General features: G+C 46.7%; 1 protein-coding gene, 1 long non-coding RNA gene and 1 pseudogene across 2 annotated transcripts; all 3 read right to left on the bottom strand.

Annotated features, from left to right (window-relative positions):
* Positions 1–18,122: 18,122 nt before the first annotated feature.
* On the bottom strand, positions 18,123–29,908 carry LOC125342104. The gene is made up of 3 exons (XR_007209142.1): positions 29,705–29,908; positions 18,956–18,958; positions 18,123–18,133 (listed from the first exon to the last, which is right to left on the bottom strand). It is a non-coding gene; the product is annotated as an uncharacterized LOC125342104 (long non-coding RNA).
* Positions 29,909–30,452: 544 nt separating this feature from the next.
* On the bottom strand, positions 30,453–31,983 carry LOC125341787 (aspartyl/asparaginyl beta-hydroxylase-like). Its single transcript, XM_048333877.1, is given in 3 exon segments — positions 30,453–31,308; positions 31,310–31,595; positions 31,890–31,983. Coding segments are annotated over 3 exon segments (1,020 nt in total). The 3' UTR covers positions 30,453–30,668.
* A 31,517-nt stretch (positions 31,984–63,500) lies between these two features.
* The window catches only part of LOC125341788, an 18,037-nt pseudogene continuing 9,990 nt past the window's right edge, over positions 63,501–71,547 (bottom strand).

The raw sequence follows: 71,547 nt of genomic DNA on the forward strand, positions 1-71,547 counted from the left end.
TTCAAATCCTAGAAGTGACACACACACACACACACACACACACACACACACACAGACAAACACACACAAGAAGAAAAAACAGAAGTTGAGCTGTGGCTCAAGGTGTAAAACCTGCTCTACAAAGACAGAGAACAAAGAACTTCAGGGAGAGTGGCCAGGCCTTTAGTAATAAGCCATAAAACCTGCAGGAACAACAACAAACAACAAAAAGAAGAAGAAGAAATTAACAGGAAGGCACATAAGCCAATTACTGATTTGAAAATTGAGACTCACACTTGTAATCTAAGCTTCTTATGGTGGGGGAAATCTGAGGGTCATTGTTCGAAGCCAGTCATGGGAGGATAGTCCATGAGACTCATGTTTGTCTGTGCCAGGGGTGGGCTTGAACTTGAGGTGTTTTCCTGAAGGCTACAACTCTATTACTTGATGTCTATTGGTGGTTAATTTAGGTGAGTCTCATGGACTTTCCAGTCCAGTCTTGCCTCGAATAACAATCCTCAGATTTCAAGCCTCTCTGTAGTATCCATGACTACACCTGGGACTCATCTACCAAAAGCAAACACACACAAAAATAAACCAGGCAGAAGTTGAGCCTGAGTAATTGAGCCTGCTAGCCCTGAGAGAAACACACACACACACACACAAACACACACACACACGCACACATACATTAAGACAGACAAAGTGGCTATGGCCTGAGTTCAAGCCCTAGAACATCCAACAATACAATTAAAAAGAAAACAAAAGTTGATGTCCTGGGCATAGGGCCTAGTAGTAGAGTGCTCACCTCTTATACATGAAGCCCTGGATTCAATTCCCCAGTATCACATATATAGAAAAAAGTGGTGTTGTGGCACAAGTGAAGGAGTACTCACCTTCAGCAAAAAGCAGAAAGGGACACTATTCAGGCCCTGAGTTCAAGCTACAGGACTGGCTAAAAAAAATGTTCAGCTATGGCTCAAGGTGTGAAGTCTGCTCTAAAGAGAGAGTAACAGGGAAAGACAGAGACACACAGAGAAAGACAGGCACACAGAGAAAGAGAAACTTCAAGGAAAGTGCCTAGGCACTTAGTAAAAATCTTAAAACTGCACTAACAATAAAAACCTCAAGATCACAAACTGTAAAGGAAGGCAAAGGAGAGCCAATTGAAGTTTTAAAGATAGAGACTTACATCTGTAACGTAAGCTGCTCCTTGCTGGTGAAATCTGAGGATCACGGTTTGAAGCCAGCCTGGGCAGGAAAGTCCATGAGACTCATTGTTGTGTGCCAGGGGTGGGATTGAACTTTTGGTGATCTAGTCAAGACTAGACTCTACTTCTCTCTGTGTCTTGGTGGTTAATAGATGAGTCTCATGGTCTCTCCTTCCCAGGCTGGCTTCAAACTGCAATTCTCAGATTTGTGGACTCTGTGTAAGTGACCTAGGCTTCTCATGGACTCCTTTCTTCTATTAACCGCCAGATAGAAAGAGAGAGGAGAAAGAAAGAAAGAACGAAAGGAAGAAAGAAAGAAAAAAGGAAGGAAGGAAGGAAAGAAGGAAGGAAGGAAGGAAGGAAGGGAAAGAGAGGCAGACAGAATAAGAGTAAAGAAGGAAAGAGAGAAATAGAAAGTGATAAAGCAAACAGTGAGAAATAGAGACAGAAAGGAAGAGAAAAGAAGAAAGAGGAAATAGAAAGAGAAAAAAAAGAAAGTAAGAGAGTGAAACGGAACGAATGAAAAAGGGAAAGAAGAAAGAAATCAAGAAAGAGAGAAAGGAGAGTAAGAAAGTAAGGCAAACAGTCAGAAGTTGAGCTGTGACTCAAGTAGTAGAGCCTGATAGACTTGTGGGGGTAAAAATGAAACTGAGACAAAGTAGCCATGCTCTGAGTTCAAGCCCCACAGCTTTCACAAAAAAGAGAGAGAGAGAAAGAAAGAAAGTAAGAAAGAGAGAGAGAATATGCAAAAAAAAAAAAACAAAAAGAAAAAACAGTCTCGTGGGTGTGGCTCATGTCTGTACTCCAAGCAAAATGCAATCCTCAGATATTAGGACCTGTGTGTAGTGCCCTTGGCTACCCGTGGAGTCTTTTCTCCTAGTAGCCACCAAGAAAAATGAAAAAGGACTGAAGTTGATCTTTGGCTCAAGTAGGAGAGCTTGCTAGCCTTCAATTAAAAAAAGAAAGGAAAAGAAACGAAAAAGCATACACATTCCAACAATCTAGTTTTGGATCTAACTATACACTGTCTTTGATTTAAGCCTAGACACAAAAACAAAAAGCAACCACTCATGGACAGTGATGAGGCCCTAAGTTCAAGCCCGACAAGAAGAACCGAAAAACAAAAATAATAATAAAACATGAAACCGGTCCCACCCTCGCCACCCCATACACACAATGGCAGAAATGCCCTTGTGGGTAAACTTGGAGAGCCTGCTAGCTTTGAGGGAAATAATGAGTAAATGTAGCCAGTGCCTGGGTTCACCCACCAGACCCAACCAGCACACACAGAATCACCACCAACAACAACAAAAGGCCAGAAGTTCCACTTTGGGACAAGGTGTGAACCCTGCTAACCCTGAGCAAATACAGAAAAGTATACAAAAATCGGGATAAATTGGCAGGCAGTCCCTGAGTTCCATCCTTAGGAAAAAAAAGTCACAAGCCGAGCTTTGGCTGAAATTGTGGAGCCTGCTAGAAGAAAAACATACAACTACACCAAGAAAGAAGGAAGGAAGGAAGGAAGGAAGGAAGGAAGGAAGGAAGGAAGGAAGGAAGGAAGGAAGGAAGGAAGGAAGGAAGGAAGGAAGGGAAGAAGGAAGGAAGGAAGGAAGGAATTAAGGAAGGAAGGAGCGAAGGAAGGAAGGAAGGAAGGAAAGAAAGAAAGAAAGAGAGAGAGAAGGAGGGAGGAAGGGAGGCAGGGAGGGAGGAAGGAAGGATAAAGAAAAACAAGGGGGCTGGGGATATAGCCTAGTGGCAAGAGTGCCTGCCTCGGATACACCAGGCCCTAGGTTCGATTCCCCAGCACCACATATACAGAAAATGGCCAGAAGCGGCGCTGTGGCTCAAGTGGCAGAGTGCTAACCTTGAGCGGGAACAAGCCAGGGACAGTGCTCAGGCCCTGAGTCCAAGGCCCAGGACTGGCCAAAAAAAAAAAAAAAAAAAAAAAAAAAAAGAAAAACAAGAAGCATGTTCAGGCCTGAGCATAAATAAGGAAGAAAGAACGAGTAAGAGAAAGAAGAAAGAGAGAAAGAGACACAAAGAAAGACAGAAAGAGGAAAGAGAGAAAGAGAAAGAGAGAAAGTGAGAGACAGGGAAAAAGAGACAGGAAGAGAGAGTAACAAGAGAGAAATAGAAAGAGAGAAAGAAAAAGAGAAAGAAAGAAAGGCAAACAGGCAGAAGTGGAGCTGTGACTCAAGTAGTAGAGCCTGCTAGGCTTGTGGGGGGAAAAGAGAAACTAAGACAAAGTAGCCATGCTCTGAATTCAAGCCACAGAGCTTCCATAAAAGAAAGAGAAAGAGAGGGCTGGGGATATAGCCTAGTGGCAAGAGTGACTGCCTCGGATACACGAGGCCCTAGGTTCGATTCCCCAGCACCACATATACAGAAAACGGCCAGAGGCGGCGCTGTGGCTCAGGTGGCAGAGTGCTAGCCTTGAGCGGGAAGAAGCCAGGGACAGTGCTCAGGCCGAGTCCAAGGCCCAGGACTGGCAAAAAAAAAAAAGAAAGGAAAAGGGAGGGAGGGAAAGAAAGAAAGGAAACAGAAAGAGACACAAAGAGGAAAGAGAAAGAGAAAATGTGAGAGAGAAAGAGACCGGAAGAAAGCAGAAAGAGAATGAGAAAAATAGAAAAGACACAACGAAAGAAAGGAAAGAAAGAAAGAAACCAAGACATGCAGACAGGCAGAAGTGAAGCTGTGGCTCAAGGAGTGGAGCCTGCTAGCCCTGTATTAAAAAAAATTAAAAAAAGTAACAAAGCATCCCAGCAATCCAATTGAAGCTGGACTTGTACATTTCTTTGAATTAAGCATAAGAACAAAAGGGAAACAAAGTCACCAGCTCTTGAAAAGTGGTGAGGTAATGATTTCAAGTCCTAGCAAAAGAACAAAAACAAAACAGTGGTTAATCTGAGGCTCAAGTTGTAGAGTCTGCTAGTTTCAAATTCGAAAACCATGCCAAAAAAAGAAAAAAGAAACTGAGGGTAAATGACTATGTTCTAACATCAGGCCAGAGGAACTGAGAAGAGGAAGGAGGAGGAGGAGGAGGAGGAGGAGGAAGAGGAGGAGGAGGAGGAGGAGGAGGAGGAGGAGGAGGAGAAAATAGATAAATAGATGAAAAGGAAGATGATACAAGACCGCCATTTAAACATTTTAAAATTATGGCTTAAACCTGTAATCTTACCTGCTCAAGTCGCCGAAATCTGAGGATCATGGTTCGAAGCCAGCCGGAGCAGGAAAGTATAGGAGACATTTTTTAGTGAGTACCTGGGGTGGGCTTGAAATTAGGGTGCTTTGCACAAGAGTAAAGCTCTACTACTTTCTGTCTTATTGGTGCTTAGAGATAAGAATCTCATGGACTTTTCTGCCCAGGCTGGCTTTGAACCACATTACTCAGATTTCAAGCCTGTGTGTGGCACCCTAGCTTTCCATGGAACTCTTATCTCCTATTAACCACCAAGAAAAACAAAAAGCACAGATAGAAGTTAAGCTGTGACTGAAGTAGTAGAGCCTGTTAACCTTGTGGGGGCGGGAAGAAACTGAAACAAAGTAACCGTACCCTGAGTTCAAGCCCCAGAACTTCCACAAATAAAATAAAAAGAGAGAGAGAAACCAAAAGAGAAAGACAGAGACAGAGAGAGAAAGAGACAGAGACAGAGGAAAAGGAAAGAAAGAAAAAAAAAAGAAAAACCAGCCATGCAGAAGTGGCTCAAGTCTGTAATCCAAGCTAACTCTGGAGGCTGAGATCTGAGGATCATGGTTCAAAGCCAGCCTGAGCAGGAAAGTCCATGAGACTCTTATCTCCAAGGAACCACCCGAAAATCCCAAGTGGCTCTGTGGCTCAAAGTGGTAGAGCTCTAGACTGGTGCTGAAGATCTCAGGGACAGTGCTCAGGCCCAGAGTTCAAGCCTCACTACTGAACAACAACAACAAGAAAGCCAAAAACAAGAAGAAAACCCAGGGGCTGGGGATATGGCCTAGTGGCAAGAGTGCTTGCCTCCTATACATGAAGCCTTGGGTTCAATTCCCCAGCACCACATATAAAGAAAACGGCCAGAAGTGGCGCCGTGGCTCAAGTGGCAGAGTGCTAGCCTTGAACAAAAAGAAGCCAGGGACAGTGCTCAGGCCCTGAGTTCAAGGTCCATGATTGGCAAAAAAAAATGTTTAGCTATGGCTCAAGGTGTGAGGTCTGCTCTAAAGAGAGAGAAACAGAGAGACATAGACACAGAGAGAGAGAGAGAGAGAGGAGAGAGAGAGAGAGAGAGAGAGAGAGAAAGAAACAGACAGAGAAGGAGAGAGAAACTTCAAGGAGAGTGGCCAGGCCATTAGTACCAAGCCATAAAACTGCACTAACAACAAAAAACCTCAAGAACAAAAACTGAAAAGGAAGGCAAAGAAGAGCCAATTAAAGTTTTAAAGATAGAAACTTACATCTGTAATGTAAGCTGCTCCTTGTAGGTGAAATCTGAGGATTGCGGTTTGAAGCCAGCCTGGGCAGGAAAGTCCATGAGGCTTGTTTTTGTGTGTTCCAGGGATGGGATTGAATTTGTGGTGTTCTACTCAAGACTAGGCTCTATTGCTCTCTGTGTATTGGTGGTTGATTGAGATGAGTCTCATGGACTTTCCTTCCCAGGCTGTCTTCAAACCGCAATCCTCAGATTTTTGGACACTGTAAGTGCGTTAGGATTCTCGTGGACACTTATCTCTTTTTAACCACCAGAAAGATAGAGAGGAAAGAAAGAAAGAAAGAAAGAAAGAAAGAAAGAAAGAAAGAAAGAAAGAAAGAAAGAAAGAAAGAAAGAAAGAAAGAAAGAAAGAAAGAAAGAAAGGAAGGAAGGAAGGAAGGAAGGAAGGAAGGAGAGAGAGAAAGAGAGACAGAGAGACAGAAAGGAAAAATGGAAAGAGAGAAAAAGAAAAGAGAGAGAAAATGAGAGACAGAGAGAAAGACACAGGAAGAAAGAGGAAAGAGAAAGAGAGAAATAGAAAGCAAGAAAGAGAATGAGAATGAAAGAAAAAGAGAAAGAGAGGAAAGAACGAAAGAAAAGGAGAAAGAGAGCAAGAAAGAAAGGGAAACAGGCAGACGTTAAGCTGTGATTCAAGTAGTAGAGACGGCAAAACTTGTGTGTGGAGAGGGGGGAAAGAAACTGGGACAAAGTAGCCATGCCCTGAGTTCAAGTCCCAGAGCATCCACAAAAAAAGAGAGAAAGAAAAAAAGAAAGAATAAAGAAAGAGAGAGAGAGAGAGAAAGGAAAGAAAGAAAAAGAATAAACAGTCTCGTGGGCGTGGCTCACGTCTTTACTCCTAGCAAACTGCAAACCTCAGATTTTAGGACCCTGTGTGTAGTGCCCTTGGCTACCCATGGACTCTTTTCTCCTAGTAGCCACCAAGAAAAAAGAAAAAGGACTGAAGTTGATCTCTGGCTCAAGTAGGAGAGCCTGCTAGCCTTCAATTAAAAAAAAGAAAAGAAAAAGCAAACACATTCCAACAATCAAGTTTTGGCTCTAACTGAACACCTTCTTTGATTTAAGCGTAGACACAAAAACAAAAAAGCAACCACTCATGGATAGTGATGAGGCCCTGAGTTCAAGCCCTACAAGAAGAACCGAAAAACAAAAATAATAATAAAACATAAAACCCGCCCCACCCCCACCACCCCATACACACAATGCAGAAATGCCCTTGTGGGTAAACTTGGAGAGCCTGCTAGCTTTGAGGGAAAAAATGAGGAAATGTAGCAAGTGTCTGGGTTCACCCACTAGACCCAACCAGCACACACAGAACCACCACCAACAACAACAAAAAGCCAGAAGTTCCACTGTTGCTCAAGGTGTGAATCCTGCTAACACTGAGCAAAAACAAAATAACATACAGAAATTGGGGAAAATTGGCAGGCAGTCCCTGAGTTCCATCCTTAGGATCAGCAGGATTACCACTCAAATAAATAAAATGTCACAAGCTGAGCTTTGTCGGAAATTGAAGAGCCTGCTAGAAGGAAAACACACAACTACACCAAGGAAGGAAGGAAGGAAGGAAGGAAGGAAGGAAGGAAGGAAGGAAGGAAGGAAGGAAGGAAGGAAGGCAGGAAAGAAGGAAGGAAGGAAAGAAGGAAAGAAGGAAGGAAGGATGGAAGGAAAGAAGGAATTAAGAAAAGAACGAAAGAAGGAAAGAAAGAAAGAGAGAGATAAAGAAAGAAAGGAAGGAAGAAGGAAAGACGGAAGGGATGGAGAGAGGGAGGGAGGGAGGGAGGGAGGAAGGAAGGATGGAAGGAAGGAAGGAAGGAAAGAAGGAAGGAAGGAAGGAAGGAAAGAAGGAAGGAATGAAGGAAAAAGACAAACAAGGAGTATTTTCAGGCCTGAGCATAAATAAGCTCTAGGGTTAGCAGACCCCAACTCTGTAGCAACAATAAAAAAATAATAATAATATGAATGAATAGGAAGGTAATAGAAGAGAAAAGCCCCTGAAAGATCTTAGATATCAGAGTGATGTTTGTTCTTGCCTGAAATTCTAGATTCTCAGTAGGCTGATGGTTGTGAATCTTAATTCTCACCCTGGCCAGGTGGGAAAAACCATGAGAATTGTAAGCAATAAATCACACACATACAGGAAAGAAAAAAAGAGAGAAACAGAGAAAGCAAAAGAAAGAAAGAAAGAAAGAAAGAGGGAGAGAGGGAGAAAAGAAAGAATCAAAGAACAAAAGAAGGGAGAAAGAAGCAGAAGGAATAAAAAAGAAAAGAGAAAGGAAGAACAAAAGAAAGGAAGGAAGGAAGGGTTGTTTAGTTCTCAGCCTATGTGGAGATGGAGCTCTGTGCTCTGCCCCCTGGGGCTGTGCAGCCTTGGGAGAATTGATAGGCTGGGCTCCACCTGACTTCCTTATTCCCTGAGCTCTGGGCAGAGACCCGGCCCGGGAGGGGGCTGTGGGCACCAGCAGAGGTCATCACTCAGGCGCTTGCTCACCCGAGGGGCTGCGCCCAAGTCAACCCCATCACCAGCAGCCATCTAGGCTGCTTTGCTTCTCTTTGTGGTTTTTTTAATTTTTATTATTATTTTTTAGGATTTTAAAGAAGGGAGGGTTATATTATACTTATAAAATCACTTATAGAATTAATTTATACCATGTTCATTTCTAAAGGAAGGCTATAGGGAATTGTATACACACTACAAGTAAAATTAGAACTAATTAAAAAACAACTTGAAGCTTAAGCGATGAATGATTTAGCTAGGTTTAAAGTGGGACCCAACACCTCTGCACTATGCGCGTTCATCCTAAGTGTGCTAAGGATGGAGAATACGGAGCCGACAGCGTTTTCAGGCAACCACAGACAGTGGGATCGCAGTTGTTTCCTTCAGATGAATGTTCCTATTGACTTCGCAGGACTTTCACTTCTTTTATTTTTTGGGAAGAAAATCAGTCGAGTGTTTTCAGGCAGGACAATTGGTGACCATCAGAGCAGCCTTCTATGAGGTTAGCAGTGTTCAGAGCCTCCAGCTCAGGTTCCCTTGCATGCCCCTGTTGTTCCAAATCCCCTGACTGGGGTTGTGTGAGTCAATGACAGGGCATCTTGCTCTCAGGGACTTTGGTCTTTCAGTCTCTGCCATCCCTGGAAATGTTCTCTTCCTGGGGAAGCACACAGCAGCACAGTCTGCAAAGGGCAGCGACTATCCTGCCAAACACCCCCGTTCTTCCCTGCTCTCTCCTGGGTCTAGAGTCTCTGTAATCATCCTGAGGCTGCCCAGAGGGAAGGGCATTTTCCTCGGATGTGTTGTTTCTGCCCCCAAAACAACAGCAGCCAGGGGAGTTTCCTGAGCACGCTGGGGACACAACAGTGGGCAGTTGCTGTGCAGCCTCCTGTGGCTGCATTTGACATTCATTCCAGGAGAATCTGCTAGGCCCCATTCCAGGCTCCTTGCAGCCATGACTCTTGCTAACCCTGCAGAGGCTGTTCTCATATCCAAGCCATGCAGGGAGCAGGGATTGGGATTTGGCTTTGCAGCGCTGAATCTCCCCCTGGCTCTTGGGGGTGGAGGAGCAGTGGAGGGCAGTCTCCAGGTCTTCCTGGGAGAGGACCATGGGACTGGAGCGCCTCTGCAGTAAATAGAGGGGAATGGCAGGTAGGGAGGCACTTCTGCCACTCTGCTTCTCATCCCAGGCCAAGAGAAACTGATATGGCAATGGCATAGATTGAATCTGGGAAGGTAAACCCATCTCCCCGTGGTTCTTGGGGGTGGAAGAGCAGTGGAGGGCAGGCTTGGGCTCTTCATTGGAGAGGACACTGGGACTGGAGCTCCTCTGAAAGAAGCAGAGGGGAATGGCAGGCAGGGAGGCACTTCTGCCACTCTGCTTCTCATCCCAGGCCCACAGAAACTGATATGGCAATGGCACAGATTGAATTTGGGAAGGTAAACCCATCTCCCCGAGGTTCTTGGGGGTGGAGGAGCACTGGAGGGCAGGCTCCATGTCTTCCTTGGAGAGGAGACTGGGACTAGAGCTCCTCTGCAAGAAGCAGAGGGGAATGGCAGGCAGGGAGGCACTTCTACCACTCTGCTTCTCATCCCAGGCCCACAGAAACTGATATGGCAATGGCACAGATTGAATTTGGGAAGGTAAACCCATCTCCCCGAGGTTCTTGTGGGTGGAGGAGCAGTGGAGGGCAGGTTCCAGGTCTTCTTTGGAGAGGACACTGGGACTGGAGCTCCTCTGCAAGAAGCAGAGGGGAATGGCAGGCAGGGAGGCACATCTGCCACTCTGCTTCTCATCCCAGGCCCACAGAAACTGATATGGCAATGGCACAGATTGAATTTGGGAAGGTAAACCCATCTCCCCGAGGTTCTTCAGGGTGGAGGAGCAGTGGAGGACAAGCTCCATGTCTTCCTTGGAGAGGAGACTGGGACTGGAACTCCTCTGCAAGAAGCAGAGGGGAATGGCAGGTGGGGAGGCAGGTCTGCCACTCTGCTTCTCATCCCAGGCCCACAGAAACTGAGATGGCAATGGTGAAGATTGAATCTGGCAAGGTAATCCCATCTCCCCGTAGTTTTTGGGGGTGGAGAAGCAATGGAATGCAGGCTCCAGGTCTACCTGGGAGAGGATACTGCGACTGGAGCTCCTCTGCAAGAAGCAGAGGGGATTGGCAGGTGGGGAGACAATTCTTCCACACGGATTCTCATCCCAGGCCCACAGTAACTGAGATGGCAATGGAGAAGTTTGAATCTGGCAAGATAAACCCATCTCCCCATAGTTTTTGGGGGTGGAAAAGCAATGGAGGGCAGGCTCTGGGTCTCCCTGGGAGAGGATACTGCGACTGGAGCTCCTCTGCAAGAAGCAGAGGGGCATGGCAGGTGGGGAGGCAGGTCTGCCACTCTGCTTCTCATCCCAGGCCCACAGAAACTGAGATGGCAATGGTGAAGATTGAATCTGGCAAGGTAAACCCATCTCCCCGTAGTTTTGGGGGGTGTAGAAGCAATGGAGGGCAGGCTCCAGGTCTACCTGGGAGAGGATACTGGTATTGGAGCTCCTCTGCAAGAAGCAGAGGGGAATGGCAGGTGGGGAGGCAGGTCTGCCACTCTGCTTCTCATCCCAGGCCCACAGAAACTGAGATGGCAATGGTGAAGATTGAATGTGGCAAGGTAAACCCATCTCCCCGTAATTTTTGGGGGTGGAGAAACAATGGAATGCAGGCTCCAGGTCTACCTGGGAGAGGATACTGGGACCGGAGCTCCTCTGCAAGAAGCGGTGGGGAATGGCAGGTGGGGAGACAACACTTCCACACGGATTCTCATCCCAGGCCCACAGTAACTGAGATGGCAATGGAGAAGTTTGAATCTGGCAAGATAAACCCATCTCCCCATAGTTTTTGGGCTTGGAAAAGCCATGGAGGGCAGGCTCTGCGTCTCCCTGGGAGAGGATACTGCGACTGGAGCTCCTCTGCAAGAAGCAGAGGGGCATGGCAGGTGGGGAGGCAGGTCTGCCACTCTGCTTCTCATCCCAGGCCCACAGAAACTGAGATGGCAATGGTGAAGATTGAATCTGGCAAGGTAAACCCATCTCCCCGTAGTTTTTGGGGGTGTAGAAGCAATGGAGGGCAGGCTCCAGGTCTACCTGGGAGAGGATACTGGTATTGGAGCTCCTCTGCAAGAAGCAGAGGGGAATGGCAGGTGGGGAGGCAGGTCTGCCACTCTGCTTCTCATCCCAGGCCCACAGAAACTGAGATGGCAATGGTGAAGATTGAATGTGGCAAGGTAAACCCATCTCCCCGTAATTTTTGGGGGTGGAGAAACAATGGAATGCAGGCTCCAGGTCTACCTGGGAGAGGATACTGGGACCGGAGCTCCTCTGCAAGAAGCGGTGGGGAATGGCAGGTGGGGAGACAGCACTTCCACACGGATTCTCATCCCAGGCCCACAGTAACTGAGATGCCAATGGAGAAGTTTGAATCTGGCAAGATAAACCCATCTCCCCATAGTTTTTGGGCTTGGAAAAGCCATGGAGGGCAGGCTCTGCGTCTCCCTGGGAGAGGATACTGGGACTGGAGCTCCTCTGCAAGAAGCAGAGGGGAATGGCAGGTGGGGAGGCACTTCTGCCATTCTGCTTCTCATCCCAGGCCCACAGAAACTGAGATGGCAATGGTGAAGATTGAATCTGGCAAGGTAAACCCATCTCCCCATAGTTTTTGGGGGTGGAGAAGCTATGGAGTGCAGGCTCCAGATCTACCTGGGAGAGGATACTGGGAATGGAGCTCCTCTGCAAGAAGCAGAGGGGAATGGCAGGTGGGGAGACAATTCTTCCACACGGATTCTCATCCCAGGCCCACAGAAACTGAGATGGTAATGGAGAAGTTTGAATCTGGCAAGGTAAACCCAACTCCCCGTAGTGTTTGGGGGTTGAAAAGCAATGGATGGCAGGCTCTGGGTCTCCCTGGGAGAGGATACTGCGACTGGAGCTCCTCTGCAAGAAGCAGAGGGGATTGGCAGGTGGGGAAGCATTTCTGCCACTCTGCTTCTCATCCCAGGCCCACAGAAACTGAAATGGCAATGGTGAAGATTGAATCTGGCAAGGTAAGCCCATCTCCCCGTAGTTTTTGGGGGTGGAAAAGCAATGGAGTGCAGGCTCGAGGTCTACCTGGGAGAGGATACTGGGACTGGAGCTCCTCTGCAAGAAGCAGAGGGGAATGGCAGGTGGGGAGGCAGTTCTGCCACTCTGCTTCTCATCCCAGGCCCACAGAAACTGAGATGGCAATGGTGAAGATTGAATCTGGCAAGGTAAACCCATCTCCCCGTAGTTTTTGGGGGTGGAAAAGTAATGGAGGGCAGCGTCCAGACCTACCTGGGAGAGGATACTGGGACCGGAGCTCCTCTGCAAGAAGCAGAGGGGAATGGCAGGTGGGGAGGCAATTCTTCCACACGGATTCTCATCCCAGGCCCACAGAAACTGAGATGGCAATGGAGAAGTTTGAATCTGGCAAGGTAAACCCATCTCCCCGTAGTTTTGAGGGGTGGAAAAGCAACGGAGGGCAGGCTCTGGTTCTCCCTGGGAGAGGATACTGCGACTGGAGCTCCTCTGCAAGAAGCAGAGGGGCATGGCAGGTGGGGAGGCAGGTCTGCCACTCTGCTTCTCATCCCAGGCCCACAGAAACTGAGATGGCAATGGTGATGATTGAATCTGGGAAGGTAAACCCATTTCCCCGTAGTTCTTGGGGATGGAGAAGCAGTGGAGGGCAGGCTCCAGGTCTACCTGGGAGAGGATACTGGTATTGGAGCTCCTCTGCAAGAAGCAGAGGGGAATGGCAGGTGGGGAGGCAGTTCTACCACTCTGCTTCTCATCCCAGGCCCACAGAAACTGAGATCGCAATGGTGAAGATTGAATCTGGCAAGGTAATCCCATCTCCCTGTAGTTTTTGGGGGTGGAAAAGCAATGGAGGGCAGGCTCCAGGTCTACCCGGGAGAGGATACTGGGCCTGGAGCTCTTCTGCAAGAAGCAGAGGGGAATGGCAGGTGGGGAGACAATTCTTCCACACGGATTCTCATCCCAGGCCCACAGAAACTGAGATGGTAATGGAGAAGTTTGAATCTGGGAAGGTAAACCCATTTCCCCATAGTTCTTGGGGGTGGAGAAGCAGTGGAGGGCAGGCTCCAGGTCTACCTGGGAGAGGATACTGGGAATGGAGCTCCTCTGCAAGAAGCAGAGGGGAATGGCAGGTGGGGAGGCAGTTCTACCACTCTGCTTCTCATCCCAGGCCCACAGAAACTGAGATGGCAATGGTGAAGATTGAATGTGGCAAGGTAAACCCATCTCCCTGTAGTTTTTGGGGGTGGAAAAGCAATGGAGGGCAGGCTCCAGGTCTACCTGGGAGAGGATACTGGGCCTGGAGCTTCTCTGCAAGAAGCAGAGGGGAACGGCAGGTGGGGACGCACTTCTGCCACTCTGCTTCTCATCCCTCGCCCAGAGAAACTGAGATGGAAATGGTGAAGATTGAATCTGGGAAGGTAAACCCATCTCCACGTGGTTCTTGGGGTTGGAGGAGCAGTGGTGGGCAGGCTCCAGGTCTTCCTTGGAGAGGACCATGGGACTGGATCTCCTCTGCAGGAAGCAGAGGGGAATGGCAGGTGGGGAGGCACTTCTGCCACCCTGCTTCTCATCCCAGGCCCACAGAAACTGCGATGGCAATGGTGAAGATTGAATCTGGCAAGGTAAACCCATCTCCCCGTAGTTCTTGGGGGTGGAGGTGCAGTGGAGGGCAGGCTCCAGGTCTACCTGGGAGAGGATACTGGGAATGGAGCTCCTCTGCAGGAAGCAGAGGGGAATGGCAGGTGGAGAGGCACTTCTGCCACTCTGCTTCTCATCCCAGGCCCACAGAAACTGAGATGGCAATGGTGAAGATTGAATCTGGGAAGGCAAACCCATTTCCCCGTAGTTCTTGGGGGTGGAGGAGCAGTGGAGGGCCGGCTCCAGGTCTACCTGGGAGAGAATAGTGGGACTGGAACTCCTCTGCAAGAAGCAGTTGGGAATGGCAGGTGGGAAGGCATTTCTGCCACTCTGCTTCTCATCCCAGGCCCTCTGAAACTGAGATGGCATTGGTGAAGATTGAATCTGGGAAGGTAAACTCTCTCTTTCCTCTAGAGGGAAGGTGGAAAGGTTTGTGAAAGTTGTGTATTTTCCAGTACCCAAGTGTTCAAATTGTGCAGAGCTGACAGTGTCTGACTTGAAGTCCCTTTGTAGAAGCAGGTAGGTGGCCATCACGGCATCAAATGTCCTCTGTGTTACTGACTCGTGGATCTGACGCTCGGTGTAGCCCATGTCACACATTATGTTGACAACCAGGGGGTCTAGGTGATTGGTCAGTTGCTCATCCCGATACAGGGAGCCTTCCTCAATCGGAGCCAACCATGGGTGCACCATGACTTGTTGTATATTCGGCCTGTATTCTGGATTTACAGTTAAGAACTGGGAAATGATGCTTTGTCCTTTTGCACTCAAGTGAAATGGTATCTCATACCTGCCATTCACAATTGCTTCACGTAGCTGGTTGCTATTGCTTCCTTGAAAAGGGAATTGTCCCGTCACCATAAACAAAAGTATTGTGCCCAGACACCACACATCGACCTTGAAGCCATCATACGCTTGCTTCAAGTAGATCTCGGGGGCACGGAAGACATAGGCTCCTCGGACTTCTGTGAGCAACTGCCCTGGGGCAACTCTTACACTTAACCCAAAGTCGCTGACTTTGGCATTGCCGTATTCATCCAGTAGGATGTTGTCAGGCTTTAGGTCGAGGTGCGCAATCCAGTTGAGATGGCAGTACTGCACAGCACTTAATATCTGCTGCAGAAGCTTTCTGGCTTCGTTCTCAAAAAGGCAGCGTGAATTTTGGATCCAGGTCTGTAGGTTTCCCTTGGTGGCCATTTCCATGACCAAATATGTGTGTTCCTCTCCCTGGATCACTTGGTACACCCTGATCAGGTGGGGGTGACTCAGGGACTTAACAATGTCCACCTCATTTTCTACCAGTATGGGGTAGTCTCTTGTCTGCAGTACTTTCACTGCTACCTCTTTGTCTGTGAGGTGGTGACAGGCCTTCTTTACATGCCCATAGGTGCCAGAGCCAATGGTGTGATATACATAGTATTGGCTGGTAAGGGCCTCCTCGTCTTGGGAGGAGAATGTGGTACATTCGCTGTGACTTAACTCCATATTCTTGATGGGACAGCTAGGGAAATGTGTTGGGTCGTGAATCTTAAGTAGACTTATCTGGATATATACGCCAGGTAACAAATCTTAAACTTAGCTAAATAGTAGGGTAGGTATGTAATCTTAAACTTAGATAAAGCAATGTGGTGGGTATTAAATCTTAATCTTAATTAATCTTAATCTTAATTAATCTTAATCTTAATTAAACTTAGCTAAATCACTTCAACAATAGCTCAGCTTAGCACAGTATAACCCCCAGAATAATGGAAATCCCCCCAACCCACACCACCCCAAGCCTCCCTCCCTCCCCCCACCCCCACCCCCAAATGAAAGCTTTAACCTCGCTCAGGTTTCAGTGCAGCCTTTTGTCTGATCGCAGGAGTTCAGTCGGGATCGCTCAGCACCACAAGGGAGGAAGGAACCGCCTTCTGCAACTGCAGCCTGGCCTCGGAATGACAGGTGAGGAAATGGGCCAATCACAGGCAGGCCCGTGACAACACCGAGGGATGGACCAATCACAGGCGGTACCGGTGACATCGGCCCCCGTGGCAGTCTTGCGCCTAGGCCTCGAGCACCAGCCGCTGTCAAGGACGCGAGGGCCCGAGGACCGCCGCCAAGGACGCGAGGTGGACGCCGCGGTCACCCGCGAGGCCCGAGGTGGACGCCGCGGTCACCCGCGAGGCCCGAGGTGGACGCCGCGGTCACCCGCGAGGCCCGAAGAGGACTTCGCACAGTCATCCGCGTGGCCCGAGGTGGACGCCGCGGTCACCCGCGTGGCACGAGATGGCTGCCACGGTCACCCGCGTGGCGGCATCTCAGGAACCCTGAGGACTGCGGCCCAGCGCCTCCAGGTCTCCCGCGCTGCAGGCCCAGGCCCTCGGATTCCCTGTGGCAGGCGCCGCATCCGGGCCTCTCTGCGGTGGAGAGACTAACCACAGCTAAGCCACATTCCCAGCCCCCACTTCCAACCTGTCGCTGGTGAGTTGACCTAAGAGTCTCATGTACTTTCCTTCCTTTGCTTGTCTTTCCATGTGGATCCTTAGCTCTCAGCCTCCTGAGATCTCCTCAGCTAGGATTAGAAGTATTACCAAGGCCCGGGGCTCTCTTGTTTTATTTTATTTTTCAGGGGGTGGGGTAGGGGGGGTTGGGGCAGTCGTGGGGCTTGAACTCAGGGCTTGGGCTCTGTCCCTGAGCTTCTTTTTGTTCAAGGCTAGCACTCTGCCACTTGAACCACAGCGCCACTTCCAGCCTTTTCTGCTTACGTAGTGTAGATGAGTCAAACCCAAACTTTCATACATGCTCGGCACACACTACTGTAAAGCCTTTCCCTTCCTTCCTTCCTTCCTTCCTTCCTTCCTTCCTTCCTTCCTTCCTTCCTTCCTTCCTTCCTTTCCCTTCCTTCCTTCCTTCCTTCTTTCCTTCCTTCCTTCCTTCCTTTCCCTTCCTTCCTTCTTTCCTTCCTTCCTTCCTTCTTTCCTTCCTTCCCTCCCTTTTCCTCCATCCTTCTTCTTTCTTCCCTTCTTTTTTTCTCCCTTCTATTTTTTTCTTCCTTTCTTCCTCTCAATCTTTCTGCATTTGTGCGCACATGCGCGTGCTGGTTCTGATGCTTGAACTCAGGGCCTGGGTGCTGTCCCTGACCTCTTCAGTTTAAGGCTAGTGCTCTATTACCCTGAGTGTAAGTCGCTGGGGTTTTTCCCAGGTCAGAATTCTAGGCTGTAAACATGAGATTCTAAGACTTGAGAGTCAGTCTCCACTGTTGCTCCTGGCCTTTGCCTGTCAATCTGGACTTACAGTAGACTCATGGCTTTGGGTGTGGGCGTCCATGTGTGTGGTCTTGTGTCCCCTGCCTTATCAGGCTGGCCCAGAGTTGGTCAGTCCTTGCTTGTCCTGTGGCTGGCTGATGGGAGCAGTTTGGCCTTCCCAAGGTGCCTTTGAGGGGCAGGTAGGAAGGCACATGTAGAGAAAGGCAGCAACCCAGAAGATGCCCACATCTCTTTTTTAATGTAGTGCTGGTCCTGGGACCTGAAATCAGGGCTTGGGTGCTGTTCCGTAAGCCACAGCCCCACATCCAACTTTTTGGTAGTTTATTGGAGATAGAGTCTCATGGATTTGCCAGCCCAGGCTAGCTTTGGACTGTGACCCTCAGATCTCAGCCACCTAAGTAGCTATGATTATAGACATGAGCCACCAGTGCCTAGCTTCCCAGATCTCTTTGATTGGGGAGGAATGGGCCTGTGGCGTGAGCCTGCAGCCTCCACTGAATGGCAGGTTGTTTGGTGCTATCTCTGGAGTTGAGGCCTCATTGCATCTGGAGGTATGAGAGCCCCATGCGCAGGACTTCTGAGGCCTCATCTGCTCAGAAGACTGAGCCCCACTGTGCTTGGTGAAGCCACACCCATCCAGTGTTTTTACATCGTCTGGAAGGTGCTCATCTCGTCCGGGAATGAGGTTGCCTGTCCTCCAGGAAGCACATAGCCATCAACAGTGAAGATAGTATCAATTTCCTTTATCCACAAAGCTGTGTGTGTGTGTGTGTGTGTGTGTGTGTGTGTGTGTGTGTGTGTGTGTAGAGAGAATATATGTGTGCCCATGTGTGTGCACACCTATCCTGGGGCTTGAACTGAGGGCCTCTCCTTCTTCCTTAGCTTTTCCTTTTCTTTGGTTTTTGTTGGTTGTGGGGCTTGAACTCAGGGCCTGGGTGCTGACCCAGAGCTCTTTTGCTCAAAGCTAGCACTCTACTACTTTAAGCCACAGCACTCCTTCTGGTTCTCTGGTGGTTAATTGGAGATGAGAGTCTCAGACTTTCCTGCCCAGCCTGGATTCGAACTACCATCTTTGGACCTCAGCCTCCTGAGTAGCTAGGATTGCAGGCATGAGCCATTATATCACAGGAGGTTTCAGAGCTGAGAAAACTGAGGATCAGGGGGATTAAGTTGTGACTAGTGTGCAGTTAAGAAATCTGTGGCTAGAGACTACTCTAAGTCACCACACTGTTCTGGATGCTATGATCCAGTTCATTACATAGTTGACTACTGGCTGGGAACGTGGCTTAGTGGTAGAGTGCTTGCCTAGCATGCATGAAGCCCTGGATTTGATTCCTCAGCAGCACATAAACAGAAAAACGCCAGAAGTGGCACTGTGGCTCAAGTGGTAGAGTGCTAGCCTTGAGCAAAAGAAACTCAGGGACAGTGCCGAGGCCCTGAGTTCAAGACCCAGACTGGCAAAACCACAACAAACAAACCAGAAAAAGGTTGAATGTTGTATCTCCGCCACTCAGAACCTAGGACCCAGCTCACCTGGCCTCCTCACCACACAGGGCCAGCTGATAAAGCCCCCCCCCCAATTCAGCAATCTCTATCAGGCTCTAGCAGGCCCAGGGGTCCCTTGATCTGGTTGCCTCCCTGCCCCCCCAGGGTGGGGCTTTCCTAGCAGTCAGCTGCCTCTTGGTCTACCCAAGATAAGAAGAGCTGCAGGCAGAGTGGGTGGTAAACTTCTAGAAGTGTAGTAGACACGGGGTGGTGGTGTGGGGTGGTGGGGACTTTGTAGGCCCAAGCACAGAGGCCTCTGAAGCCCAGAGAAGGTGTCATTGTACCGTCTGTGCTTGTTGGTCTTTGCTGTGTACTCTGTGCCCCAAGTTCATGTTGTGATTCCTGATTTCAACCTGGTCTTAAAAATTTTTTTTTCTTTAAGGCTGGTCCTAGGGCTTGAACTCAGGGCCTGGGCTCTGTCTCCGAGCTTTTCTTGCTCAATGCAAATGCTTTAGTACTTTCGCCACAGCTCCACTTCTGGCTTCTTGGGTGGTTAACTGGTGATAAGAGATCTTACAGAGTTTCCCCTCTAGGCTGGCTTTGAACTGTGATCTTCTGATCTTAGCTTCCTGAATGAGGCTAAGTGAATCATCAGAGCCTGGTCCAACCTAGTCCTCTTACAGGAAAGAAACAATCCCTAAGAAGCTCCAGTGGACAGGCAGACAGAGAGACAGGCAGGCAGACAGGCTGATGGCAGGATAGATGGACTGGACATTCTCAGTCCCCACATCTAACCACGAGTGGATTGGCAGAGCCTGGTTTCTGCCTCCTAAGCCTGAACACCCACTGCACACATGTCTACTGGGGGCACACAGGTCTTCAGGATTCCTCCCCCCCCCCCAATTCCCCTATGTTTCCAGGGCAAGGCAGGGCAGGGCCACCAGGCCAAGCCAAGACTTGTTTACTTGTCTAAAGTTCAGAAGCTGTGTGCCATGGAGCCTGAGTTGCTGGCCATGGCTAGCTGTGTCCCCAGCTGAAAGATAAACTATGATGAGGGGGAGCCAGCCACCCCTGGAGTGGGTGGGTGAGAACAGCACTCCTCTAGAACTCTCTGGTTAAATCCCCTGTCAGCTCTATTGCTGGGTCCTACCAGACTCCTTTGGGCTTCTCCTAGGGGCTTTCCATGCCTCAATCTCTTTCTTCACCCTCTCCCCATTCTGCTACACCTATCCATTTTTTTGTGGGTGGGGAGAGGATGCTGGTACTTGGGCTTGAACTCAGGCCTTATACCTCTGCTTAGCTTTTTCCACTCAAGGCTGGCATTCTACCCTCTAAGCCATACTTCTACTTGTGGGTGTTTGTTTTTCACTGGTTCATTGGAAATAAGGCTCCTGGGGAATTTTCTGCAGTCCACAGATTTCTACCTACTGAGTAAGCTAGGACTACAGGTATGAGGTACTGGTACCCAATTCCATCTCCTTCCTTCCTTCCTTCCTTCCTTCTTCTTCTCTTCTTTCTTTCTTCTTCTTTCTTTCTTTCTTTCTTTCTTTCTTTCTTTCTTTCTTTCTTTCTTTCTGTGTATGGATCCTGGGACTTGAACTCAGAGCCCAGGTGCTGTCCCTGAGCTTCTTTGCTCAAGCTAGTGCTCTACCACTTGAGCCACAGCTTCACTTCTGGCTCTTTTGGTGAGGCAAGAGTCTCAAGGAATTTTCCGGCCCAGGATAGCTTTGAACCGTGATTCTCAGACCTCAGCTTCCTGAGTAAGGATGATAGGTATGAGCCACCAGTGCCTGGCTTCCATTGTTTGTTTTAGAACCCGACATGTTTGTACTTAACCATGCCTCAGTTTCGCTATCAGTAAAAAAGGGCAGGGAGCAGTGGACGGGCTCAGGTGTGGCCACCATGTCAGAGGGTGGGTGGGGTGGAAAGGACCCCATGGTGGGGGGAGCCCCTATTTCTAGGGATTGCCATACTCCACATCCCCTTCACCTATCCCCCCAACTGTTTCCCACACTTGGTTCTCCTTTGCACCGCTCTTTGCCCATCCTCAGGAAATGGAACCGTGAGTCACCCTGGGGCTTCTAGTGTGGGTGTGGTGGCAGGATTTGTCACTGGAATCTGTTAGAATGCTGGCTTTTCAGTACTGGAACCCGAAGCACAGACAAAGCCCTCTTGGCTGTGTTGGCCTCAAGGGAATTTGCCATCATTTCTTATCTGTCCCCAGCGGGGCTCTGGATCCTGTTCACCTTCTCTCTCTCTCTCTCTCTCTCTCTCTCTCTCTCTCTCTCTCTCTCTCTCTCTCTCTCTCTCTGCCTGTCTTTTCCTCTCTTTCTCATCTTGCTATCTAAGCACTGTCCGTGGCTTCCTTTGGTCAAGGCTAGCACTCTACTTTTGAGCCACAGCACAACTTCCGGCTTTTTTCTATATGTGTGGTGCTGAGGAATTGAACACAGGGCTTCATATATACAAGGCAAGCACTCTACCACTAGGATGTATTCCCAGCCCCCATGTTAGTGTTTTATAGCATCACAGGAAGGTTAACACACACACACATACACACACACACACACAGTGATCAGAATTTTCAAAACACACATATCAATGGACGTGGTCTCCAGAGGTACATGTGCACACACAAGAACCAACACAACACAACCACCACAAGTGTGCACACATTTCCCAATGTATCAGCATAGAAAAATGTTGGAAACAGTCATGCCAGGTATTTAATTCATGTCACATTCTCCGACGGGGAAATGACAGCCCTGTCTCATTATCCTCCTTTATAAATTAGAAATCACAAATCTTGGAGTTGGAGGCGTGGCTCAGTTAGTAGAGGGCCAGCCAAGGATCAGGTATCAAGTCCCAGTCTCAGATCTTAAAAAAAAGAAAAAGAAAAAGAAATCATCTCATATGTTTATGATGAGAATTTACCTAGTTAATGATTGTAAATCATTTGACACATAAAACTCAAATTCTTAGGGTCATGATGCAATAGTAAATTTGTAGCTAGCCCCCCCACCAAAATATATATATATATTTTTTTTTTTCATTGAAATTAAGGCTGATTCCTTTGCCTGTCTTTGCTACCCTCTGGTGGCCATAGTTGAGAATGCACCTATTGCAAGGCTTGACTTCTTTGCCTTTAATCTTTTTTTTTTTTTTTTTTTTTTTTGGCCAGTACTGGGCCTTGGACTCAGGGCCTGAGCACTGTCCCTGGCTTCCTTTTTGCTCAAGGCTAGCATTCTGCCACTTGAGCCACTGCGCCACCTCTGGCCATTTTCTATATATGTGGTGCTGGGCAATCAACCCAGGGTTTCATGTATACAAAGCAAACACTCTTGCCACTAGGCCATATTCCCAGCCCTCTGCCTTTAATCTTGTTTGTTCATTCTTTCTCCTCTCCTATCTGTCTCACCCTCCCCTCTCCTCTCCCTCTCTCCAGCCCTTCGGTATTGGGGCTTGAGCTTAGGGGCCTAGACATTGTCCCTTAGCTTTTTCCACTCAAGGCTAGCATTCTACCACTTGAGCCACAGTTCCACTTCTGGCTTAATAACTTCTGGGTAATAAATGAAGTGACCCCCCCACCATGTTTGTGAGACAAAAACCCTAAGCATACGTGTAAAATATTTAGCACGGGTCTTGAGCAAAAAGAAGCTAGGGACAGTGATCAGGCCCTGAGTTCAAGCCCCAGGACTGGCAACAAAAAACAAAACAAAACAAAAATGGACGCACTTCCTTACGTATGAAACTGTAACCCCTCTGTACATTACTTTGACAATAAAGAAAAAAAAGAATTAAAAAGAAGTTTAAAAAAAAACAATAAATAAATGAAAAGGAAGTCAAAGAGAGGAGCCAATCAGAAGTTTTAAAATCATGGCTCAAACCTGTTATTCTACCAGCTCAGGTCACTGAAATCTGAGGATTGCGGTTTGAAGCCAGCCTGGAGGGGAAAGTCCATAAGACAATTTTTAGTGAGTGCCGGGGGTGGGCTTGGACTTAGGGTGCTATGCTCATGAGTAAAGCTCTACTACTTTCTGTCTTGTTAGTGGTTAGAGATAAGAGTCTCATGGACTTTCCTGCACAGGCTGGCTTTGAACCACAATCCTCAGATTTCAAGCCTGTCCCTAGTGCCCAAGGCTTTCCATGGAACTCTTATTTCCTATTAACCACCAAAAAGAAAAAAAAGGACAGAAGTTGAGCTGTGACTCAAGTAGTAGAACCTGTTAACCTTGTGGGGGAAAAAAGAAACTGAAACAAAGTATCCATGTGGGGCTGGGGATATGGCCTAGTGGCAAGAGTGCTTGCCCCTTATACATGAGGCCCGGGGTTCAATTCCCCAGCACCACATATATAGAAAATGGCCAGAAGTGGCGCTGTGACTCAAGTGGCAGAGTGCTAGCCTTGAGCAAAAAGAAGCCAGGGACAGAGCTCAGGCCCTGAGTCCAAGCCCCAGGACTGGCCAAAACAACAACAACAACAACAAAAACCCACAAAGTATCCATGCCCCAGTTCAAGCCCCAGAGCTTCCACAAAAGAGAGAGAGAGAAGAGAGAGAGAGAGAGAGAGAGAGATAGGAAAGAAAGAAAGAAAGAAAGAAAGAAAGAGAAAGAAAGAAAGAAAGAAAGAAAGAAAGAAAGAAAGAAAGAAGAAAAGATTGGCAGACTGGCAGAAGTGGAGCTGTGGCTCAAGGAATGAAGCCTGTTAGGACTGTATTAAAAAAAAAAAAAGTAACAAAACATCCCAGCAATCCAATTGTGGCTCTACTTGTACACCTTCTTTGAATTAAACATAACAACAAAAGCAAAACAAAAATCACCAGCTCTAACAGTGATGAGGTACAGATTTCAAGCCCTAGCAAAAGAATAAAAACAAAACAGTGGTTGACCTGGTGCTCAAGTTGTAGAGTCTGCTAATTTCAAATTGAAAAACAAGGCAAAAAAAACCCAAAAAACCAGAGAGTAAGTGGCTATGTTCTAACATCAGGCCACAGGAACTGACCTAAAGAAGGAGAAGAAGAGAAAAAAAAGAACAATAAAATAGATTAAAAGGAAGATGATAAAAGAGAGAGACATTTAAAGATTTTTAAATTATGGCTCAAACCTGTAATCCTACCTACTCAAGTTGCTGAAATCTGAGGATTGCGGTTCGAAGCCAGCCTGGGCAGGAAACTCCATGAGACATTTTTTAGTGAGTGCCTGGGGTGGGCTTGAAATTAGGGTGTTTGGTGCATGAGTAAAGCTCTACTACTTTCTGTCTTGTTGGTGGTTAGAGATAAGAGTCTCATGGACTTTCCTGCACAGGCTGGCTTTGAACCACAATCCTCAGATTTCAAGCCTGTCCCTAGTGCCTGAGGCTTTCCATGGAACTCTTATCTCCTTTTAACCACCAAAAAAAAAAAAAAAAAAAAAAAAACCAGACAGAAGTTGAGCTATGACTCAAGTAGTAGAGCCTGTTAATCTTGTGGGGGGAAGGAAGAAACTGAAACAAAGTAGCCATGCCCTGAGTTCAAGCCCCAGAGCTTCCACAAAAGAGAGAGAGAAAGGAAGAAAGACACAAAGACGAAAGAAAGAAAAAGAAAGAAAGAAAGAGAGAAAGAAAGAAAGAAAGAGAAATAGAGAAAGGAAGAAAGAAAGAAAGAAAAAGAAAGAAAGCAAGAAAGGAACGAAGGAAGGAAGGAAGAGAGAAAGGAAAAAAGGGGAACAAGGTCAAATCACCAAAGCCCCAGAAGCAATAGTAGAGGGCATCTATGGAAAACATGTGTCTTTTCTATCCAACTAATTGGATTCCTTTCTATTAATCTTGTGGGAATTATTATGTTTTTTTTCTAAAATGTTTGGCTAGGTGGCTTGGCCCTTGGTAGTTACATTTTGGTTACATCTCTTTAAAGGTGCACATTCATGAAGACATCCTGTTTGAATCTCCTTGAGTTTTTGTGGCCTACTGTTATTTGAGGCATAGCATCCTTTACAGATGGAGCTGAGCTCAGCCAATCTGAGCAGAGGGGCAGGCCCTGCTGTATTAGGCCCACTGTGTTAGGGTCACTTGCCAGATCTGGAGCTGATGGTGCATCCTTCTGTAGATTTGGAACTGATGGTGCATCCTTCTGTAGAAGTGGAGTCCCTTTTGAGTGCTTTATTCCTAGGCTACACTCCAAACACGCTGAGCTACTTCTAACAAAGGCTAACACTTTTTATGGTTATTCTATCTGAAAACATTTGAGTGAAAATGATGAAACTCTCGGCTGGGAATGTAGCTTAGTGGTAGAGTGCTTGCCTAGCATGCATAAAGCCCTGGGTTTGATTCCTCAGTACCACACACACAGAATAGGCTAGAAGTAGCGTTATGGCTCAAGTGGCAGAGCACTAGCCTTGAGCAAAAGCAGCTCAGGGACAGTGCCCAGGCCCTGAGTTCAAGACCCAGGACTGGCAAACAACAACAAAAAGATAAAACACTTAACCTGAAATAAGAACAAGACTTTTTTTTTCAAGTGAAAAGGCCTCTTAATGTGATCCTAACTTCATATCTACAATTTTCTTTGCACTAATTAGAAGAGGATTGTATGACAAGATTCCTAATGCTCTTACCATAGTAAATGTACAACCGTTCCTATTCTTATATATTATGTTAATGAAAACATTTAAAATATGGTAGTAACTTTCGTATCTCAAGCTAAGAAAGGTCATCTTACCTCTCCCTGTTGGATTGCTGATTCTTCTTTAGGAAGAACTAGAACACAAAACAGGCATGCTCTGTTGTGTCCAAAGTCTCAAAATGACCCCTCCCACTGTATCCATACCAATTTGCTGAAATTAATTATTGCAATTTATGGAATCTAAATTATGTGGAAGCCTGCATTAGAAAAGGCTATTTCCAGGTGCTAGTGGCCTAGACATCTGTAATCCTAGCTACTGAGGAGGCTGTTCTAAGGATCATGGTTTGAAGCCAGTCTCAGTAAGGTCTGTGAGACTCTTGTCGCCAATAAACTACCAAAAAGCCAGCAATGTAGCTGTAGCTCAATTGATAGAGCACCAGCCTTGAGCAAAAGCAGCACAAGGACAGCACCCAGTCCCTGAGCAGCACAAAATAAAGTAGTTTGTCATTTTAACTTTTTGAAATATTTGGGAAAACTTCACTAGTGCAGTTTGTATTGGGAATTAATGTATATTATTAATGAAGAAATGATTAAAGACAAGGTATTGGATAGAAGATTCAAATACATGAACTGAATAATGAAATAATACTAAAATACAATTTTAACTTTCTGTTATAATTCAGAGAAACTTTTTAGAGTAGTATTTTGAGACATTAACTAATCCAATTGAAGGGACAACATTGAATGGGAAATACTGACATACCATTTCCGCAGCAAATTAAGTTTCCTATAGTGAAATTATGGCAATGAAACCAATGTGCTACAAAAAAGTCTCTGCTACTTGAGCTTTAACAACTCAACAGAGACAGTGACATTCAGTACCAGGAAAATATGTATATGATCACATCACCATAGTAACAATATGTCACAGAACTTTCAGATTGGATCACAATTCATGCTGTTGGGCCTAACAGTTGCTATATACACAGTATAGTTTAGCAACTAAAAGAATCTCTTTTATGGCAGGGAATGTGGCTTAGCAGTAGAATGCTTGCATGAAGTCCTGAATTCGATTCTTCAGCACCATATAAACAGAACAAGCCGGAAGTGGTGCTGTGGCTCAAGTGGTAGAGTGCTAGCCTTGAGCAAGAAGAAGCCAGGGACAGTGCCCAAGCGCTGAGTTCAAGCCCCAGGATGGGCAAAAATAAAAATATATATATAAGAAGAGTGAGAGGAAGGGTGAGTAGAGGAGGGATGGGTCAGAATATTGAAAGGGGTGGCATTGAAAATATTGGTATTGTATTCATAAACTTCTTGATCAAATGGAAACTCCTTTGCCCCACTACTTAATGATACTCCTCCTCCTAATAATAATCATAATGATTATAAAATGAAGTTTTCATTGGTACATATTCTAGAAGTGTTTAGAATTTTCCCTCTCCCAAAAATGTAATTTGGTTATTATATGCTATATGAAATATACTCCTGACTTCTCAGATTCTCATTGTAAATCTGGACTTGAGCCAGTAAAGATGAGGGTATAGTTCTGAAAGGAAATGTGAGGGGATCCTAGAACCTGTTCTTCTCCAACAGATTAAAGGAAACATGAAGGGACAATCTGGATCATTGGCAGCTGCCTGAAGCTATAGGGGCTTCTGGGGCTATTTTATTTCTGTCATGGTCATGCAGACTAAAGTTTTGTCCAGGAAAACAGCTTAAGGCTGGTGCTTAAAGGAGGATCCGGTTGAGCTGACCAAATGCTATTGTTTCAGTCTTATTCTACAAAGCAAATTCTTGATTTCAGAGTCTTTTTGATTGCTCAATATAGAAATCAGACCAGGTTTCTAGTTTGTGGAATCCACAATATTAAAATCCCAGTGAGGCTGGGGATATGGCCTAGTGGCAAGAGTGAGTCAAAAGAATCTATTCAATTACTTGAGGGTATAAAGGACAGGAAATGAAGTGATGGGTTTTTCTGGACTTAAGAGGGCAAAGTCTTTCCTGGAGCTAAAATGTCTCATCCCAATAAAAGGGTGAGACTCTCTAGTATGTCACGAAGACATGAGTTGGTCCTGGGGCTTGAACTCTGTATCTATGTGTCTGATAATTCAGATTTGAATCAAAACCTGTACTGTCCTATGGCCAGCTGCCGTGTGTCAGCGGCTGATGGTGAGCATTCTACGAGGGCCTGTCACCGTAGGGATGTGGGGATGCCTTCCAAGCCAACTGTCAGTCTGCTTTGAGCTTCCTAGCAGAGGCAGACTTGAGGTGCTCTCAGAGGGATACTACACTACTGCAAGATGGGAAACCTGAACTGTTGCTGCAGAAGTACGTCCATGTTGACTTTCTCAATGCTGCCCTTTGAATGGTCTAGTTCCAATTTACTTACCACATAGTCTTAGTGTGTTTTCATCCTCCCCAATACCAATTTCTCTAATGATTTTTTTTCTTTGGCCAGTCCTGGGGCTTGAACTCAGGGCTTGAGTACTGACCCTGGCTTTTTGCTCAAGACTAGCACTCTACCACTTGAGTCACAGTGCCATTTCCAGCTTTTTCTGTGTATGTGGTACTGAGGAATTGAACCCAGGACTTCATGCATGCTAGGCAAGCACTCTACCGTTAAGCCACATTCCCAGTCCTCTCTAATGATTTTTAAGTATATTTCTTACATTTATAATATCGCTCAATTTTTATGTTGATTCCTCTTTGATGCCAGCTGTCCTAAAATGATGTACATTTAGAAAAATGAACATTTTCTAATATCGATATTGCAGATTTTCTTTTGGAGAATAAACACAAAGGTGCACAACCATACTGCTTTCATCAACTCAAGAGAAGGTTGACAATAAATGTAGAAATAGATAATCCACGAGCGGAGAATCACTGGCCAAACTCTTCTGAATGCCAATGTCAAAACCCAAATCTAGCAAGGTTTAGTGAATCAAGTCTGTCACATTAACCACATGGGAAGTAGATTTGGGAGATTGTGTTTCAAGACCGGCTCACACCCTAGAGTCTGTCTGGAAACTGCTTCAATCCAGAGAGACATGCTGTGTTCTCAGTAACAGAAGCAAGGACAAACAGGAGGATCTAGGACAGCTCATGTACAAGAGAGGCACTCTCTCAAAAATAATCAAGCCTGGTAGATAACCTGATTCACAAACCTGGGCCTCTGAGTTTCAAATCCCTAAGCCTCAGCAGTTACTTTTCACAATTCTTTTTAATTTTAATTTATTTATTATTATTTTTTTGCCAGTCCTGGGGCTTGAACTCAGGGCCTGAGCACTGTCCCTGGCTTCTTTTTGCTCAAGGCTAGCACTCTGCTACTTGAGCCACAGCACCACTTCTGGCCATTTTCTGTGTATGTGGTGCTGGGGAATCAGACCCAGGGCTTCATGTGTACGAGGCAAGCGCTCTTGCCACTAGGCCATATTCCCAGCCCTTTATTTTAATTTTTTATTTTTGTCAGTCACAGGCTTGAACTCTGAACCTGGGTACTGTCCCTGAGCTCTTCAGCTCAAGTCTAGTGATCTACCTCTTGAACCACAGCACCACTTCTGGTTTTCTTGAGGTTCCTTGGAGATAGTCTCTCAGACTTTCCTGTCCTGGCTGGCTTGGAACCCTGATCCTCAGATCTCACGCTCCTGAGTTGCTGGGATTACAGGTTTGATCCAACAGGGCCCAGCGCAACATCTACTCTTTTTTTTTTTTTTAAAGAATCCTTCTGTATTTTATTGCACTCAAATAATATTAAACCAGACGTTTACATTATTTTTTAAAATTCCATTGATATTGCCCAACATGGCATTTATGAGTAAAGACAATGTTCATTAATTCAGAGAACTGTAATTAAAATGTATTTGAAGTAAACCACAGTAAAAGGAATCCTCATTTTCCAGAGTTCTAGAGATGGTTAAATATACAGAGTCCAGAAAAAATTATTGAAGTCGTCATTCATTAGTTCCATGTCACACCTACGTCCCTAAAAAAATATGGCTTTATACAAAGTAGAGCTTTATAATTCACAATATTGAGGGCTTTTAAAAAATAATTTAAATAACCACTCCCTGCCTCTCACATCACAGCTTTTGAAAATTATTGCTTTTCTTGATGACTTATTTCAGGTTTCATTACACATGAAGTCAACACACAGAATTCAGTACATTGCAACGATGGTCAATAATGGTAGAAACATATACTCTCTATGATATTACCCTAAAAGCAGGAAAACAGTCACCTTATCTAAAAATAATGTTAACACCATAACCACACCCCCAACCAATCCATGAAACTGCTTCTTCTGCTTTTCATTTCAGAGCGTGTGGCTCTTTCAAAAACGAAGTGGCAGCTGCTCTCTGTTCAAACAAAGGAATAAGCTTATCACAGCAACTATTTCCAGGCCTCAAGTAAAGGGTGATTAGAAACTGAATAAACTTTTCAGTGCAAATAGGAAACAGGGTCATCCGTAAGCAGCAATGGTCCTGTGGGTGCCGCTCACACACCTTGAACTCCCCAAGGACAGTCATCACCCACTGTACCAACAACGGCAGGGAGCAATCTCTAGTGCTCTTAGCCAAATCTCTAGTGCTATTAGTGCTGTTAAGATACTCGTTAAGTTGTGCGCCACTTCTTTCCATACCCTTTTTTTTAGGTTTAAATACTGAATACTACTGCTGCTGAGGACCATGGCATTACTGAGGAGATATTCATTCGGCAGACCATTTTCTTCCGAAGTCTTAACCTGCAGTTGCAGCTTTCCCTCCTCATGTTGAAAAATTAGTTAATGACTGCTTAAAGCAGCCATCAAAATAGGACATCATTTCTCATAAGCCAGCTAAAGCTACAGAAATCTCCAGATTTGTGTAGGACCCTGACTCCTTGATGGTAATGTAGAACAATTTGATGCAAGTACCAGTGCAGATACAGGCAACTGCAGCTAACCATGGACTCTAGGACGTGTTGGAAGAGTGCTAAGGCAAGGCACTCTCAAGGGCTCTTACACCATTTGCAGCACACTATGTACACAAGTCAATCCAGCACAGTGAATGGTAATTGTTAATAATGCAGTAAAACCCTGCCAAGACAACTGCTGCTACATCATTCATGTATTTATGCTTGTCTGAAAAATTCACATAAATAAGACTAAAGCTGTTTCAAACAAACTAAAAAAGAAAAGAGTCCAATGGATCCACTAATGCTACTTTAAAAAGACATGCAGGAATGTAACGTGACATGTAATTTTGTTTAAAAAAAAAAAAAACAAAAACAAAAACGAAGAAGAAAACCCAGAAAGAATACACTAAAATGCCAGTGGGCTACAATTCATTCAAAGCATCTTTAGTGTTCATTCCAAAGATCTTGATCTGCTCTGTAATTACTTCACAAGATCTAGCTCAGCCATCTTTTGGAGTGTTTGGTTTGGCTGGTCCTCGTGTAGTAGCAGGGGCAGTCTTTTTGAAGCTTTAAGTATCTGGTGCTACTTCCTGCTGGTCTTCTTCCAAAGATGGGGCACTTACTTCTTCTGGAACTATGTTTGAATCTTCTACAGCATTATCTGACATTTCTATCTTTTCACTTTCTGAAGGCTCATGTGCTGATTCATCTTGGTATGGTACATCATCTGTGGTGGGGGAAAGTCTGTCATCCTCTACGACTGGTTCACTGAGATCTGGGATTTCCTGGTTATGCATCCTCTCTTCCATATCCTGATGATGGTCCTGTAAAACTGTCTCCTCTACAGAGAACTTATCCTGAATTTCTTCATACAATGTCCCAGGTTCCAGGGTCTGCCCTCTCTCAGTGACATCAGCTGCTGGAAGGACATCCTCATCCTCGGGCCGCGGTTCTCCTGCTAGTCCATCTGCGTCTAGCTGCAGGTCTTCATGTTCTGTGTGTACCGTTTCATGGAGAAGAGACCGAATCTGTTCTTTTATTTCATCTTCAATATTCTGGGGTTCTGAGCCCCGGGGAGCCTGGACCTCGGGCTCATCGTGTGGCTCAGCCTCCTCCGGTGGGAATGTTGGCTCAGAAGCAGATCTTTCTTTAAGTCCTAATAGAACCTTGGCATCATCCACATCAAAGCCTCCATCACCATCAGCATCCTAGTTTTCCTAGGACTTCCTCATAATCAACAAGATCAAACCACACGACAGCCACAGATGCCCACACTCCTAGCAATGCAATGACCATAAACCACGTGAAAAAGGAGCTTCCGGAAAGTCCTCCTTTCCTCCCGTTCTTGTGTCCTCCATGCTTCGCCTCACTCTGAGCGTCGGAGCTGCTACTGCCACCGCTGCTGCCTGTGCTGCTGCTGCTGCTGCTGCCGCCCGAGCCGCCCGAGCCGCCGCTGCTGCCGCCACGGCCTCTGGCGTTCTTGGGAGGGGCCAGCGCTCACTCCGCGCGCGCGCGGGCGGGCGGGCGGGCTGGAGAGGACCCGGGGCGAGGGTGGGGAGGGAGGGAGCCGCAGGTGCCCCGGCACGGATGACACACACACACACACACACGGTGGACTTTCCCCGCGTGACGCCTGCGCGCGCCCAGCCCACGCGTGCACCCCGCCGGTGACTCTCCCCGCCAGCGGGAACGCACGGTTCGCAGGTCCCTCCGCCACGCCCCTGCCCTGCCTCGCCCCGCCCACGGGAGCCTGAGTGACAGCGGGGCCAGCCAATCCCCAGCGCCGCTACCAGGGGGCGTGTCCCCGTCGCGCTTCTCTCCCGCCCCCCCAGCTCCGCAGTCTCCAGGCCTTTCTGGCCTGTGGCCACCGCTGAGGAGCAACATCGACTCTTAATGGCGCCGCTGAACACATTTTCATTGTGTAGATTATATATTTCAGTTTTTAGACAATTTCTATTCCCAGTATGGTAATCTATGTATCTGATAAATTCAATTTTGAATCAAAACCTGTGCTATCCTATGGCCATGTGTCAGAGGCTGATGGTGAGCATTCTAAGAGAGCCTGTCACCCTGGGGATGTGGGGATGCCTTCCAACCTAACTGTCACTCCACATTGAGCGTCCTAGCAGAGGCAGTTGAGGTGCTCTCAGAGTGATACCTACACTGCTGCAAGATGGGAAACTTGAACGGTTGCTGCAAAAGTATGTACATGCTGACTTTCTCAATGCTGCCCTTTGAATGGTCTAGTTCCAATTTACTTACCACATTGTCCTAGTGTGTTTTCATCCTCCCCAATACCAATTTCTCTAATGATTTTTTTTCTTTGGCCAGTCCTGGGGCATGAACTCAGGACCTGAGCACTGTCCCTGGCTTCTTTTTGCTCAAGGCTAGCACTCTGCCACTTGAGCCACAGCACCACTTCTGGCTGTTTTCTATTTGCGTGGTGCTGAGGAATCGAACCCAGGGCTCCATGTATATGAGGCGAGCACTCTACCACTAGGCCATATTCCCAGCCCCAAGACAGATATTTTAAAGTATAAGATATACTACCAAAGGCACACTGTACACATGGACATGTTCTCAAATATCACACTATACTCCAGCACATGCACAAATATTAGGGGAAAAAAACCTATGTTTTAATGGGAATAAATCATTACTTGTTAACCACCAAACCTCTAGCCAAGCAAGATGTCCACCCCTGAATCTACTCTAATACATTTGACAGGTTGTTGTTGCTGTCGTGAGGAATCACCACCTGTGAGATCGAGATCGTTGTCGAGTAATCCAGACTATTATGGCAGAAGAATTCGTCTCTGGCCACCCAAAAGTGGAGACCCTGAGCTAGAGCCAAATGAAGGTACTGGGGAAAATCAGCCATGTGTCCATTCAGTAATGACTAGGATAGAGTGTATTACGTTGTAAAAAAAAAACACACATTTACATTTTTGAGAAATTGTCATCATTAAGCACAGGTTAGAGACTGGGAGTCTGTTTGAGGAAGGAGTCATTGTGGATTTTTTCATACTGCAAAGGAAACAAAATGCCTTCTGGGAAAGTGAACTGATTTTTAATCAAACCTTTAAGACTAGAAAAGTGAAAAAAAAAAGAAATTTAAACCTCTTATTAAATTGAACTGTAGAAACACCATTACTGGAAATGAATTGGGATTTGAGACCTTTCAGAAAATGTGGACTTGAACTGTTACTGCAAAGTATGTACATGCTGACTTTCTCAATGCTGCCCTTTGAATGGTCTAGTTCCAATTTATTTACCACATTGTCCTAGTGTGTTTCCATCCTTCCCAATACCAATTTCTCTAACGATTTTTTTTCTTTGGCCAGTCCTGGGCCTTGAACTCAGGGCCTGAGCACTGTCCCTGGCTTCTTTAGCTCCAGGCTAACACTCTGCCACTTGAGCCACAGCACTATTACTGGCTATTTTCTATATGTGTGGTGCTGAGGAATCGAACCCAGGGCTCCATGTATATGAGGTGAGCACTACTAGGCCATATTCCCAGCCGCAAGGCAGATATTTTGAAGTATAAGATACACTACCAAAGGCACACTATACACATGTTACACACTATACACACCATGCACACTGTACACACTGCTTAGCTTTTTCCACTCAAGGCGGGCATTCTACCCTCTAAGCCATGCTTCGACTTGTGGGTGTTTGTTTTTCACTGGTTCATTGGAAATAAGACTCCTGGGGAATTTTCTGCAGTCCACAGATTTCTACCTACTGAGTAAGCTAGGACTACAGGTATGAGGTACTGGTACCCAATTCCATCTCCTTCCTTCCTTCCTTCCTTCTTTCGTTCTTTCTTTCTGTTCTGTGTATGGATCCTGGGACTTGAACTCAGAGCCCAGGTGCTGTCCCTGAGCTTCTTTGCTCAAGCTAGTGCTCTACCACTTGAGCCACAGCTTCACTTCTGGCTCTTTTGGTGAGGCAAGAGTCTCAAGAAATTTTCCGGCCCAGGATAGCTTTGAATCGTGATTCTCAGACCTCAGCTTCCTGAGTAAGGATGATAGGTATGAGCCACCAGTGCCGGGCTTCCATTGTTTGTTTTAGACCCCGACATGTTTGTACTTCACCGTGCCTCAATTTCCCTATTTGTAAAAAAGGGCAGGGAGCAGTGAATAGGCTCAGGTGTGGCCACGTTGTCAGAGGGTGGGTAGGGAGGAAAGAACCCCATGGTGGGGGGAGCCCCTATTTCTAGGGATTGCCATACTCCACATCCCGTTCCCCTATCCTCCCACCTGTTTCCCACACTTGGTTCTCCTTTGCACCACTCTTTGCCCGTCCTCAGGTAATGGAACCGTGAGTCACCCTGGGGCTTCTAGTGTGGGTGTGGTGGCAGGATTTGTCACTGGAATCTGTTACAATGCTGCTTTTCAGTACTGGAACCCGAGGCACAGACAAAGCCCTCTTGGCTGTGTTGGCCTCAAGGGAATTTGCCATCATTTCTTATCTGTCCCCAGCGGGGCTCTGGATACTGTTCACTCTCTCTCTCTGTCTGTCTGTCTGTCTTTTCCTCTCTTTCTCATCTTGCTATCTAAGCACTTTCCATGGCTTCTTTTGCTCAAGGCTACCACTCTACTTTTGAGCCACAGCACAACTTCCGGCTTTTTTCTGTATATGTGGTGCTGAGGAATTGAACACAGGGCTTCATATATACAAGGCAAGCACTCTACCACTAGGATGTATTCCCAGCCCAGTTAGTGTTTTTTAGCATCACAGGAAGCTTAACACACACACACACACACACACACACACACACACACACACACACAGTGATCAGAATTTTCAAAACAAACATATCAATGGACGTGGTCTCCAGAGGTACATGTGCACACACAGGAACCAACACAACACAACCAACACAAGTGTGCACACATTTCCCAATGTATCAGCATAGAAAACTGTTGGAAACAGTCATGCCAGGTATTTAATTCATGTCACGTTGTCAGACTGGAAATGACAGCCCTGTCTCATTACCCTATTTTGTAAATTAGAAATCGCAAATCTTGGAGTTGGAGGCGTGGCTCAGTTAGTAGAGGGCCAGCCAAGGATCAGGTATCAAGTCCCAGTCTCAGATCTTAAAAAAAGAAAAAGAATAAGAATTCATTTCATAGGTTCATTATGAGAATTTACCTAGTCAATGATTGTAAATCATTTGACACATAAAACTCAAATTCTCAGGGTCATGATGCAATAGTAAATTTGTAGCTAGCCCCCCCACCAATATATATATATATATATATATATATATATTTTTTTTTTTTAGGGCTGGGGATATGGCCTAGTGGCAAGAGTGCTTGTCTCATATATATATATATTTTTTTTCACTGAAATTAAGGCTGATTCCTTTGCCTGTCTTTGCTACCCTCTGGTGGCCGTAGGTGAGAATGCACCTATTGCAAGGCTTGACTTCTTTGCCTTTAATCTTTTTTTTTTTTTTTTTGACCAGTACTGGGCCTTGGACTCAGGGCCTGAGCACTGTCCCTGGCTTCCTTTTTGCTCAAGGCTAGCACTCTGCCACTTGAGCCACAGCGCCACCTCTGGCCATTTTCTATATATGTGGTGCTGGGCAATCAACCCAGGGTTTCATGTATACAAAGCAAACACTCTTGCCACTAGGCCATATTCCCAGCCCTCTGCCTTTAATCTTGTTCGTTCATTCTTTCTCCTCTCCTATCTGTCTCACCCTCCCCTCTCCTCTCCCTCTCTCCAGCCCCTCAGTATTGGGGCTTGAGCTTAGGGGCCTAGACACTGTCCCTTAGCTTTTTCCACTCAAGGCTAGCATTCTACCACTTGAGCCACAGTTCCACCTCTGGCTTAATAACTTCTGGGTAATAAATGAAGTGACCCCCCTGCCATGTTTGTGAGACCAAAACCCTAAGCATACGTGTAAAATACTTAACACTGGTCTTCACACAAAGGAATGCTGCAGAAATGGTCACTACTGGTATGTACACCTATTTATATCCATTTCATGGGTGAGAAACTTGAGGCTCAGAAAAAGGAAATGTAGAAAAAAAATCTGTTTTAGTCAGGTGCTGGTGGCTCACATCTATAATCTCAGCTACTCAGGAGGCTGCAATTTAAAATGAGCCTGGGCAGGAAAAGTCTGAGTGACTTTTATCTCTAATGAACCCCAAAGGGCCAGATGTGGAGCTGTGGCTTCAGTAGTGGAGTACTAGCCTGGACCACAAAAGCTCAGGGACAGCACCTAGGCCGAGAGAGTTCAAGTTCCAGGACCCAGTAAAATGGCAGCAACAAAATCTGCTGAAAGGGCAGCGACCTGGAGCCCCCAAGTGGGCAATTGCTGGGAAGACAGCACCTGCCCTGAGCTTTCCCTGGGGGCCACTGGGCTGTTCCCACCCTGAGCTCTCAAGCAGAGCTTCTCCCTGGGTCACTCCCCTCCCCATTCCCCGGGGCTCCAGGCCTGTTGTGGACTGTTCCTTCCTGTCCAGAGGCGCCTGCATGACGTCCCCTATTCTAACACCTCCTGCTTTGAGTGCTGGCCCAATCCAGGACCCAAACTAACTTCCACCATCCCACATGGAGTCTTGATAACAAACTTTCGGTAAGGAACTTGTCATTTAGACTGATTACTATAAGGGAATTTGCTTGGTTTGGTCCAGAGCTCATATGAAACAAGCAAAAGCAAAGTTGGCTGTCCGTGGTCCAGACAGTGATGTTGTGAAAAGGACTGAGCTCTTTGTAGTGTGGGACATCATATAAGGATATTTGAGAGCTGGTAAACTGAAAGGAAAAAAAAGTACATGAACTTGAACATTCATGAAGAGGATAGAAAAGAGAAGGAAGGATAAGATGGTTACAAAGAAGCAGGAAAAAATGCACACTTACCACTGTGCTTATTATGGTTAGGACAGATGACCTAGAGGTGGACAAAGGTAAAGCTATGAGAATGCTCAAGGCAGTGGGAGGTCGACTTGGGTTGTCCTTGAGGGTGGATGGAAAATACCATGTCTTCAGTATCCTAGCTTCTGTCCCTCCCAGAGATTCTGGGGTGCATCCTTCTAGGGTAATGTCAGGAAGAAATCACAGTTCACCTACCATCCTGGCTTCTACACTTTCTATTGGGGTCAAGATTGCCACAGTGCTGGAATCTCTTGGTTGGATGCTTAGATCTCTGGAAAGCAGACTCTTCAGGGTCAGGACTTTAGGTGGTGTTCACAACCCCTGGTGGTGACGGTGCTCCAAAGCTATCAGTCCAAGCCCCAGGACTGGCAAAAAGAAAAAAGAAAAAAAAAAAAAGAAATGAGTGCTTCTCATGATCAAGTGAAGGGCTGGGAATGTGACTTAGTGGTAGAATGCTTGCTTAGCATGCATGAAGCCCTGTGTTCGATTCCTCAGCACCATATACATAGAAAAAGCCAGAAGTGGTGCTGTGGCTCAAGTCACCGAGTGCTAGCCTTGAGCAAAAAGAAGCTAGGGACAGTGATCAGGCCCTGCGTTCAAGCCCCAGGACTGGCAACAAAAAACAAAACAAAACTAAAATGGATGCACTTCCTTACGTATGAAACTGTAACCCCTCTGTACATTACTTTGACAATAAAGAAAAAAAAGAATTAAAAAGAAGTTTAAAAAAAACAATAAATAAATGAAAAGGAAGTCAAAGAGAGGAGCCAATCAGAAGTTTTAAAATCATGGCTCAAACCTGTTATTCTACCAGCTCAGGTCACTGAAATCTGAGGATTGCGGTTTGAAGCCAGCCTGGAGGGGAAAGTCCATAAGACAATTTTTAGTGAGTGCCGGGGGTGGGCTTGGACTTAGGGTGCTATGCTCATGAGTTAAGCTCTACTACTTTCTGTCTTGTTAGTGGTTAGAGATAAGAGTCTCATGGACTTTCCTGCACAGGCAGGCTTTGAACCACAATCCTCAGATTTCAAGCCTGTCCCTAGTGCCCAAGGCTTTCCATGGAACTCTTATTTCCTATTAACCACCAAAAAGAAAAAAAAAGGACAGAAGTTGAGCTGTGACTCAAGTAGTAGAACCTGTTAACCTTGTGGGGGAAAAAAAGAAACTGAAACAAAGTATCCATGTGGGGCTGGGGATATGGCCTAGTGGCAAGAGTGCTTGCCCCTTATACATGAGGCCCTGGGTTCAATTCCCCAGCACCACATATATAGAAAATGGCCAGAAGTGGCGCTGTGACTCAAGTGGCAGAGTGATAGCCTTGAGCAAAAAGAAGCCAGGGACAGAGCTCAGGCCCTGAGCCCAAGCCCCAGGACTGGCCAAAACAACAACAACAACAAAAACCCACAAAGTATCCATGCCCCAGTTCAAGCCCCAGAGCTTCCACAAAAGAGAGAGAGAGAGAGAGAGTGAGAGTGAGAGAGAGAGAGAGAGAGAGAGAGAGAGAGAGAGAGAGAGAGAGAAAGAAAGAAAGAAAGAAAGAAAGAAAGAAAGAAAGAAAGAAACAAAGAAAGAAAGAAACAAAGAAAGAAAGAAAGAAAGAAGAAAAGATTGGCAGACTGGCAGAAGTGGAGCTGTGGCTCAAGGAATGAAGCCTGTTAGGACTGTATTAAAAAAAAAAGTAACAAAACATCCCAGCAATCCAATTGTGGCTCTACTTGTACACCTTCTTTGAATTAAGCATAACAACAAAAGCAAAACAAAAATCACCAGCTCTAACAGTGATGAGGTACAGATTTCAAGCCCTAGCAAAAGAATAAAAACAAAACAGTGGTTGACCTGGTGCTCAAGTTGTAGAGTCTGCTAATTTCAAATTGAAAAACAAGGCAAAAAAAAAGCAAAAAACCAGAGAGTAAGTGGCTATGTTCTAACATCAGGCCACAGGAACTGACCCAAAGTAGGAGAAGAAGAGAAAAAAAAGAACAATAAAATAGATTAAAAGGAAGATGATAAAAGAGAGAGACATTTGAAGATTTTTAAATTATGGCTCAAACCTGTAATCCTACCTACTCAAGTTGCTGAATTCTGAGGATTGCGGTTCGAAGCCAGCCTGGGCAGGAAACTCCATGAGACATTTTTTAGTGAGTGCCTGGGGTGGGCTTGAAATTAGGGTGTTTGGTGCATGAGTAAAGCTCTACTACTTTCTGTCTTGTTGATGGTTAGAGATAAGAGTCTCATGGACTTTCCTGCACAGGCTGGCTTTGAACCACAATCCTCAGATTTCAAGCCTGTCCCTAGTGCCTGAGGCTTTCCATGGAACTCTTATCTCCTTTAAACCACCAAAAAAAAAAAAAAACCAGACAGAAGTTGAGCTATGACTCAAGTAGTAGAGCCTGTTAATCTTGTGGGGGGAAGGAAGAAACTGAAACAAAGTAGCCATGCCCTGAGTTCAAGCCCCAGAGCTTCCACAAAAGAGAGAGAGAGAGAGAGAAAGGAAGAAAGACACAAAGACGAAAGAAAGAAAGAGAGGAAGAAAGAAAGAGAGAAAGGAAGAAAGGAAGAAAGAAAGAAAGAAAGAAAGGAACGAAGGAAGGAAGGAAGAGAGAATGGAAAAAAGGGGAACAAGGTCAAATCACCAAAGCCACAGAAGCAATAGTAGAGGGCATCTATGGAAAACATGTGTCTTTTCTATCCAACTAATTGGATTCCTTTCTATTAATCTTGTGGGAATTATTAGGTTTTTTTTCTAAAATGTTTGGCTAGGTGGCTTGGCCCTTGGTAGTTACATTTTGGTTACATCTCTTTAAAGGTGCACATTCATGAAGACATCCTGTTTGAATCTCCTTGAGTTTTTGTGGCCTACTGTTATTTGAGGCATAGCATCCTTTACAGATGGAGCTGAGCTCAGCCAATCTGAGCAGAGGGGCAGGCCCTGCTGTATTAGGCCCACTGTGTTAGGGTCACTTGCCAGATCTGGAGCTGATGGTGCATCCTTCTGTAGATTTGGAACTGATGGTGCATCCTTCTGTAGAAGTGGAGTCCCTTTTGAGTGCTTTATTCCTAGGCTATACTCCAAACACGCTGAGCTACTTCTAACAAAGGCTAACACTTTTTATGGTTATTCTATCTGAAAACATTTGAGTGAAACTGTTGGCTGGGAATGTAGCTTAGTGGTAGAGTGCTTGCCTAGCATGCATAAAGCCCTGGGTTCGATTCCTCAGTACCACACACACAGAATAGGCTAGAAGTAGCGCTATGGCTCAAGTGGCAGAGCACTAGCCTTGAGCAAAAGCAGCTCAGGGACAGTGCCCAGGCCCTGAGTTCAAGACCCAGGACTGGCAAACAACAACAAAAAGATAAAACACTTAACCTGAAATAAGAACAACACTTTGTTTTTCAAGTGAAAAGGCCTCTTAATGTGATCCTGACCTCATATCTACAATTTTCTTTGCACTAATTAGAAGAGGATTGTATGACAAGATTCCTAATGCTCTTACCATAGTAAATGTACAACCGTTCTTATTCTTATATATTATGTTAATGAAAACACTTAAAATATGGTAGTAACATTCGTATCTCAAGCTAAGAAAGGTCATCTTACCTCTCCCTGTTGGATTGCTGATTCTTCTTTAGGAAGAACTACAACACAAACAGGCATGCTCTGTTGTGTCCAAAGTCTCAAAATGACCCCTCCCTCTGTATCCATACCAATTTGCTGAAATTAATTATTGCAATTTATGGAATCTAAATTATGTGGAAGCCTGCATTAGAAAAGGCTATTTCCAGGTGCTAGTGGCCTAGACATCTGTAATCCTAGCTACTGAGGAGGCTGTTCTAAGGATCATGGTTTGAAGCCAGTCTCAGTAAGGTCTGTGAGACTCTTGTCGCCAATAAACTACCAAAAAGCCAGCAATGTAGCTGTAGCTCAATTGATAGAGCACCAGCCTTGAGCAAAAGCAGCACAAGGACAGCACCCAGTCCCTGAGCAGCACAAAATAAAGTAGTTTGTCATTTTAACTTTTTGAAATATTTGGGAAAACTTCACTAGTGCAGTTTGTATTGGGAATTAATGTATATTATTAATGAAGAAATGATTAAAGACAAGGTATTGGATAGAAGATTCAAATACATGAACTGAATAATGAAATAATACTAAAATACAATTTTAACTTTCTGTTATAATTCAGAGAAACTTTTTAGAGTAGTATTTTGAGACATTAACTAATCCAATTGAAGGGACAACATTGAATGGGAAATACTGACATACCATTTCCGCAGCAAATTAAGTTTCCTATAGTGAAATTATGGCAATGAAACCAATGTGCTACAAAAAAGTCTCTGCTACTTGAGCTTTAACAACTCAACAGAGACAGTGACATTCAGTACCAGGAAAATATGTATATGATCACATCACCATAGTAACACTATGTCACAGAACATTCAGATTTGATCACAATTCATGCTGTTGGGCCTAACAGTTGCTATATACACAGTATAGTTTAGCAACTAAAAGAATCTCTTTTACGGCAGGGAATGTGGCTTAGCAGTAGAATGCTTGCATGAAGTCCTGAATTCGATTCTTCAGCACCACATAAACAGAACAAGCCGGAAGTGGCGCTGTGGCTCAAGTGGTAGAGTGCTAGCCTTGAGCAAGAAGAAGCCAGGGACAGTGCCCAAGCCCTGAGTTCAAGCCCCAAAATGGGCAAAAATAAAAAATATATATATATAAGAAGAGTGAGAGGAAGGGTGAGTAGAGGAGGGATGGTTCAGAATATTGAAAGGGGTGGCATTGAAAATATTGGTATTGTATTCATAAACTTCTTGATCAAATGGAAACTCCTTTGCCCCACTACTTAATGATACTCCTCCTCCTAATAATAATCATAATGATTATAAAATAAAGTTTTCATTGGTACATATTCTAGAAGTGTTTAGAATTTTCCCTCTCCCAAAGATGTAATTTGGTTATTATATGCTATATGAAAAATACTCCTGACTTCTCAGATTCTCATTGTAAATCTGGACTTGAGCCAGTAAAGATGAGGGTATAGTTATGAAAGGAAATGAGGGGATCCTAGAACCTGTTCTTCTCCAACAGATTAAAGGAAACATGAAGGGACAATCTGGATCATTGGCAGCTGCCTGAAGCTATAGGGGCTTCTGGGGCTATTTTATTTCTGTCATGGTCATGCAGACTAAAGTTTTGTCCAGGAAAACAGCTTAAGGCTGGTGCTTAAAGGAGGATCCGGTTGAGCTGACCAAATGCTATTGTTTCAGTCTTATTCTACAAAGCAAATTCTTGATTTCAGAGTCTTTTTGATTGCTCAATATAGAAATCAGACCATGTTTCTAGTTTGTGGAATCCACAATATTAAAATCCCAGTGAGTCAAAAGAATCTATTCAATTGCTTGAGGGTATAAAGGACAGGAAATGAAGTGATGGGTTTTTCTGGACTTAAGAGGGCAAAGTCTTTCCTGGCACTAAAATGCCTCATCCCAATAAAAGGGGGAGACTCTCTAGTATGTCACGAAGACATGAGTTGGTCCTGGGGCTTGAACTCTGTATCTATGTGTCTGATAATTCAGATTTGAATCAAAACCTGTACTGTCCTATGGCCAGCTGCCGTGTGTCAGCGGCTGATGGTGAGCATTCTACGAGGGCCTGTCACCGTAGGGATGTGGGGATGCCTTCCAAGCCAACTGTCAGTCTGCTTTGAGCTTCCTAGCAGAGGCAGACTTGAGGTGCTCTCAGAGGGATACTACACTACTGCAAGATGGGAAACCTGAACTGTTGCTGCAGAAGTACGTCCATGTTGACTTTCTCAATGCTGCCCTTTGAATGGTCTAGTTCCAATTTACTTACCACATAGTCTTAGTGTGTTTTCATCCTCCCCAATACCAATTTCTCTAATGATTTTTTTTCTATGGCCAGTCCTGGGGCTTGAACTCAGGGCTTGAGTACTGACCCTGGCTTTTTGCTCAAGACTAGCACTCTACCACTTGAGTCACAGTGCCATTTCCAGCTTTTTCTGTGTATGTGGTACTGAGGAATTGAACCCAGGACTTCATGCATGCTAGGCAAGCACTCTACACATTCCCCGTCCTCTCTAATGGTTTTTAAGTACATTTCTTACATTTATAATATCGCTCAATTTTTATGCTGATTCCTCTTTGATGGCAGCTGTCCTAAAATGATGTACATTTAGAAAAATGAACATTTTCTAATATCGATATTGCAGATTTTCTTTTGGAGAATAAACACAAAGGTGCACAACCATACTGCTTTCATCAACTCAAGAGAAGGTTGACAATAAATCTGGAAATAGATAATCCACGAGAGGAGAATCACTGGCCAAACTCTTCTGAATGCCAAGGTCAAAACCCAAATCTAGCAAGGTTTAGTGAATCAAGACTGTCACATTAACCACATGGGAAGTAGATTTGGGAGATTGTGTTTCAAGACCGGCTCACACCCTAGAGTCTGTCTGGAAACTGCTTCAATCCAGAGGGACATGCTGTGTTCTCAGTAACAGAAGCAAGGACAAACAGGAGGATCTAGGCCAGCTCATGTACAAGAGAGGCCCTCTCTCAAAAATAACCAAGCCTGGTAGATAACCTGATTCACAAACCTGGGCCACTGAGTTTAAAATCCCTAAGCCTCAGCAGTTACTTTTCACAATTCTTTTTAATTTAAATTTATTTATTATTATATTTTGCCAGTCCTGGGGCTTGAACTCAGGGCCTGAGCACTGTCCCTGGCTTCTTTTTGCTCAAGGCTAGCACTCTGCCACTTGAGCCACAGCACCACTTCTGACCATTTTCTGTGTATGTGGTGCTGGGGAATAAAACGCAGGGCTTCATGTGTACGAGGCAAGCGCTCTTGCCACTAGACCGTATCCCCAGACCTTAATTTTAATTTTTTATTTTTGTCAGTCACAGGCTTGAACTCTGAGCCTGGGTACTGTCACTGAGCTCTTCAGCTCAAGTCTAGTGATCTACCTCTTCAACCACAGCACCACTTGTGGTTTACTTGAGGTTCCTTCGAGATAGTCTTTCAGACTTTCCTGTCTGGGCTGGCTTGGAACCCTGTTCCTCAGATCTCAACCTCCTGAGTAGCTGGGATTACAGGTGTGATCCACCAGGGCCCAGCGCAACATCGACTCTTAATGGCACATCTGAACACATTTTCATTGTGTAGATTATATATTTCACTTTTTAGACAACAATTTCATATTCCCAGTATGGTAATCTATGTATCTGATAAATTCAATTTTGAATCAAAACCTGTACTGTCCTATGGCCATGTGTCAGAGGCTGATGGTGAGCATTCTATGAGGGCCTGTCACCCTGGGGATGTGGGGATGCCTTCCAACCTAACTGTCACTCCACATTGAGCGTCCTAGCAGAGGCAGTTGAGGTGCTCTCAGAGTGATACCTACACTGCTGCGAGATGGAAAACTTGAACAGTTGCTGCAAAAGTATGTACATGCTGACTTTCTCAATGCTGCCCTTTGAATGGTCTAGTTCCAATTTACTTACCACATTGTCCTAGTGTGTTTTCATCCTCCCCAATACCAATTTCTCTAATGATTTTTTTTCCTTTGGCCAGTCCTGGGGCTTGAACTCAGGACCTGAGCACTGTCCCTGGCTTCTTTTTGCTCAAGGCTAGCACTCTGCCACTTGAGCCACAGCACCACTTCTGGCTGTTTTCTATTTGCGTGGTGCTGAGGAATCGAACCCAGGGCTCCATGTATATGAGGCGAGCACTCTACCACTAGGCCATATTCCCAGCCCCAAGACAGATATTTTAAAGTATAAGATATACTACCAAAGGCACACTATACACATGGACATGTTCTCAAATATCACACTATACTGCAGCACATGCACATATATTAGGGGAAAAAAACCTATGTTTTAATGGGAATAAATCATTACTTGTTAACCACCAAACCTCTAGCCAAGCAAGATGTCCACCCCTGAATCTACTCTAATACATTTGACAGGTTGTTGTTGCTGTCGTGAGGAATCACCACCTGTGAGATCGAGATTGTTGTCGAGTAATCCAGACTATTATGGCAGAAGAATTCGTCTCTGGCCACCCAAAAGTGGAGACCCTGAGCTAGAGCCAAATGAAGGTACTGGGGAAATTCAGTCATGTGTCCATTCAGTAATGACTAGGAAAGAGTGTATTACATTGTAAAAAAAAAAAAAGATAACACACATTTACATTTTTGAGAAATTCTCATCATTAAGCACAGGTTAGAGACTGGGAGTCTGTTTGAGGAAGGAGTCATTGTGGATTCTTTCATACTCCAAAGGAAAAATTGCCTTTTGGGAAAGTGAACTGATTTTTAATCAAACCTTTAAGACTAGAAAAGTGAAAAAGAAATTTAAACCTCTTATTAAATTGAACTGTAGAAACACCATTACTGGAAATGAATTGGGACTTGAGACCTTTCAGAAAATGTGGACTTGAACTGTTACTGCAAAGTTATGTACATGCTGACTTTCTCAATGCTGCCCTTTGAATGGCCTAGTTCCAATTTACTTACCACATTGTCCTAGTGTGTTTTCATCCTCCCCAATACCAATTTCTCTAACGATTTTTTTTCTTTGGCCAGTCCTGGGGCTTGAACTCAGGGCCTGAGCACTGTCCCTGGCTTCTTTTTGCTCCAGGCTAGCACTCTGCCACTTGAGCCACAGCACCACTACTGGCTATTTTCTATATGTGTGGTACTGAGGAATCAAACCCACGGCTCCATGTATATGAGGTGAGCACCACTAGGCCATATTCCCAGCCCCAAGGCAGATACTATACACATGTTACACACTATCCACACTATGCACACTGTACACACTGCTTAGCTTTTTCCACTCAAGGCTGGCATTCTACCCTCTAAGCCATACTTCTACTTGTGGGTGTTTGTTTTTCACTGGTTCATTGGAAATAAGACTCCTGGGGAATTTTCTGCAGTCCACAGATTTCTACATAGTGAGTAAGCTAGGACTACAGGTATGAGGTACTGGTACCCAATTCCATCTCCTTCCTTCCTTCCTTCCTTCCTTCCTTCCTTCCTTCCTTCCTTCTTTTTTTCTTTCTTTCTTTCTGTTCTGTGTATGGATCCTGGGACTTGAACTCAGAGCCCAGGTGCTGTCCCTGAGCTTCTTTGCTCAAGCTAGTGCTGTACCATTTGAGCCACAGCTTCACTTCTGGCTCTTTTGGTGAGGCAAGAGTCTCAAGGAATTTTCTGGCCCAGGATAGCTTTGAACCGTGATTCTCAGACCTCAGCTTCCTGAGTAAGGATGATAGGTATGAGCCACCAGTGCCCGGCTTCCATTATTTGTTTTAGACCCCGACATATTTGTACTTCACCATGCCTCAGTTTCGCTATCCGTAAAAAAGGGCAGGGAGCAGTGGACGGGCTCAGGTGTGGCCACCATGTCAGAGGGTGGGTGGGGTGGAAAGGACCCCATGGTGGGTGGAACCCCTATTCCTAGGGATTGCCATACTCCACATCCCCTTCACCTATCCCCCCAACTGTTTCCCACACTTGGTTCTCCTTTGCACCGCTCTTTGCCCGTCCTCAGGTAATGGAACCGTGAGCCACCCTGGGGCTTCTAGTGTGGGTGTGGTGGCAGGATTTGTCACTGGAATCTGTTACAATGCTGCTTTTCAGTACTGGAACTAGAGGCACAGACAAAGCCCTCTTGGCTGTGTTGGCCTCAAGGGAATTTGCCATCATTCCTTATCTGTCCCCAGCGGGGCTCTGGATTCTGTTCACTCTCTCTCTCTCTCGGTCTTTTCCTCTCTTTTTCATCTTGCTATCTAAGCACTGTCCATGGCTTCTTTTGGTCAAGGCTAGCACGCTACTTTTGAGCCACAGCACCACTTCCGGCTTTTTTCTGTATATGTGGTGCTGAGGAATTGAACACAGGGCTTCTTATATACAAGGCAAGCACTCTACCACTAGGATGTATTCCCAGCCCCCATGTTAGTGTTTTTTAGCATCACAGGAAGGTTAACACACACACACACACACACACACACACACACACACACTGTGATCAGAATTTTCAAAACAAACATATCAATGGACGTGGTCTCCAGAGGTACATGTGCACACACATGAACCAACACAACACAACCAACACAAGTGTGCACACATTTCCCAATGTATCAGCATAGAAAAGTGTTGGAAACAGTCATGCCAGGTATTTAATTCATGTCACGTTGTCAGACTGGAAATGACAGCCCTGTCTCATTATCCTCCTTTATAAATCAGAAATTGCAAATCTTGGAGTTGGAGGCGTGGCTCAGTTAGTAGAGGGCCAGCCAAGGATCAGGTATCAAGTCCCAGTCTCAGATCTTAAAAAAAGAAAAAGAAAAAGAAATCATTTCATAGGTTTATGATGAGAATTTACCTAGTTAATTATTGTAAAATATTTGACACATAAAACTCAAATTCTTAGGGTCATGATGCAATAGTAAATTTGTAGCTAGCCCCCCCACCAAAATATGTATATATTTTTTTTCATTGAAATTAAGGCTAATTCCTTTGCCTGTCTTTGCTACCCTCTGGTGGCCATAGTTGAGAATGCAATTATTGCAAGGCTTGACTTCTTTGTTTTAATCTTTTTTTTTTTTTTTTTTTTTTGGCCAGTACTGGGCTTTGGACTCAGGGCCTGAGCACTGTCCCTGGCTTCCTTTTTGCTCAAGGCTAGCACTCTGCCACTTGAGCCACAGTGCCACCTCTGGCGATTTTCTATATATGTGGTGCTGGACAATCAACCCAGGGTTTCATGTATACAAAGCAAACACTCTTGCCACTAGGCCATATTCCCAGCCCTCTGCCTTTAGTCTTGTTCGTTCATTCTTTCTCCTCTCCTATCTGTCTCACCCTCCCCTCTCCTCTCCCTCTCTCCAGCCCCTCAGTATTGGGGCTTGAGCTTAGGGGCCTAGACACTGTCCCTTAGCTTTTTCCACTCAAGGCTACTAGCATTCTACCACTTGAGCCACAGTTCCACCTCTGGCTTAATAACTTCTGGGTAATAAATGAAGTGACCCCCCCCGCCATGTTTGTGAGACAAAAACCCTAAGCATACGTGTAAAATATTTAACACTGGTCTTCACACAAAGGAATGCTGCAGAAATGGTCACTACTGGTATGTACACCTATTTATATCCATTTCATGGGTGAGAAACTTGAGGCTCAGAAAAAGGAAATGTAGAAAAAAATCGGTTTTAGTCAGGTGCTGGTGGCTCACATCTATAATCTCAGCTACTCAGGAGGCTGCAATTTAAAACCAACCTGGGCAGGAAAAGTCTGAGAGACTTTTATCTCTAATGAACCCCAAAGGGCCAGAAGTGGAGCTGTGGCTTCAGTAGTGGAGTACTAGCCTGGACCACAAAAGCTCAGGGACAGCACCTAGGCCCAGAGAGTTCAAGTTCCAGGACCCAGTAAAATAACAGCAACAGAATCTGCTGAAAGGGCAGCAACCTGGAGCCCCCAAGTGGGCAATTGCTGGGAAGACTTAGCACCTGCCCTGAGCTTTCCCTGGGGGCCGCTGGGCTGTTCCCACCCTGAGCTCTCAAGCAGAGCTTCTCCCTGGGTCACTCCCCTCCCCATTCCCTGGGGCTCCAGGCCTGTTGTGGACTGTTTCTTCCTGTCCGGAGGAGCCTGCAGGATGTGCCCTATTCTAACATCTCCTGCTTTGAGTGCTGGCCCAATCCAGGACCCAAACTACCTTCCACCATCCCACATGGAGTCTTGATAAAAAACTTTCGATAAGGAACTTGTCATTTAGACTGATTACTATAAGGGAATTTGCTTGATTTGGTCCAGAGCTCATATAAAACAAGCCAAAGCTAAGTTGGCTGTCCGTGGTCCAGACAGTGATGTTGTGAAAAGGACTGAGCTCTTTGCAGTGTGGGACTTCATACATGGATGTTTGAGAGCTGGTAAACTGTAAGGAAAAAAAAGTGCAGGAAGTTGAACATTCATCGAGAGGATAGAAAAGAGAAGGAAGGATAAGATGGTTACAAAGAAGCAGGAAAAAATGCACACTTACCACTGTGCTTATTATGGTTAGGACAGATGACCTAGAGGTGGACAAAGGTAAAGCTATGAGAATGCTCAAGGCAGTGGGAAGTCGACTTGGGTTGTCCCTGAGGGTGGAGGGAAAATACCATGTCTTCAGTATCCCAGCTTCTGTCCCTCCCAGAGATTCTGAGGTGCATCCTTCTAGGGTAATGTCAGGAAGAAATCACAGTTCACCTACCATCCTGGCTTCTACACTTTCTATTGGGGTCAAGATTGCCACAGTGCTGGAATCTCTTGGTTGGATGCTTAGATCTCTGGAAAGCAGACTCTTCTGGGTCAGGACTTTGGGTGGTGTTCACAACCCCTGGTGGTGACGGTGCTCCAAAGCTATCAGTCCAAGCCCCAGGACTGGCAAAAAGAAAAAAGAAAAAAAAAGTAATGAGTGCTTCTCATGATCAACTGAAGGGCTGGGAATGTGACTTAGTGGTAGAATGCTTGCTTAGCATGCATGAAGCCCTGTGTTCGATTCCTCAGCACCATATACATAGAAAAAGGCAGAAGAGGTGCTGTGGCTCAAGAGGTTGGGTGCTAATCTTGAGCAAAAAGGAGCCAAGGGCAGTGCCCAGGCCCTGAATCCAAGACCCAGGACTGCGGGGGAAGTAAAAGAAAAAGAAAGAAAATCACTTCATTGTACAAACTCCCAACCCATATTCCCACCAGAAAGTTCACATCAAGGTTGTGCTAAAGAAAAGCAAGCCAATATTTATAGAATGTATATCTACACACTGCATATTTATACTGTATATTACAATGCATATTTTACACACTGCATATCTACAGCTAGTGATTCCAGAAAACATACAAATTCTCCTCTTCCTTGAGGCTACCTGCAATTACAGAAATAAAGAGAAACTAAGTCTAGATCTTGGTGAATCTTGGTTGCAAATCTCTTTGAAGTACTAGGATGGAAAAGAGTATCCAAATCATTGGCCCCGAAATAGTCTCTTTATTTGTTTTGTTTTTGTTGCCAGTCTTGTTGCCAGTTTTGTTGCCAACACTTCTTTTTGCTCAAGGCTATCACTCTACCTCTTGAGCCACAGTGCCACTTCCGGCTTTTTCCTATATATATGTGGTGCTGAGGAATCAAACCCAAGGCTTCATGTATACAAGGCAAACACTTTACCAGTAGGCCATATTCCCAGCCCTCCGAAATAGTCTCTTATGATTTGGTGTCAAAAGAAAATGTCAGAGGTTAGATGCTTTTTAAAGAATGGATAGTTCATCCCTTTGCTGATTCAATGCCCAAGATCAGACAGCACCACTTGTTTTGCCTCCTGAGATGATCCCTAACACAATAGCACAGCATGGATGGCAGAGAGAATGAAGGGCAGACATCTATATGGAGAAATGTTTGAGTATGTATGGTGACTATGGCTTTATAATGGTCCTTCTTGTGAAAAATAACTTATACCGTATTGATGTCATTAGTCTTGTTCCATTCATTTATTCAAGCCTTCCTGGGCTGAAGTTCCATAGCAACAATGCTAGCATATTGTGCTATGAAACTCATGAACTTTTGGGGAACAAGGTCAAATCACCAAAGCCCCAGACGCAATAGTAGGGGGCATCTATGGAAAACATGTGCCTTTTCTATCCAACGAATTGGATTCCTTTCTACTAAACTTGTGGGAACTATTAGGTTTTTTTTTCTAAAAAGTTTGGCTAGGTGGCTTGGCCCTTGGTAGTTACATTTTGGTTACATCTCTTTAAAGGTGCACATTAAAGAAGACATCCTGTTTGAATCTCCTTGAGTTTTTGTGGCCTACTGTTAATTGAGGAATAGCATCCTTTACAGATGGAATTGAGCTCAGCCAATCTGAGCAGAGGGGCAGGCCCTGCTGTGTTAGGCCCACTGTGTTAGGTTCACTTGCCAGATTTGGAGCTGATGGTGCATCCTTCTGTAGATTTGGAACTGATGGTGCATCCTTCTGTAGAAGTGGAGTCCCTTTTGAGTGCTTTATTCCTAGGCTACACTCCAATCACGCTGAGCTACTTCTAACAAAGGCTAACACTTTTTATGGTTATTCTATCTGAAAACACTTGAGTGAAAATGATAAAATTCTTGGCTGGGAATGTAGCTTAGTGGTAGAGTGCTTGCCTAGCATGCATAAAGCCCTGGGTTCGATTCCTCAGTACCACACACACAGAATAGGCTAGAAGTAGCGCTATGGCTCAAGTGGCAGAGCACTCCTACTAGCCTTGAGCAAAAGCACCTCAGGGACAGTGCCCAGGCCCTGAGTTCAAGACCCGGGACTGGCAAACAATAACAAAAAGATAAAACACTTAACCTGAAATAAGAACAACACTTTTTTTTCAAATGAAAAGGCCTCTTAATGTGATCCTGACCTCATATCTACAATTTTCTTTGCACTAATTAGAAGAGGATTGCATGACAAGATTCCTAATGCTCTTACCATAGTAAATGTACAACCGTTCTTATATATTATTTTAATGAAAACATTTAAAATATGGTAGTAACATTCGTATCTCAAGCTAAGAAAGGTCAACTTACCACTCCCTGTTGGATTGCTGATTCTTCTTTAGGAAGAACTACAACACAAAACAGGCATGCTCTGTTGTGTCCAAAGTCTCAAAATGACCCCTCCCTCTGTATCCATACCAATTTGCTGAAATTAATTATTGCAATTTATGGAATCTAAATTATGTGGATGCATGCATTACAAAAGGCTATTTCCAGGTGCTATTGGCCTAGACATCTGTAATCCTAGCTACTGAGGAGGCTGTTCTAAGGATCATTGTTTGAAGCCAGTCTCAGTAAGGTCTGTGAGACTCTTGTCACCAATAAACTACCAAAAAGCCAGCAATGTAGCTGTAGCTCAATTGATAGAGCACCAGCCTTGAGCAAAAGCAGCACAGGGACAGCACCCAGTCCCTGAGCAGCACAAAATAAAGTAGTTTGTCATTTTTACTTTTTGAAATATTTATTTGGGAAAATTTCACTAGTGCAGTTTGTATTAGGAATTAATATATATTATTAAAGAAGAAATGATTAAAGACAAGGTAATGGATAGAAGATTCAAATACATGAACTGAATAATGAAACAATACTAAAATACAATTTTAACTTTCTGTTATAATTCAGAGAAACTTTTTAGAGTAGTATTTTGCGACATTAACTAATCCAATTGAAGGGACAACACTGAATGGGAAATACTGACATACATTTTCCACAGCAAATTAAGTTTCCTATAGTGAAATTATGGCAATGAAACCAATGTGCTACAAAAAAAGTCTCTGCTACTTGAGCTTTAACAACTCAACAGAGACAGTGACATTCAGTACCAGGAAAATATGCATATGATCACTTCACCATAGTAACAGTATGTCACAGAACTTTCAGATTGGATCACAATTCATGCTGTTGGGCCTAACAGTTGCTATATACACAGTATAGTTTAGCAACTAAAATAATCTCTTTTATGGCAGGGAATGTGGCTTAGCAGTAGAATGCTTACATGAAGTCCTGAATTCGATTCTTCAGCACCACATAAACAGAACAAGCCGGAAGTGGCGCTGTGGCTCAAGTGGTAGAGTGCTAGCCTTGAGCAAGAAGAAGCCAGGGACAGTGCACAAGCCCTGAGTTCAAGCCCCAGGACGGGCAAAAAAAAAAAAAAAAAATATATATATATATATATATATATATATATATATATATATGAAGAGTGAGAGGAAGGGTGAGTAGAGGAGGGATGGGTCAGAATATTGAAAGGGGTGGCATTGAAAATATTGGTATTGGGCTGGGGATATAGCCTAGTGACAAGAGTGCCTGCCTCGGATACACGAGGCCCTAGGTTCGATTCCCCAGCACCACATATACAGAAAACGGCCAGAAGCGGCGCTGTGGCTCAAGTGGCAGAGTGCTAGCCTTGAGCGGGAAGAAGCCAGGGACAGTGCTCAGGCCCTGAGTCCTAGGCCCAGGACTGGCCAAAAAAAAAAAAAAAAAAAAAAAAAAAAAAAAAAAGAAAATATTGGTATTGTATTCATAAACTTCTTGATCAAATGGAAACTCCTTTGCCCCACTACTTAATGATACTCCTCCTCCTAATAATAATCATAATTATAATAAAATAAAGTTTTCATTGGTACATATTCTAGAAGTGTTTAGAATTTTCCCTCTCCCAAAGATGTAATTTGGTTATTATATGCTAGATGAAATACTCCTGACTTCTTAGATTCTCATTGTAAATCTGGACTTGAGCCAGTAAAGATGTGGGTATAATTATGAAAGGAAATGTGAGGGGATCCTAGAACCTGTTCTTTTCCAACAGATTAAAGGAAACATGAAGGGACAATCTGGATCATTGGCAGCTGCCTGAGGCTATAGGGGCTTCTGGGGCTATTTTATTTCTGTCATGGTCATGCAGACTAAAGTTTTGTCCAGGAAAACAGCTTAAGGCTGGTGCTTAGAGGAGGATCCGCTTGAGTTGACCAAATGCTATTGTTTCAGTCTTATTCTACAAAGCAAATTCTTGATTTCAGAGTCTTTTTGATTGCTCAATATAGAAATCAGACCATGTTTCTAGTTTGTGGAATCCACAGTATTAAAATCCCAGTGAGTCAAAAGAATCTATTCAATTGCTTGAGCGTCTAAAGGACAGGAAATGAAGTGATGGGTTTTTCTGGACTTAAGAGGGCAAAGTCTTTCCTGGAGCTAAAATGTCTCATCCCAATAAAAGGGAGAGACTCTCTAGTATGTCACGAAGACATGAGTTGGTCCTGGGGCTTGAACTCTGTATCTATGTGTCTGATAATTCAGATTTGAATCAAAACCTGTACTGTCCTATGGCCAGCTGCCGTGTGTCAGCGGCTGATGGTGAGCATTCTACGAGGGCCTGTCACCGTAGGGATGTGGGGATGCCTTCCAACCCAACTGTCAGTCTGCTTTGAGCTTCCTAGCAGAGGCAGAGTTGAGGTGCTCTCAGAGGGATACCTACACTACTGCGAGATGGGAAACTTGAACTGTTGCTGCAGAAGTATGTCCATGTTGACTTTTTCAATGCTGCCCTTTGAATGGTCTAGTTCCAAATTACTTACCACATAGTCTTAGTGTGTTTTCATCCTCCCCAATACCAATTTCTCTAATGATTTTTTTTCTTTGGCCAGTCCTGGGGCTTGAACTCAGGGCTTGAGTACTGACCCTGGCTTTTTGCTCAAGACTAGCACTCTACCACTTGAGTCACAGTGCCATTTCCAGCTTTTTCTGTGTATGTGGTACTGAGGAATTGAACCCAGGACTTCATGCATGCTAGGCAAGCACTCTACCGTTAAGCCACATTCCCAGTCCTCTCAAATGGTTTTTAAGTACATTTCTTACATTTATAATATCGCTCAATTTTTATGTTGATTCCTCTTTGATGGCAGCTGTCCTAAAATGATGTACATTTAGAAAAATGAACATTTTCTAATATCGATATTGCACATTTCCTTTTGGAGAATAAACACAAAGGTGCACAACCATACTGCTTTCATCAACTCAAGAGAAGGTTGACAATAAATGTAGAAATCGATAATCCATGAGAGGAGCATCACTGGCCAAACTCTTCTGAATGCCAATGTCAGAACCCAAATCTAGCAAGGTTTAGTGAATCAAGTCTGTCACATTAACCACATGGGAAGTAGATTTGGGAGATTGTGTTTCAAGATCAGCTCACACCTTAGAGTCTGTCGGGAAACTGCTTGGATCGGGAGGGGTATGCTGTGTTCTCAGTAACAGAAGCAAGGACAAACAGGAGGATCATAATCTAGGCCAGCTCATGTACAAGAGAGGCCCTCTCTCAAAAATAACCAAGCCTGGTAGATAACCTGATTCACAAACCTGTGTCTCTGAGTTTAAAATCCCTAAGCCTCAGCAGTTACTTTTCACAATTCTTTTTAATTTTAATTTATTTCTTATTATTTTTTTTTCCAGTCCTGGGTCTTGAACTCAGGGCCTGAGCACTGTCCCTGGCTTCTTTTTGCTCAAGGCTAGCACTCTGTCACTTGAGCCACAGCCCCACTTCTGACCATTTTCTGGGTATGTGGTGATGGGGAATAAAACGCAGGGCTTCATGTGTACGAGGCAAGCGCTCTTGCCACTAGACCGTATCCCCAGACCTTAATTTTAATTTTTTATTTTTGTCAGTCACAGGCTTGAACTCTGAGCCTGGGTACTGTCCCTGAGCTCTTCAGCTCAAATCTAGTGATCTACCTCTTCAACCACAGCACCACTTGTGGTTTACTTGAGGTTCCTTCGAGATAGTCTTTCAGACTTTCCTGTCTGGGCTGGCTTGGAACCCTGATCCTCAGATCTCAACCTCCTGAGTAGCTGGGATTAGAGGTGTGATCCACCAGGGCCCAGCACAACATCGACTCTTAATGGCACATCTGAACACATTTTCATTGTGTAGATTATATATTTCACTTTTTAGACAACAATTTCATATTCCCAGAATGGTAATCTATGTATCTGATAAATTCAATTTTGAATCAAAACCTGTACTATCCTATGGCCATGTGTCAGAGGCTGATGGTGAGCATTCTAAGAGGGCCTGTCACCCTGGGGATGTGGGGATGCCTTCCAACCTAACTGTCACTCCACATTGAGCGTCCTAGCAGAGGCAGTTGAGGTGCTCTCAGAATGATACCTACACTGCTGCGAGATGGGAAACTTGAACTGTTGCTGCAAAAGTATGTACATGCTGACTTTCTCAATGCTGCCCTTTGAATGGTCTAGTTCCAATTTACTTACCACATTGTCCTAGTGTGTTTTCATCCTCCCCAATACCAATTTCTCTAATGATTTTTTTTCTTTGGCCAGTCCTGGGGCTTGAACTCAGGGCCTGAGCACTGTCCCTGGCTTCTTTTTGCTCAAGGCTATCACTCTGCCACTTGAGCCACAGCACCACTTCTGGCTGTTTTCTATTTGCGTGGTGCTGAGGAATCGAACCCAGGGCTCCATGTATATGAGGCGAGTATGAGCAGGACTGTGGTAAACAAAAAACAAAACTTCTGGCCATCTCCATTTTTTCCCTCAAAGCAGCTAGGTCATTTTGGTGTATGGTTGGTTGTAAATGGAAAGCTTGTCAATATATTTTTGAGGGTTCATTTCACTATAAAATCCACATCCACAGGCAATACCAATGTAAAGTTTTACAAAGTAATCCGTTACCAATGCATTCTTTGTTTGTTTGTTTGGTTGGTTTTTGGTCGGTCATAGGGCTTGAACTCAGGGCCTAGTCACTGTTCCTGAGCTCTTCAGCTCAAGACTAGCACTCTACCACTGGAGTCACAGCACCACTTCTGGCTTTTCCTGTGTATGTGGTGCTGAGGAATTGAATCCAGGGATTCATGCATGCTAGGCAAGCACTCTACCATGGAGCCACATTCCCAGCACACACTGATACGTGTTACAGTGACAAGTAACACAAGGTTCATATTTTTTTTTTGCCAGTCCTGGGGCTTGAGCTCAGGGCCTGAGCACTGTCCCTGGCTTCTTTTTGCTCAAGGATAGCACTCTACCATTTGAGCCACAGCACCGCTTCTGGCCGTTTCCTATATATGTGGTGTTGGGGAATCGAACCCAGGGCTTCATGTATATGAGGCAAGCACTCTTGCCAGTAGGCCATATTCCCAGCCCCACAAGGTTCATCTTGATTGCAATTTCTGTGTATAGCCCCCAAACTTCCAGCCTCTAGGACACCTGGGTTAGATGGCATTCCTATCTACCTCCTGCCCAATCCCAGGAAGACTTGTGAGTTTGGAGGCTACTTGCTTGAAGTACATGTACACACACACACACACACACACACACAACACACACACACACATTTTCCACATCAGTAACCAAATGACATGGTAGTAAATTTTGCTAATGGCATCAGTTCATTGTTTTTTTTATTTGCCGTTTACCCACTGAGAATGGATTAGGAGGTATAGGGAAGAGAAAGACTATTGAAGTTCAAAACAGGTCTCCTAATAACTGTTGTCTTCGATACAAAGAATTCCAAATGAGTAGACAGGTATGACAGTACCAAGCTAGTAGAAATTGGTTTCAGCTTCTGAAAGGGAAGGTGTTCATTGAAGCAGAGCATGCATTCTTTCCCTGCCCCATACCTTTTGTTTTGTCCATTGTTGGATTTGAACCCCAGGTCTGGACACTGTTGCTGAGTTCTTTGTTTTCTGCTCCAGGCTATCAATCTACCACTTTGAGTTACACAGCTCTACTTCCAGTTTTGTGGTGGTTAATTCAAGGAAATAATCTCAAGGACTTTCCTGCCCTGGCTGGCTTTGAACTAGAATCCTAAGATCTCAGCCTCCTCAATATCTAGGACTAGAGGCATGAGCCACTAGTGCCCAGCTAGTGTGTTCTCACACTCGAACCCATTTTTCACCAATGAGGTTTCTTTGCTCTTCTCCTCAACCATCTTTCTATTCTTGACTCAAGTTAACCCAACTAATGATAATTGAATAATTTCAAGCAACGCTGTCATTGTACTGACCATCCACCTGTGTCTTCCTAGTAGCCTCTGAAACCATTCAGAATTCTCTTCCTTGACTCGGGACAAACGAGGATGAGCTGACAAAATCTGCAGTAAGTGTCCTGTCTTTGTGGGGAATAAAAGCATTGCTTCCTGATTTTTCTTTTTCTGTGGTAAAATTGTTTGTTTGTTTTTTGCCAGTCCTGGGCCTTGGACTCAGGGCCTGAGCAGTCCCTGGCTTCGTTTTGCTCAAGGCTAACACTCTGCCACTTTAGCCAAATAGGGAGAGTTGAATAGGTATCTTATGGAAGAGTAGGTGAATTATGGATGACATTTTCCTTACACACACACACACACACACACACAATGGAATAGCAATGGAGAGGTATTTTCCAACTGAGATCTGATTGGAGACAGCATTCAAAATTGGCCTCCATCATTTACAATGTATGTCACTATGAACTTTAATTAGAGAAGCATTTTTCTTCCAAACAAAGAAAGTGTTATCCATGGGCTGGGAAGGTGGCTTAGTGGTAGAGAGCTTGCCTAGCAGGCATGAAGTCCTAGGTTTGATTCCTCAGCACCACATATACAGACAAGGCCGGAAGTGGTGCTGTGGCTCATGGCAGAGTGCTAGTCTTCAATAAAAGAAGCTCAGGGTCAGTGCTCAGGTCCTGAGCTCAAGCCTCCTAATACTCTCACTTTGCCTAGGTCAAGGATATCTTGTGCTTCTTTGCAGCAGTTGTTTTACTGTGAAATTTTGGGTTGTCCTGCCTTGATCTCTTTCTCATCTGCTCTCTGATGTCACCAAATGCACACACCTGTGCACAGGAGACAGCGCAGTCTTGCGCTCACAGGCACGGCTTTCTTGCCATTGCAGGACGACGCAGGAGGAAGTGGAAGTGACAGTGAGGATGGGCTGAGTCATGTTCAAGAGGAGGACATGGATGGTGAGAGACGTAGAAGTGTCTGGTCTCTTGGTGCGCCTAGCCATTCTGATCCCAGATATCTTTAGCCATATATTCTTGCATATTAGGGAGAGAGAGGTGACATGAACTCGGAGTATGTGCTATGGATTTAGAGGCTTTCTTGTAATTAGTGTGCATCATACTCTGGAGAATGAATAAACACCTGGTCAAAGGACATAAATCACCCAGGTGGCAATCCCACATGGCACTAAGAACTGTGTGAGGCCTTACTCGTGAAAGGTCTCTCCAACTCCCAACATTGTTAACTCTCAGGAACAAGACCCCAAAATGTGCCAGTCTGGGCCCAAACCACATGCAAACAACATAGGGCACATATACTATAAGGTGGTCTAATGTAGAATCAGTGATTGACTTAGTGTCTCTAATAAATTTCTCCCAACCGTTTGGGTCTCCAAAGCCTGGGATATGCAGGAATATGACTGGACTAGTGACGAGGAAGACTATTCAGGTAGGGAAACTCCTTAACAGAAGACCCAACGGTAAAGGTTCCTAGGAAGTATATGGTTTGCAACTGCTCTGAAGACCAAAGCAGGTAGAATGGAATGAAAACAAGAAGTGTGTACCCCCTTCATAATTAGTGACATAGTAATAACTACCAGATGATTAAAGGTACCCAACATTCTTTCTCAATGCTTCTCTCTACACAATCATGTTCTCCACAGCTTTCCTCTTCCTGCCTCCTCTGCCTCTGGCAAACATGACAGCATTTGGATCGACATAGCTTGGGATAGTCTTCCCATGATGGGATGAGTCTAGTGGAGCAGGCTTAGCTCTAAGATTCAGGGCCACCAGAAGTTTTCTTCAGTTCTGTCAGAAAATTGAGTAACAAGTCCATTTTTGTTCTCTGCATTTTCAGGCCTCAGAGCATCACTTCCTGTTCATTTTTTTTGGGGGGGGGGTCAATTGTGGGGGTTGAACCCAGGGCCTGGGTGCTGTTCCTGAGTTTTTTCACTCAAGGCTAGGACTCTACCACTTTGAGCCTCAGCACCACTTCATTTTCTGGTGGTCAATCAGAGGTAAGAATCTCATGGGTACTTTTCTACCCAGGCTGGTTGAACCATAACCCTCAGATCTCAGGGTCCCGAGTAGGTAGGATTACTAGTGTGAGTCATCGGCGCGCTGCTTAGAACATCCCTTTTGCTTCCACATTCTCTGATTGAAAAGACAGTACCCAGGTGCAATGAGATAGAGACCACTCCTAAGGGGCACCTGGCCACTTTGAGGGCCCCTTGGGAGGGGAATGGTGACACATGTGTTCTCCATTTACTTCCACTCTTGAGCCAAACCCCATCTCCTGGGACCAGGTGTAACCCCAAGGACAGGTAGGGAATTGTGATGATCTAATGTCTCCCCAGTCACTAGCCTCATCTCACACCTGAGAAAACTCATGCTACCTGTGGTGAATGTAATTCCCCCCAAGAGAACAAAGTGAACCCAAGTCAATGGCAGTTACCCTGGGGCATAAAGAATCTGAATAATTACAAAAGGAGGCATTATATCCTTCATTTTTCACTGTGTAAGTGAAACCTAGGAAGGTTCAGGATTGTAGAAGGAAATTCATTAGGAAGGAGGAGAAAAGAGATAAGTATCCTTGGGGAGTGATGGACGGAAGTGAGTCACATCAAGATAAGTCCATAGAGTGTCTGCTTCTTCAAGCAAAAGAAAAACTTGCACACTTCCTACTCTGGTGGCAGAGTCTTACACTGGAAAAGAACCAGAAGATGCTAGACAATTTCCTTACTGCCATATAACCCAACTATGGCCTAGTGGCAAGAGTGCTTGTGTCGTATATATGAGGCCCTGGGTTCGATTCCTCAGCACCACATATACAGAAAATGGCCAGAAGTGGCGCTGTGGCTCAAGTGGCAGAGTGCTAGCCTTGAGCAAAAAAGAAGCCAGGGACAGTGCTCAGGCCCTGAGTTCACAGCCTAGGACTGGCCAAAAAAACAAAACAAACCAAAAAAAAGTAATTTGACAAAATTTAAATAAGATTTGATATAGTCATTTAGTAACATGCAATTGATATATTAAATAGAATTAAACAATGTTAGATTAAAATGCCAATACTAAAATTGTATTAACCTACATGATTAAATAAGTTAAATATAACATAAATATAACTTAATATAATTAAATGACCAAGTATAAATGATGCTATTAAAATATTACAACTTTGCTAATACTGAATTAAGAGTAATATTAGATATAGTTGAAATATAATTTAATAATATAAATATATATTTTATATATAAGTATATATAAATATATATTAAAATAATAAATAATGTAATAGTCTTTTTCTGGGTCAGTCAGGAGCCTTGAACTCAGGGTCTGGGTGTTGTCTCTGAGCCTCTTTCTGCTCAAGACTAGCAAATTACTAACTCAGCCACATCTCCACTTCCACATTTTTGAATGGTTATTTGAAGATGAGTCTCATGGGGACTTTTCTGCCCAGACCAGCTTCAAACTAAAATCCTCAAGATCTCAGCCTCCTGAGTATCTTGGCATGAGCCACCAGCATCCAGCTTAGCCATTCTTTTTAATCTTATACATCTGTTCATACATTATTATATTAAGTAGTATTCACTTTGTATATTTTCCTATTAAGATCTATTTTATAATATACAGTGGATCATAGGACAAATCTTAAATAGAACTTAGTTCATCACCCGAGTGGTGCCCAATGCCACCCAGGTTCTTCCACTCATTCTTTGTCTTCATTGAACATAGTAACTGTGTAGCTGGTACTATCATCTCTCCCCAAGTCAGCACTTTTCTAGGTGTCTTGTTAACTGAAATCTGTTTTCCAGTGGAAGCCTTCTTAGGATTAATATTCCCAAAGGTCTTGGTGCCGTGTATTTCATGACCTTAGTATCTGACGCCAGCTCAGCTGATATCAAATCCTGATCACTTTGTCTTTGTTGGGGGGGGGCAGGGGGTGTCTCCTAAGTCCCTTCACCACCTAGCTGTTTTTTCTGAATGCGAGCAATCACTTTCCATCTTCTAGTCATTTGCTCTTGTGTTCTGACACTACAGGTTTTTTTTAAGAGTATATGACTTTCTAGTATCTAACTTAGTAGATAGGATGTGTTATTCTTAAGAATTTGTTATTCATTTGTTATTCATTAGAATTATATTTGAAGATAACAGAAATATCCCAAAGATTAAAAAATATATTTAAAAAACTTCAACCACTGGAACAACTGTAGAAATGGAGATAAGTGTCTTGACACTATTAAAGTATAATTGAGATTTGTACCATAGTTTCATAAGATTTACTTTCATCACAAGGATGAGTGTAAAATTTACCTAAGATCTATTTGCATTATTTCTTATAACCACGTATGCATATACTATTATAAAAAAAACCTAAAAGTATAATTGAAATAAAAAAACCTAACAACTCAAATCTTTTGTTTGGACATACTACCTTCTCTTTCAGTGGACAACCCTTCACCAATTCTTTCATTACTGTATTTGTAAAATATCTGCTTGCCATCTCCTGTTGTCATATTTTACTTGATGAAGTCCTTCCATGCCTTGGCTCATTTTCTGTAGGGTGTTTTCCTTATTTGAGAAAAAGCGTATTTTCTAGAAATATACCTCACATCAAATCTCAAGAGCTCTCATGATTTCAGTGGCATTGCTCTATACTTATAGTTTTCTGTTCCATTTTTGACATGAAATCCATCAGAGCTTTTCATAATGAGAACTTGTGCAGCTTCTTTTCTTTCTGTGCAATGATTCCACTTTTTTTCCTGCAGTTTTGTCTGTGAACGTATCCCACTGTTTACTAAAACATCTCTCTCATCAGAACTTGTATCTTGTACATATCATTTTACCTTTTTCTCATATCTTGTCCTTCTGCCCTGATATTTGCTCCTTTACATCAGGCATCTCTTTAAGGAAACAACTACCACTGTAGTGGGGCGGCGTGGACAGCGCGGCGCGGGGGGGGGGGGCGTGGACAGCGCGGTGGCGGGGGGGTGGACCGGCAGCGTGGACAGCGCCGGAGTCAGCACGCGTGGCACCTGCGCGCGGCCATGGTGTCTCCAAAGGCCGGTATCCAACGGCGGTCGTGCAAACCCAGCGCCGGCCGGCATGACCGTGGGGTGCGTTCCTTCCTTCCCTGCGCAAAGCCCCGTGCGCACGCGCCCCACGCACGCATGCTTGCCTGGGAACACAGGAGAGGAAGCACTCATCCCTCCCTCCTTCCAGGCTCCACCCTGGCGTCTGGGGAAGACTCAGCCCCTGCTCCATCCTGGCCTCTGGGGAGGATCCAGCAGCTGCTCCTTCCTGGCCTCTGGGGAGGATCCAGCAGCTGCTCCGTCGTGGCCTCTGGGGAAGACCCAGCCGCTGCTCCTTCCTGGCCTCTGGGGAAGACCCAGCCGCTGCTCCTTCCTGGCCTCTGGGGAGGATCCAGCAGCTGCTCCTTCCTGGCCTCTGGGGAGGATCCAGCAGCTGCTCCGTCCTGGCCTCTGGGGAGGATCCAGCAGCTGCTCCTTCTTGGCCTCTGGGGAGGATCCAGCAGCTGCCCCGTCGTGGCCTCTGGGGAAGACCCAGCCGCTGCTCCTTCCTGGCCTCTGGGGAGGATCCAGCAGCGCTCCTGTCCCTGGGCACCTTGGCTGGGCTTGAACTCTGGCCCCGAGCTCCTGCTGAGCCGGGTGCGCCGCGGGCTGAGGCTCTCCTGGACCTTCCTGCCCGGGTTGGCTTCGAACCAAGACCCTCTGATCTCCGCCTCCCTGTCCATGCCATCTCATGGGCGGCCCCGCGCGTGGCTTTGCCCAGAGGTCCACACTCGCGTCCCTGCCCCTCAGAATGTAAAGGAGAATTCCGTGTCCCCCCCCCCCCCCAACCCCAGCACGGCCCGGGCCGCCCGCCCACCCGCCCGCCCGTCCTCCCGGGTTTGAACAGGAGCTCCACAAATCTCAGCTACCACCTCATTCCCGGTGAAGGCCATCGCTCTCCTCCATGCTCTGAGTTACTTGGTTCGATCCCAAGGCATTCTGCATGGAGAAGCCGGCGTGAGGTGAGCCCAGCGTGCAAACTGCGTGAAAACGAAAGATCACATTTTATGACACTCGCCTAGCGGCTACCCAGGCCTCCAATCTTAAAGGAATTTGCTCAGGTTTTGTGCTAAGCTTTGTACTGGGGGGGGGGGGGAGTCCTCCAGAGAACTGCTGAAGCCTTGAGATCAAGCTCCTGCAACAACACCACGAAAAGGTAATAGAAGATCAAGACTGCTAAACCGTCTTCTTCTCCCAGCCTGTCACCACCCATCCTGTGCATTTTCTCTTCGCTAAAAATTTTTATGTCAGAGAGCTGAACCTTAGCTAACCAACATGGACATCAATAATGCATCGTGGGTGATGGATGTCATGCAAACAAAAACTTTCCATTAAATGAAGAGTTTTATTTTCTTGTTATTTCACTTGGGCTATGGCAATGGGCAGAAAGTGGGGCTCTGCAGCTTAGGTTTGGGGGTTCCTGATCTCCCGGGGCAAGCGGGGATGGCAGGGGAACCCTATCACGTAGCCAAGCCTGTAAGGTTTGCACTAGGATTTACCTGGGCCTGGGACTCCCCCCCCCCCCTGCCACTGGGCAATTCCCTGGCACACCCCCCGACGTTGCAGCTCTGCGCCATCTTCTCTAGAGCCCCCCCCCCAATACGTGCACGTGTCTCTGCTTCAGCAGCGTCTCGTAGCGGTTGGAGGGCGGGTACGGGATGATGACGCCATAATTCTTACACTCGGCCTGGAAGCGTTTGTCCAAGAGGACGCTGGAAAGGACCAGGGTGAAACAGACCCACTGAACACCCTGGTAGATAGCACCCCCCTTGCCTGGCCCCACACGGGGTTCTATCCACTGCCTTCTCTCTCCGCAGACCCTTAGATCCCGCCAGGAGCTCAGAACAGAAAAAAAACAAAAAAAAAAAAGTCCAGGTTACAGATGGGCCACTTGCCTCTTTTATTTATTCATATATCGTAACATGATGGAGTCTATGCTTAGTATCACCCGGGGAACATTCTAGATGCAGAGGGGCGGGCGCCGGTGGCTTACACCTGTCATCCTAGCGACTCACAGGGCCGAGATTGGAGCATGGTGGCTTGAAGCCACCCTGGGGGACACAGCTCCAGGAGACTTGCATTTACAGCTCCTCAGCAAAAAGCCGGGGGTGGAGGTGTGGCTCATGTGGTGGAGCGCCAGTCCTGAGCGAAAGAGCTGAGCCAGAGTGTGAGGCTCCGAGGGTGTACATACACACAACGTTCAAACACACACACACATGTGCACACACGCACGGCACGGCATTTCCCATTCACATCGTCTGTGTGCGCACGCACGGCTGGTGGCATTCACCCGCACTTCGGTGCTGACGGAAAAATTGTGAATTTGTCCTCAGGGTTCTTAAATCCCGGGAATTCACCGGGCGGCGGTGGCTCACGCCTGTCATCCTAGTTACTCAGGAGGCTGTGATCGGAGGATCGTGGTTTGAAGCCAGCCTGGGCAGAAAAGTCCTCGTGAGACTCTTAATCTCCAACGAACCACCGTGCTGTGGCTCAAAGTGGAAGAGCAACGGCCTTGAGCTGAAGAGCTCAGGGACAGCGCCCAGGCCCTGAGTTCAAGCCCCACAACAATGACAAAGAAAAAAAAAGGTCAGCAAATTACCTTGCAGTTACCTTGAAACCCTTCCTTCCTCCCTCCTCCTCTCCCTCCCTCCTTTCCTTCCTCCCTTTCTCCCTTCCTTTCCTTCCTCCCAGGCTAAATAGCTAAATGCATCATCAGTGCTGATCTCTTCCCCTCCCATCTCCTCGCAGTGCCCTCTTGTGGCTGCGGGCGGGACAACAACCGACACGAACCCCCCCAAACCAGGCAGGCAGGCAGGCTCTACAATTTTTGTTATTTCTGCCAGTGACTTTGCACAGGAAATCGCTTCTGCCTGCAGTTTCCTGGAACATACTGCTTTCTTTTCACACTGCCTTTCCAGCTCCGCTCCCCGTAATCACCTATTTACCGTTTCCCATAAGCCTTTCTTCATGAGACACTACAGAAACTTCCTTGCCTCTGCGTATCTTTGCTCTTGTCCGCTTCTCTCTGCCCCATGAAGTGAGCACCATTTCTGCCCCCTTTTTCCTCGCCAAGGGGGGAGCAGGGAGCCATGCCTTCTAGACACGGTGTTGGGAAAGATGGCTGCCTTCAGCCTGGCTCTCCTACCTGCCCGCCATGGCCTCGTAGTAGGCAAAGATCTGGTCCGCCAGCTTGTAGACAAACTGATCAAAACAGAGGTTCACCTGCGGAGGGAAGCAGGGAATGTCAACACGGCAGTGCCCGGCCTGCTGTCACACTCACTCGAGGGCCGGGGATTGGGCAGCTCGGGCCGGCTTACCCCAAGAGTGTTCTGGGCTGCATGACAGCTTTGATAGAGAAAAGGGGAAAAAAGAAAAGAAAGAGAGAAAGGAGAGGGGAGGAGAAGAGAGGGAGGGAGGAAGGGAGGAAAGAAGGAAGGAGGGAGGGAAGGAAGGGAAGGAGAGGAAAGAAGGAGGGAAGGGGGGGAAGGAAGGGAGGGAGGAAGGAAAGGAAAGAGGGAGGGAGTCTGTGTCCAGGCAAGTCCGTTTACCCCTTGTAATCACGGTGCTCAGTTAACAGAGCAAAGTTCACGCCTGTCACCCTAGCTACTCAGGAGGCTGAGATCTGAGGATTGTGGTTCAAAGCCAGCCCAGGCAGGACTAAGTCTGTGAGACTCTTTATGTCCAACAAACCACTCAAAAGCCAGAAGGAAAGTAAGTTAGGATTCAAGTGGCAGCACACCAGCCTTGAGTGAAAAGGCAAATAATGAGAGCGTGATGGAGTCCCTGAGTTCAAGCCCCAGGACTGGTGTGCACACACCAAGTCACGCAGAGCTCAATAAGGAACCAGCCCCTCCCCCTCCCCCGTCCCCCCCCCCCAGGGTTCTGCTCTTCAGCTGACCCCTGACTCGCAGCCTGTGCGGGAAGGGATGGGAAGCTTCCCGGGCTGTGTACTCACTCACTGGGCTCGTCCCCTCCAGCTACCCGCCTCCATCACTGCCCATAGACCATCTTGGTTTTTTTTTTTCTAACCCTGTTCTTTGATATTTGCTTTTTTTTTTTTTACTTTGCTTTGCAAATCTGATTATAATGACATAGTTAGAAATATAAAGGCTCCTTTGGCCGCCCTCCCCATCAGAAAAAAAAACCACCTTGGATTAAATAAACCGCTCTGGCTTGTTAACACCGGAGGTTTGCGTGGCGATCGCCGCCGTGGACTGTGCCGCCTCCGACGCAGTGACCAAAGCCAGAGAGAGACAGTGGTAAGCTTTCCACAGACGGGGCCGCGGCTGCAGGGGGGATGCAAAGGCACACTTGGGGGGGCGGGGGGTGAGAGGGGGAGGGTAGGGGGAGGGTTCACCCCTGATTCTTTCCCTGTCGGGCCCTCAGCCCCAGAGTGATCGCCTTATGCAAACAGCACGAGGCCCTGGTGTGTGTGTGTGTGTGTATGTGTGTGTGTTTGTCTGTCTGTGATAATCATAATGATGATGATAATGATAACAGTGATGATGATGATGACAGCAATGACAAGGGGGCGTGGCTCGTCACTCGCCTCGGCCTCGATCTCGTCGTACAGGAACTGCTTCTTGAACTTGGTCAGCGCGTAGTAGGCGCTGTCGTTGTACAGGTCCAGCGGGTAGAGGACGTACCTGAGGGGGAGAGGGGGGCGGCGGTGACCCCACGGGACCCCCCGCCCCCCACGGCCCCCCTGGGCCCCGCCTCCGGGTCGTGAGGAATGACTCCAGAGACCCAAGGCGCCCAGCCAAGCCACAGCCTGCAAAAATGGGCCTGGGATGGAAGGCTCAGGTCGGGGTCCTGCCTTCCTCCCCCGGGGGCTGACTATGTCCCCCGCGTGGCTGCCGGAGTGGCTGCCCGCAGAGCTGCAGACGGGCACCCGACCGGCGGGCAGACCCCAGTCCCGGAGCCTCGCCGGCCAAGGCGGAGGCAAAGGAGCCCGTTCTTCCTCTGCAGCCCAGGCCCCGCCCCAGCGGCCTGGGCCCCGCCCCCGTGGACCAGGCCACGCCCCTGCAGACAAGGCCACGCCCCTGTGTGCCAGGCCCAGCTCCTGCATCTTAGGTCCCGCCCCCAAAAGACAGGCCCCGCCCCCAAGGGCCAGGCCCCGCCTCCTGCATTTCAGACCTGCCCTTGCAGCCCAGGCCCCGCCCCCTGAGGCCTAGGCCCCGCCTCCTGCTTTTCAGACCCGCCCCTGCCACCCAGGCCACGCCCCCGCATCCCAGGCCCCGCCCCCGCATCCCAGGCCCCCGCCCCCGCAGCCCAGGTCCCGCCTCTCACTCCATCATGGAAGGCTCCTTGGTCTCCAGGATGTGGTCTGTCAGAATCCAAGGCATGGAAATCTCGATGGGGAACTGGATGCGCCGGCCCATGGTGAGCTCCAGGAAGAACTCTCGGAACCAGAGCTGGGAGAGGTCACAGCACTGCTGCAGCGCTTCTGCGAACACAGGGAGGGGTGGGGTGCGGGGTCACCTCGGGGAGGGCGCTGGAGCCATGGCTCCCGCCCGCCATGGGGTGCTGGGTCCGCAGGCTCTTCTCAGATCCCGGTCACTGGTGCTTGAAGGCACAGGGCAAGCCTAGCACCCTCAGGGGGCACCCTGCACTTCCGAGGTGGCAACAGGGCCTGGGGGGGAGGGGGGCGAGGAGGGGGGGCTTGTGGGATCATTCCCCCCCTCCCTTGTGTATAAAATGCATCTAGAGCCAGGCGTGGTAGGCCACGGCTGTAATCTCAGCTCCTCACAGAGGCCGAGATGGGGCCAGATCAGGATTCAAGGCCAAGGCCCAGGCACAGGTGAGCAAGACCTCATCTCAACCAGGAAGCCGGGGGTGCTGGCTTCCACCCAAGCACGAGGCATAGAGGACGGCGGTGGGAGCCGGCCTGGGGAAAAATGGCGAGGTGCCTGGGTGGTTAGTCAGCCCACTCTGCCCTGCTTGACCTCTAGCTTGGTCCCCCGTCCCATCCCTCCTCCCTGAGGACTTCTGGATCCGTTCGCCATAAATGACTCCCGGACAGATCCAGCCCCACGGTCCAGATTCCACCTAGGACCTCGGGGGTGTGCGGGCGTGTTTTCTGGGACTCACCGCTGATGTTGAGCAGATGGGTGAAGAAGAAGGACTGCTTGTGGAAATCCTCGATGGCCAGCACAATGGGGCCGTCCAGGCTGCTCCGCAGGGTCTTCTTGGAGCTGCTCTTGTCCGCGATGAGCGACTCGAGCATGGTGCGCACCATGTACAGCTTGAAAGAGAGAGAGAGAGGACAAGGTCAACGTCAAGGTCGAGGCCCAAGGCTGGGCCTCCACCCTGGGGAAAGGTTTTTTTTTTTTTCAAGGTTATTTGTATGATCTGATGTCCTGTCTTTCCTTCTTTCCTAAGAACTGTCTAGGTGGAGAAGTGATCTGGAAGTGTGTGTGTGTGTGTGTGTGTCCACGCGCGCCGTCTGGGGCCTGGCGCCATGGGGGATGGGCGCCACACCGCAGCCCTTGTGAAAACCTCCAGGAGGGCCACTGGCCAGCTGGGAAGGAAGTTCTTCTTGATGCCCACGCAGCTCGAGGCAACACTGCCTGGCTTGGCCCCCGTGGTGGAATCAGGGGAGAGCCCCCGTGGTCTGTCACTGTGGTCACCCCTTCCTTCCCCGGGGTGACCCCATGGGGTGGAACACTGTGCTGGGAATCAGAAGACCTGGGTTCAAGGCCAGGTGGTCTTCCCGACTTGCTGTGTGACCTTAGAGGAGTACAGGCTTCTCTCGGGGCTCCAGTTGTGTCAGCTAACGAGCGAGGAGGTGGACCAGACGCCATCTCAGATTTGCCCCGATGGGGTAAGATCACAGCAAGAGTGGCACCCCTCCCCCCTTCAGCCTCCCTCCCCCCCCACAACCGACCAACCACCGCCGGTTGCCAATCCTGCTTCCTGAATGGGCACGTGAGTGACAGCGCCCCCCGGTGGCCCGGAGCCGCAGGGCACGGCCTGCCTCCCCGGTGTTCAATTGACACCAGTACTTAGCACCAGTACTTACACAGGACACTACTAGACAGACAGGGAACTCCCGCTTTCATTCAGCGCGCCCGGCGTGCTCGGGGCACGGGCGCAGCGGGAGACTGTTCTCTCTGCTATGATCTACACCTTTCCACACACCATTGAATCTGAGGGCCAGAGGGGGGGGTGGGAGGGGGCTCCATTCTGCTGCCCCCCCCCCCAGCGGGGACCCGACCCAACCCCACCAGCAGGCCGTAATACCAGGGATCGTCAGCCTCTTCGGCCCTGTGTGCCACCAGTGGGGTGAAACAAAGCCCTCGGGGACCACTGGCAGGCCTAAGACACAACGGGAGAGGAGGAAGGGGGGGTGGGAGGGAGGGCAGGAGAGACAGGGACAAGGGAGAGAGAGAAAGAGAAGAGAGAAAGAGAGAGAAAAGCAAGAGGCATTGTATACAACGGGAAGACGTCGCCATGCCGGGGTGGCCCGAGACTCTCTAGCCGCCCAGCACTCCTGCACCGCACCGTCCTGCCTGCCATCTCTCCACAACGCCCAGGGGGGGGACACACCGCCCGGGTGGGGGGGGGGGCTCCTCACCGCGGGGAGAGCCCGCCCACTGGGCCTGAGGAGCGAACCCCTGTGCTAACGACGGAAACGCTGGCTCTAACCTGCTGCGAGCACTGACCGACGGGGACCAGGGCGGGGTCGGCCTCTCCCCCTCCACCTGTGTGCCAGGGCAGAAGGCAGGGGGCCCCCGGGGAGGGGGGGGGGAGAGGGCGGAGCCCCGGGCGGGAGTCAGGAGACCTGGGTTCTTGTCCCACTCCGTCCGGACTCACCTGTGACTCGGACAAGTCACCTGCCCTATCTGGGCCTCGGTTTTCCCATCTGAGAAATGGGGTGACTGTACGCTCTCTCTCTCTCTCTCTCGGGACAACTCCCGGTGTGGCAGAGCTCATGGAGCACATCTGTGCCTTCCTAACCTGTGGGGGGGGCGCTCCCCAAATGGACCTTCCCCACTGGCAGCGTCCTTACAGATCTCCCCCACCTTTTCTCTCCCTTGCCATCCTCTCCTTCTTCCTCCCACCCTCTTCCTCCTCCTCCTCCTCCTCCTCCTCTCCCTCCCAAGATGCTCTGATTCTAGGATCCCCACAGGACTTGGGGTTCAGGCTATACTGGTTCACACTGGCTGGAGGCTGGACGCCAAGGAAAGCTACACCAAACCTGCCCACCGCACCCGCCCTGCCTGACACGTGCACACACACACACACGGCGGGGGGGGAGCACCAGACAGGCTCACAGAGAGAGGCTTAGAGGTGTCATCAAGTGGGGGCCCCCCCGCACACGACCCGGGGCCTGCACAGCCGGAAGTCCCTGCTTCCCCAAGCCCCACAGAGAGCGCAGGGACCCTGGACCCCCAGACGAGGAAGGAATTCAGCTTTCCTCCTTGGAGGATGAGAGACTTCAGTGGACGTGTGTGTGTGTGTGTGCGCGCACAAGTGTGTGTGTGTGACAGTCCTGGGGCTTGAACTCAGGGCCTGGGCGCTGCCCCGCCGCTGTTTTCGTCCAGGGCTAGCGCCCTACCAACCCGAGCCACAGCTCTGCTTCCGGCTTTGTGGTGGTTGCATTGGAGATAAAGAGTCTCCTGAGGCTTTCCTGCGGAGGGGGTGGCTTTGAACCCTGATCTGCTGCAGATCTCGGCCTCCTGAGTATGCAGGGCTACACCTGGCTGATCATGTGACTTTCTTGGTGGGGTGAAGGGCTGCGTGTCCCTGTAGCTGAGGGGAAGTTGTGGGGGGGGGAAGGCAGCAGCAAGCTGGTAACCAACGAAGACAGAGCCCAGAGAGGCCCGGGCGTCGGCCCGAGACCACACAGTGCCTCCGGGGCCACGCAGGGAGAGGGGCACATGGAGATTCCCCGGGGCGGGGGGGGGGGCGGGGATGG

Source organism: Perognathus longimembris, chromosome 25, assembly GCF_023159225.1.
Source record: "Perognathus longimembris pacificus isolate PPM17 chromosome 25, ASM2315922v1, whole genome shotgun sequence".
Lineage (NCBI taxonomy): Eukaryota > Metazoa > Chordata > Mammalia > Rodentia > Heteromyidae > Perognathus > Perognathus longimembris.